Source organism: Gracilinanus agilis, chromosome 4 (genome assembly GCF_016433145.1).
Source record: "Gracilinanus agilis isolate LMUSP501 chromosome 4, AgileGrace, whole genome shotgun sequence".
In the NCBI taxonomy this organism is placed as follows: Eukaryota; Metazoa; Chordata; class Mammalia; order Didelphimorphia; family Didelphidae; genus Gracilinanus; species Gracilinanus agilis.
In genome coordinates, this window is record NC_058133.1 from 415,772,031 (window position 1) to 415,844,119 (window position 72,089).

Consider the following 72,089-nt stretch of genomic DNA (forward strand, 5'->3'; position numbering starts at 1 on the left):
CTGCCCTCTCGCCCGACCCTGTTTCACTCGCTACAGAGGCACACAGGCTTCACTACCTCAACTCTCAATCCCTTCGCCTAGCCTACAAAATTTCCAGGGAACAGGCCAGGTCAATTGTGAAAAATTGTAAGAATTGTGTTACTCTCTTGCCTGAACCCCATTTGTGGATTAACCCCCATGGCCTTCTTCCCGGCCATCTATGGCAAATGAACGTCACCCACGTCCCCTCTTTTGCTAAACTCAAGTATGTACATGTTTCCATTGATACATTTAGCGGCTTTCTTTTCGCATCTGCACAATCTGGGGAAGCCACTAAACACGTCATCAAACATATGTTTCTTGCTATGTCTATGATGGGGAAACCTCTCTCCATTAAAACAGACAATGGCCCTGGCTATACCAGCCAAGCCTTTAAACAATTTTGTTCCCAATTAGGCATAAAACATGTTACAGGCATACCCTATAACCCACAAGGGCAAGGTATTGTGGAACGAGCAAACCAAACTCTTAAAAATACTCTTTTTAAACTCAAGGCTCAAGAGACCCTTTATCTGTTAAATGGCAATCAGACTCTGCTTCTTGCTCACGCCCTCTTTGTTCTTAATTTCCTTACGCTGGATGCTGAAGGGGTTTCTGCTGCTGATCGCCACTGGCATCCGCATACTTCATCTAATTTGACCACAGTCCTTTGGCGCGACCCTCTCACTGGCCTCTGGTGCGGCCCTGACCCTGTCCTTACTTGGGGAAAAGGCTCTGCCTGCATCTTTGATAAAACAGCGAATAATGCCCGTTGGGTCCCGTCTAGGCTGATCAAAACCTTTACCTCCGACACTAATCTTGATGGCCCAGGGCTTACCCCTGAGAAACCTTCTCTTCTTTCCGCAGGAAGATGACTTCTCCTTGGAATTGCCTCCTCTACATCTTCCAGTTATTCCTTGCCTGCCACGGTCAGAGCCCTCACTTCCCTGCCAGACAAACGTGGGAAATCATTAACCCGATCAACCAAAGAATCCTTTCGCGGGTCACCTCACAGAACATGCCTCCCCTCACTTGGTTCCCCAAGCTCTCCATTGACTTTTGTCAACTAGGAAACCCTTCTTCCTCCTCGTTTCACTACTGTTCACCTGCCATTCAACCTCCGCCTGGGAAGAATACGATACCTATATTCCCCATCTGTTTCATGGACCCCACGGTTGTATCCGGCTGGATCCGGACAGGTCAGTTTTACTTTGTAGGCCATCTTTCACTTTCTTTGCCTGATTTTCAAGCTGGTCAATTCTGGCTTTTTAGACACCATTTTCTTATTTTAGTTCATATGCCTCTATTTCCAGATGAACTATTTTGCTTTGTAAGTTCTTTTCCTAAATGTCTTCAGCCTCCCTTAATTATTTTTTTTTATTGTGTTTTGAGTTCTTCCAAAGCCAGTGTCCAATTTGCTGGAGTTCCTGAATTTTTGCTTGGTGTTCCTTGGTCCTCCTCTGTTCCATTAATTCTTTGTTTATTATCTGGAGAGATGCTGTCAATTGTAATTTCTTCTTTCTTTTTCTGTTGTTTGCTCATATTTTTTCCTTCCTTCTTCCCATCACTGGCTATAACCTTGCTCCTCTGTTTATTTGCTAGATCTGTGGATTTGCACTATTCTGTCCTGAAGGGGCTTCTTCTCTGTTCTGCTGATTAACTAGATTAAGCTGATAGAATATTAATGTGCCCTGAGAACAGATCTTGCCCAGCTGCTAGCAGAAACTGAAGCTGAAGTTGAAGGTAAAGGTGTGGTAGTTGAAGGCAGTTACCCTTGTCCTCCTCTCTACTCCTTTCTGCCAGCCACCTCCTTGCAAACTGCCTGGTCAGAGCCCTGAGCTTCCCATCATGGCACCAAGGTATTCTATCATGGTTGCAGCCTTTGCCCTTGGATCCAAGCTAGTTGGATTCTTACAGTATGTCTCAGTATAATATGTGATACTCTAAATTAAAAAAAAAAGAATAATGTTTTTTCATTGTAATTCCATGAGATTGTCATTTAATTGTGTTCCCTACACCTAGGCCTAGACCTACAATCCAGCATCCATATCCATGTTCCAGAATGCTGCTAAGCCTTATTTGACCTGACAGTCTCTGTTGACTCAGTCTTCCAAGTAGGCACTGGATGAATCTGGGCTATTGGGTGAACTATTTGCCATGTGGTTACCCAATGTGTCAGTGACCCCAAGCCTATGGAGATTAGTTTAGCCAAGCCTCTGCCCACAACAGTCCCCAAATCAGGAAACTAATGGGAGTTGTAAGTGTGTTTAACAACTCTTCTAGCCCTGACTTGGGATTGGATTTTATGGTAAAGGATTAGTTTGGGTTGGTATAGATGTGCTTGCTGTACTAACGCTATTCTGACTGCAGTTTATATATCCCTTCCCTAATCAGCTATAGATGATTCACCAATTAGGAAAGGAACAACAATCTTCTTTGATTGAACTATAACAGGATTTATTTACTACCTATAAGGGTTAGGGACAAGGAAATAGGATAAAGGGTTTGGGAATATTAAGTTATGTCTAAATGAATAAAGGTGAACTGTATCAAAAAGATGATAGATTTGGAAATAGGCTGGAGCTTTCTTCTCCCTCTCACAATCTCTGGCTTAGCCTGGATGTGGCACAAGCCAAAGGATGGGGAAGGTTAGTGATATTCTTCTTGTTGGTTGTGATGATGCTTCTCTCAGCTCTATTAATTAGCAGGCAATTGATTTCCTATGACAACCATATATGGATGCTGGATTGCAGGTCTAGGCCTACTCTCTCTCCAATCCACCCTCCTCTCAAGAAGCCTCAAAAATGAAAGACCCACTTTGCTGTTGTCCCTGGGTATTTATAGGATGCTTCCAACTGTCTTCTGGCCCTGGCTCATGCCACCCTGAGCACATTCCAAGGTCTTCAACCAATGTTCCTGTCACTCAAGGTGTCCTCCATCTTGTCCCAGAAGTTCCTTATTACACTTATCTTAAATTCTTATTATTCCCAATTCTCTTCAGGATTCCGATGAAATATAATGTAGTGCAAGAGACCTTTCCTGCTTATCCAAGTAGTTTGCTCACCTATTCCCCCTTTCCAAAAAAAAAAACCCTATGTATTTATTTAGTATCTATCCTATATTTACTTATTTGTAATCATTTGAGGTCACTAGACAAATATATACTATTTGAAGGCAGAGTCTTTTCTTGTATTTATATCTTCAGTGAGTAGTCACAGTACCCGGCACGGACTTGTTCCTTGATGTATTAATTTACTTAAAATGATGCAAAGAGAAGCAGTGAAACCCCAATAAGATACAGACTGCATAATTATAAATGGAAAAAGAGAAAAGGATGAAGATTTCTTATTATTGTAATAATTATCAGTCTCTGTTCTAAAGACCACATGTTGAAACATACTGCCTGGTTCTTGGGAGGTTAATCATATCTAACTATTTTGTTGGCTGTATTTCTTTGTCATGTGGGAGTTTTCAGTGGAAGGAAATATTCATATGGGAAGATCTGTGATATAAAAATTAACATAACCTAAAAAATGATTTGCCTGAAACCATATGAAAAACTTTAATATTAAGTTCCAAATAGGTTACCTATGAAAGATCAGTAATTGAGCATGGAATTGTGTTCAGAAAATTTAGGGAATAATCCAGTAGATCTATGAAATTTCAAGGTAACCTTGATACTTTGAATTAGATCTGTGATTTCACTATTTATTTCTATGGATAGAGACTTTATCCCATAGAGTAGAATACTTTAGTAATAGTACTATTCTGCCACTTACAAATTGTGGTTGAGTCAATCACTTTGTCCTTCTGAATATCAGTTTAGTCATCTGAAAAATGAACACAATAATATTCATATTATTTACCTCACAAAATTTTTAAGGATCAACTGAGTTAAAGGACCCTAATTAGTTTGTAAACTACAATTCACCATAATTTTATCCTAGCTGATTCTTGTACCACTAGTCCACCAAAGAAGATCTACCCAAGTAAACGGAGGGCTTAATGGATAGCATAATGAATTTGACTTCAGAGTGATCTGACTTCAAATTCTGCTTCAGGGGTCAATTAGCAGTATTACCCTCAGCAAGTTATTAAACTCTCAGATGATTTTCTCATCTCTAAAGTGGAGATGATAATAGTATCCAATCCACAAGGCTGTTGTAAGAATCAAATGAGATAACAGCGTAAAGTGTTTTTCAAAATGTAAATCACTGAATAAATGCTAGCTAAAAATTCCCTTTGTTCTTCAACTATCTTTGCTATTCTTTTAATATATTGTAGATTATAATACAACTAATAATTTTGCTATTCTTTTAATATATTGTAGATTATAATACAACTAATAATTAGGAGATACTCTATCAAGTGCCTGAAAAATTCATAGCCTTAAATTCATTTCTTTGAATTCAGTCTAATGACTGAATTTTAGTGTAGCTAGTTCAGTTGGACAGCATAGAATCAATCTTTTGCCAGGACAAATACAGATGAAGCTCTCTGTCTTGGTAGGCTTTGCCAGAGCTTATGCATCGCTGAACTAGGTTCAAAAAAATCATAATATCCTCTTAGAAGCCATCTTTACCATGACAAAGCATTAGTAGGACTAGAATAACTGCTTTGGGATCACAGAGGTTAATGAGATGGAATTTTGTGGTAGTTAGTAGTCTGTAATCATTGAAAGAGCTCCTTCCAAATAAAATAAAGTCTGAATTCTTTCTATTTAATTCCAGATTCAGTTCATCATCCATCTGTGGTATGTATTTAAAATACACATGTTTATATGCTAACTTGATCAGCTTTATGCCAAGATGCATGTCTTATTCTCAACAACATGTGTTCTTCTGTGCCTTTCTATTATGGACATTTAGATGTATGAGTTATTATAGAATAAAGGTTGGATATTTGAAACTCATTGTAACCTAGTGTTTGTGTGGTTACCAATATTTTTTGTTTCCAGTTATTGTTCAATCCACTGAAAACTTAATTGTCATAGGATCATAGCATTATAAATTTAGTTCTAGAAGGATCAGAGATTTAGAGCTTAAAAAGAACCTAAACAATTATCTTATCCACTCCAGTTATTTTACTGATTAGACAATTGAGGCCCTAAGAGAAAATATGACTTACCTAAAGTCATAGGTACTAAACAGTGGAGTAAGGATTAGGACCTAGGTCATCTGACTATAAATCCAGTGTTTTTTGTACTTCCTCAGAGTTCAAGGTTGACAATGACAAACATTGACATCTGTTAAATGAGAATATTTGGAAAGCCTTTTGATTAGTAAGAAATACTTATTTTATTTATTTATATCTTGTACATGATTTTCACAATGTCACTAAACAACTTTGGAGAATTTGTACATGCCTGCATAAAATACGTACATATGTATAGATTTATATATTCATTTGTATACATAGAGATACATTTTATATGATGTGCACATTTGTAAGTATGTTTGCATATTGTGAATGTGAAAACCCTACCCTCTTTTCTTTTTTATTATTTTTATTACTAGCAGCAGCCTTGATTCAATCAAAATTGTGATTCTAGCATAGTTAAGCAATGTTAGCATAATTTAAGTAACATTATGCAACCCCTCATGATTACATTAGTGCTTTATCCAGTGAATGAACAAGGCCTTGAGATTGTTGTTCACGCATCTTAATCTTAAATCCATTAATCAAGCACCTTTGGTGTGACTTGTTCTCTGAGGCATTCTTGGTATGGCTTGTTCTTTGAGCATCAAGCATACCCACATTTCTTGTAAGTCACTTCTTTTTCTTTCATTTTTTCTGATACTTAGGAACCCTTGTTACTCAGACATTAGGTGTTACTCAGACAGGAGGACACACCACAGCTTTTGAGTATATAAAGAGCCATGAGACTTTTGGGTATATGAGACTACTCACAATGCTCAGAATCTGTGGTCTTGACCAGAGTCTGGCTTTATTGTGAGATTGGTCTTCTCTCAATAAACCTATTTCTTTTTTACTTTGTTTCTTTTATTTGCATTTCTGCTGATCAGTAATTTTCACCACTTTTTGTGTATATGAATATACACATAGATAAACATATACAAAAAGCAAGAGTTAGGCATGTAGATAGGTAGAAAATACTAGAGGACAATGATTTAGAATATAGTTGATACTTTCTGCTTCTTCCTCTCTTATAGAAAGTGTGAGGCTGAATCTTACCTAGAGCACATCACTTTTACCCTCTCTTCTTTCCTTTGTCACATAAAGGCTTGATATTTAACAAATGTAGAGATTAAAATGTATGCTTTCACTAAAATATATGAAAATATAAATAATAATGATGGTCACCAATTCAAAGTATTATTACTCAAAGTCGAAATGACCTTTAATAGTTTTTATTTTTACAAAAGAGGTGGAAAGAGTGAAAGGAGAGAAATACAAAAGAGTAGAGAAGACATTAGCATATCTAACTAAATATTCCTCCAGTGTTTGACTCATCCAGGACTTGCTGACCTTCTATTAGGGTCTGAATGGATTGCCACCCAAGGAGCACACAGAGACAAAGTATTCCAAGCAAAAGGAAGTCTTTATTTCTAGTGTGATCTAGGGGAAACTCAGAGAGTTCCAGGGGGGCATAGTCAGAGTAAAGATTATACAAGTTTGGGGTTCCTGGCTGGTGCTCAGGAGGTGGCAGGTAACTCAGGGGGTGGAAGGTAAGGTGGTGGGTGTTGGCAGACTCAGGGGTACCCTGTAGTTCTGAAGTGGAACTTCTATAGCCTTTGTAGTTAGCGGTTTTTGGCTGTCTCCCCAAGCATGTAGGGTTTTTATGCTACATTTGGGAGCCTAATGAACACCCTATTGTTAGTGACTGTGGATTTCTCTAAGACATCCTGACCTGTTAGTAACCTTGAGTTTCTCAGAGCCATCCTGATTGGGGAGTCCCTAGCTTGTGTTTGCTTGTGGTTGCTTAGTTTCTGTGTCCTAACTTTGGGGTTCTACACTTCAACCAAAATTAAACTCTCTCCAGAAGACAGGAAGGGAAAGCCAGCTATCCATTCACCCAAGTTCCCTCCAAGAGACAGGTCAAGACAATGACTCCAGCTGAAGTTGACTGCTAAGACTGACTTTATTCCTTAAGCCAACTCTTTTCTTGAAGCCTAACTTCCAGCCCTAGAAATTCAGGTTCTTTTATAGTTGCTTCTTATCCTTTCCCCTCTTCACAGGGCCCAATCACAGCTTCCAAATTGCCTAACACTGCCCAGGGGAGCCGAGTCTATGAGATTCACTTCTCACCTTCTGGAGGTGTGAATTCTCATCAAAAGGTTTCATAGTTTCCTGGCTCTTGAGTTTCTGAGGGTGTGAATTCTCTAAGTTGTTTGCACAAGGTTGTGTTGATTCAATCAAAAGGTAGACAAAGGAGAGTTAATCCTGTCTTCACAATCTAGTGAGGTACTAAATAGGGGTACTTAACTTATTCTTAACCAAAGTGTTAACTTCAACTAGGCAAAGAGAATAAAGGATTCCCTTTTTACAAGTGTAAACTCAGAACAGACAAAGAAAACCAAGAATTTCCTTTCACATTAGGCATATATTGGATTTTTCCATGGTAACTTTAATAATTTTAAAGAACACAATAGTCACTTAAAAAGTAACCTTAACAAAAATATGTACAAATATTTTAGTATGTCCATGATTTCCTTCTTATTATTTAATCTCTTTATAATATCAAAATTTTATCTATAAAAATTTTAAACCTAACAAAATAGACCTTACATTTTAAGTAAAACTTTTAGTGAATGTACAACTATAAAGATATTTATAGTTCACAAAAATGTCCTGTACCCTTTTTGGAAATGGCATTCCTGTACCCTTTTTGGAAAACCAGGCATATCATGTATGTCTTGCAATGTTCTCAGAGGCCTTTATAAACCTCTAACTTTATTGTAAAATATGTGACTTTGGTAGTTTCCATCTTATAAAAAATAAACTACATATTCCTAATTTTAAGCAGAAGCAAGCATTCTTTTTCTCAAGACTGTCATTTTATAGCTAGTTCTTTAGAATTAGCCATATTTTGTTGCCACAAGTAGCCCTTTTATTAGCCTTTGGGCAGTATAATGTCCTTCAGCTTCTTATTGCTCTTTCTCTAATGTTTTAGGGCAGTGATGGGTAAACTGTGGCCTGGATCTGGCCCATGGGGAATAGTTTGCCCATCACTGTTTTAGGGGGTTTATTGTCTAATCACAAGAGTTTCAAGTGCACAATTAGGAAAATGACATTCGGACATATTTAGGTCTTTCTCCTAAATTTGAGGTTAAAAAAATGAATAGCATATTACAGTGTCAGATACTGGATAGGTATGGGGAGAAGAACTTTGGGGGAGAAATAGAACCTAATCCTTTGAGAGTAGAGTACAAGTGATTGCTTCATTTTGATTTTTCTGTTTCAAGATATTTGCATACTTCAATGGACCACCTCATCTTCTCTTTTCTCTGACATACCTGAATACTCTTTTCAGTTTCTCCTTTTGGTTCCCCTTGCTTTGCTTTTCCCTTTCTGCTGCTTCTCTTGTGCCTTTGATTCTCTCCAACTGGGTTCATTTACATTCTGTATGGAGACAGCAAGGTCTTTCCAGTGATACCAGGACTGCCTTGCTTTTACAATCCAAAGTCCTTCCCAGTCTGTCTCTGACAAACTGTGTGCCCTTGAAGAACTCTTGGGTATACCTCACATCAGCCTTCTGGCTCCAAGATTGCAATTACTTCAAATGACTTTCTGAGCTGAAAGGGAATGCTTTCCCCTCTGAACTAAAAATCCAAGAATGCCAGCCAATTCTCAAGTCTCTATCTATAATTATTACAAACAGACTAGTTTGCTATGCTGTTTGATATCACTCATTTGTGGATCAATGAACAAAGTTCTTATATAATCTTAGCTGATTTTGATAGGAGAATGTACATCATAATTATAAACTTGATTCTTGTGAATTATCGTATACCAAGAACTCATTGGAGGGCAAGTAGGTAGTGAATTAAGCACTAGGCTTGGAGGCAAGAAGACCTGAGTTCAAATTTAAGGCATATTCTTCTAATTCCATCTTCATCTCCCTACCATTCCACCTTAAAGATTTCAACATAGTGATGTCATCTCATCTCTTGTGTTTTTTTTTTTTCCTGAGTCCTCCAAATACAACATGGGGAATCTACCCAAAGCCCTTTAGATGTTTTTTCCTAGGCCTTTTAAAAACTTCATAGGTATGAGTAATAGTTTTCAGTCTGCCCATCTGTTGTCCTTGTTTTTAATACATGACAAATTCTTCTCAATAAAGATGATATATGTAATCCCTTCATTTCAATTCAATCTTTTCCTCCTATTTAATTATGGATCTAATTCATTTTTCCTTTGTGATTATGTCACAGTTATAAGAGCTGCACAAATAATGGGTGTGGGGTAGAACCTCAGAGTTTTTAACTTATATTTCTCTTATCATTAATTATTTGGAATATTTTTATATAGTTGTTTTTAGATTGTTTTCATTCATTTAAAAGGTACCTTCATATGTATTTAAAGATGATATTTACTATTATGTACTTGATTTAATTCCCTAAATATCTTCAATATTCAAGCATTGTCAGCTAAACTTTCTGTGAACAACTTTTCCCAGTTAAATGTCCCTCCTCTGATTTAACAACATTGATTTCAATTTTGCAAATTTTATGCAATTCAAAAATCATACATTTTATCTTTCTTTCTTGTTTGATAAAAAACTCTTTCCTTTTCCATAAGTGTGAAAGATATTTCCTTTCCTGATGCTTATGATATTGCTTTGTATATGTAGAATATGTCTACTTGGAGCTTATTTTGGTACAGGCTGTGAAGTGTTGGTCTCAGAGGTTAGACTTACACCTAATTACTTCGACTGCTTTCCAATTTCTTTATCAGTTTTTGTAGACTAGGGAGACATTACCAAGTAATTGGCATCTTTTGTTTATTAAATATTATGCTGCCGGGTTCCTTTATTCCTGTATTTTTTGTAGCCAACTTTTATATTGGTCAGTTTCACTTCCCTTAGTTCTTTGCTCACTTCTGACCTTGCTCCTGAGAAATACTAGCATATCTTGAAGAAGGCGGGCTCTCCATGGCCAGAAAATAGTCTTTTCAGGGCAAGGGTTTTCTGGAAAGTCATACTATACATTCTCACCCACTTTTAATAATTTATTCATTCCTTTAGTTTGAGATTTTAGTGAACAGCTATGCTCTTTATCATTTCTGATTGAAGTTGACTAGTTTAATCACCACCAGCCACCAATTAACCAGTCAAAAACCACACACATGCACGCAGCATCTCATTTTCAAGCATTCATTTAGGATCTAGGGAAATAATAACAATAATAATATTTATATATTATTTATGTAGTAATTTTCCTAACATCTATATAATGCTTTTGGGCTTGCAAGGCATTTTTCAGATGTCTCATTTAATCTTTTTTTTTTTAAACCCTTGTACTTTGGTGTATTGTCTCATAGGTGGAAGAGTGGTAAGGGTGGGCAATGGGGGTCAAGTGACTTGCCCAGGGTCACACAGCTGGGAAGTGACTGAGGCCAGGTTTGAACCTAGGACCTTCTGTCTCTAGACCTGACTCTCACTCCACTGAGCTACCCAGCTGCCCCTTCATTTAATCTTTTTTAGCAATCCCAAGAGAGAGATGCTACTAGTTTTTTTTCTTTTCTTTTTTTTAATTTTTTACCTCTAGTTTCACATATCAGGAAACTGATTCTGGAAGCATTTAAATGAATTGCCCAAGGTTACACAGCCTGTAAGTGTTTGACAATGATCTCAAAGAACTGAGGTCTTCTTTGCTCCACTTTCAGTGCTCTATCTACTATGCCACATAGCTGTCTTCATGGAGTTTACATTCTAATGAAGGAGAGAACAAATTCATATAAATGCATAATTATCATTAATAAATGAATAAATATAAGATGTACTATAAACACACATATGATAATTGGGAAACTTGCATTTGAGGGCATGAGGAACAGCTCATGCAGAAGATAGGTTATAGTTGGGTCTAAAAGGAAGAAAAAGGCTCTCCGAGTTGGAACTAAGAAGAGAAGGCACTCTAGGCATGAAGCATAGCCAGTACAAAATTCATCCATGACCATCATCTGCTCTAGCCAGTAGGGCACAGATTTTGAATTCTCATTGATGAGTTCCACTATAGAATACAATTGCATCTACTCCACCTCACCTCCCAACTCCCAATATTTATCTGACAATGCTATTGGCATTGTGTTCAATCATAACTTGGCATCACAGTATCTTTAAGAAAATCTTCTCAAAGCAAATAAAAATGGGAAACCATTTTAAGTAGTTACTAAATAGACATTCATAGTTTTGTTCCAATGTAATAAAATTCCATCTGACATTTATTCAATTTTTCACATATAGGTCAAAATAGGTAGATATTAACTACTAATTATACTAAGATATTTTTGTATATTTAAAGCATGTAAAAGCAAAGTTGATTCATTCTTCTCTTTTAAGAATAGCTATCATCCAGGGGCCTCATTCTTGGAAAACATTCCCTAGGCTCTCTGATGTATTATTTAGAATCCTTAGATAATGTCCTCATTGTATTAAAGTGCCACTAATGTACAAAATTGTATCAGACTGCCTCATGAACTTCTTAAAAATATGCCATTGTTCTAAGAAAGCCAAGTCTTATGAATTATGGGAATAGTGAGTAGTTGCTAGGAATTAGCCCTCCCTGAGGACTATATTAGTACCTCTGCTCCTCTGAGGCTGCCTTCAGGAAGAAGATGAAGCACAGAGAAATGAAATCTCTGGTTAAACATTAGTTAAGATGGCCCCTCTGATTGTTGTTATATCACCGTTTTTCTTCTAAGAGAGAACAGTGTGACATTCAACTTTTGTTGCTGTGAGTGATTTTACTTTTGTATATGTGGGTTCTGTTACCTTGTCTAGTATCCTGGGCATTAAAACAAGTTTTAGTAACCACTAGGAAGATTAGGGCTGAATTGTTCAATGGAATGAACTGGAATATCATCTAGTCTAGGACTTCAAGATTATTAACTAATGCAAGGAGTTGTAGCCTATTTATCTAGGGATACGTGATTTTTCTTAAGCACAATTCTAACCATTTGCTTCCTTTAACATTCTTTGCTATCAGATCCCAACCTAATTTTCCAAATAACTATTCTAGTATATTGCTGCTTGCCATTGTAATAACTGAAATTCTTGAGAGGTAGTATTTCTTAATTTTAATATTATTAATTGACCAGTCAAGACATCCTAATCTGATCGGTTGACTCTCTCCAAAACCTTAACAGGTTAAAAAAAGGACTAAAGGTTTTCCTCTTCTGGCACAGATTTGTGAGCTCACTACTGAATCCCTCTCTTTAATATCCCCAAACCATCTCTGATTGGTAAATAGCCACTGAGGAGGTAGACTTAGAGACTTCAACTCTTCTCTAATTACCTCATCACATGAGGAGGTAGGTCTTTTTCCATACAAAGAAAATACCAGTATACTCTTTCCTACTTGTCACCTGGCTGGGCCAACAACATAGCTGCTAGAGCCATGATTGTGAACCAATGGCATGTGTGCCAAAGATGGCATGCAGAGACCTATCTTTGGGCACCGTTGCCCACCAGAATTAGAAAGGCAAAGGGATTCTGGCAGAGTTGCTCCCTTCTACCTCTCTACCATGTTGTCACACCTCTCTGCCAGGCGGCCCAATGGAAACTCTTACTTGGGCAGAGCAATTAGGGCACTCACCTACCTTTCTCCCTCCTCTGTCTGGGATAGGGTGGGGGTGGGAGGAAGAGACATAACAGCAAAATCTCTAAAAGGTTCATCATTGCTGTGCTAGAGCTTGCTGAATTCATACAATCTTTTCAAGTGGATCAGGATTCACTATGATCATAGCTTCCCTTAATCATTTTTTCCCTTTAAGCTCTTAAAAAAAAGAAGGGAGGTTTCATAGCCTGAAAGAAAAACTGTTTCATCCTGATCTCAGGTGAGGATGGTGGAGGGGGGGAAAGGGAAAATTATTTCAAAAATATCATAATTCAATATTAATTTCCCACACTATTCCCACTCTGAAATATAGCCAGATCCAAATTCTTGCTAATTACAGCACCTTTTTGCTCATCTCTGTTCCTTTGAAATGGTTGTCTCTAATGCCAGGAATGATATCCATTATCTCACCTCCACCCAAAAGAATTCCTTAAATCCTCAGGAATCAACTAAAACTTTCTATTTTTATAAAGTTTTCCCTCATATACCTGTTTGTTACCACTTTTCCTAAGTTTGATTTTGCTTTTACTATATGTATGTATGTATATACACACACACATATATATGTATATATATATATATATATATATATATATACACACACACATCTATATGATGCCTCCCCAACAGAAGATAAATTACTCTTGAGAAAGAATTGTTTTTACTGTTGTTATGTTAGTTTTGTTAGGACCTAGCACAGATTTTAAATTATTATTTAATTAGTGAGGGAATTAGAAGTGGGGGAAGGAAGGTAAAAAACAAACAAACAGGAACTTTAAAATAAACAATTCAAACAATTTACAAAAACTTACTAAATTGTCATCTAGAAACAAAAAAATAGGCACATAGGTAAGAGATTGATACCAGCTTCAAACATGTATTATAATAAATTCCAAATATATAATAGACTTAAAATTAAAATGTCATATCATAAATAAGTCACAAAAGTAGTCCAAAATGGAGTATCCCAATTATGACTAGGGAAAAATATCTTAGAACAAAGAATAGAGCAGGGGATAAAAAGGGGGAAAAGATCATTTCAGTTAAACAAAAGGATTTACATGAAAAAATTAATTCGCTTAGAGGCAAGAGAGAGGATAAAAGTGAAAGATTTTGAATGAGATAAGACAAGAAACAAAACATTTCATATTTTTAACCCAGAAATAATAGGAATAAACTTCAAAAGCGTTGAAGACAGAAAAAAGGTTTCAATACATTCATAACAACTATTTATATTAACAATAACTTGAAACATTGTACCTATCATTTTGAGAATGACTAAACAAACTGATATATCAACATAATAGAAGAGTAACAAAAATGAAGTTTAAGGAGATTATATTAACAGATCCAGAGTGAACTAAGAAGAGGCAGGAAATCAAATGCATAATTACTAAAACAATAACTAATGTGATATAATCACAAAGGCCAAGTTTGACCTTTAAGAAAATTTCATTTCTTCCTTTCATTTCAAAGTTAAAAGATAATCAAATGAAAATGTTTTGTAATTACAATAAAAACACCATCATTATTTTTCTCTTTTCATTTAGAGTACCAGTCAAAGGGAAAAAGAAGTTTGTTTTGTTTTGTTTTACTGATTCAAACAAGTTAATACAATGCAATTTACATTAAAAATACTATTTTGTAATCTCTGTCCATAGAATAGTAGGTAACAAGATGGAAAAAAATATCATTGTAGAACATCTGAAATTTATAGGAAACTACTCAGGAAAAAAGCAAAAACTAAAAAATATGACATTAATTAGACTATGAACAAAATATGTTTCACAGAAAGGTGAAATTAGAAATTGAAATGCAAGGCAATGAATTTGACTTTATGAGTATTATTGTGATTTGGTGGGATATACCTCATGCATAAAAAATGACTATGCATAGCTGTAGTTCATTTAAATGGAAATAAATAGATAAATCCAAGGAGAAATGAATAGATAAAAAGCCTAGGAGCATACATTCAAATGAAAAAATCCATATATATATATATATATATATATATATATATATGGGGGAAATATGAGAGAGTCCTAAGTTGGTGACAGAAATAAAAACAGAAGCAATATTACCAGACTAAAGTCAAGACTAGACAGAAGGAGGAATTAGACAAGGATTTAAGGAAACAGATTATAAATCTGGAATAGAAGCATGATATAGTGGCAAGGGATTTAAACTATCCATTCATCTGCTCTGATGCTCTCTTGATGAAAAGTACACAGAATAGATGAGAAATTAATAACTTGGCTGAATATAAAAAGTCTTTCATTTTTCACAAAAAATGAAATAAATGACAAGAGAGTTTGTTATTCTAGACAAGACTCTGACCAACAAAGGAAAGTTGGTTCCCACAGGATAGATGAAGGGAAAATTTGAGGCAGTTTAACTTATCATTCTGAGGAAAATTAATATAGAATTGTACAATTTATTAGCAGTTTTTCTATATGAAATGTTTCTTAAACCAAAGCTATGAAGGTCAGTCTGTTTACAGACTCAAAAGACATCTAACTGGTTGGGGGCAAATGGGTGGCTTAGTGGATTGAGATCCAGGACCAGAGACTGGAAGTGCTGGGTTCAAATATGACCGCAGGCACTTTCTAGCTATGTGTCCCTGGGCAACTCACTTGACCCCCATTGCCTAGCCCTTGCCACTCTTCTGCCTTAGAACCAATACGCCATATTGGTTCTAAGACAGAAGGTAACGGTTTTTTTTTTTATGACATCTAATTGGGCTGAGACTTTTTGCTTTTTGATTAGGGGAAGGGTGGAGACATCTATTCCTTTATCTCTAAATAAAAATATTTTCCCTAGAGCATTTGAAAGCAGATTGGGTCAACATTTCCCTAAATTGGTGACTATTTACCTCCCTTGTGATGAAGTAATGGGGAAAGAGTTGAGATGGGGACTTCTAGGGGAGGTCCAAAGAATATTCTGTCAGATGAATCAGAAAGAGGACACACTTCCATATAAGAGAAGCAGGGGTTCAGTGAGTGTCTTTTGTGTTAGAGCTAGGCAAGCAATTCATCTTTTGTTCATAGAGCATATGCCCTATTAAGAAAAGTTGTTATTCTTGGGGAAATTACCTTATTCATTGGTTAAAAATTTGAGTGCTATAATTCTTAAAGTTCATGATAGTTTAGCTAGAATCTGCATGTATCCTAGTCTCACATACATCCTAGATTTTGAGGATGTAGTTTTCAGAAAGTTCACTTAAAAGATAAGCAGAATCCAGTGGTAGAGGGAAATGACCCAAAGGGGAAAGGAAACAATGAAATTTCAAAAGCAAATATAAATAATTCTAATGAGGGAAAAAAGGGAATCATGACTAAAGAGATAAAAAAAAAGATATAATCAACCATTTAAAGAAATAATTTGTGAAGTAGAATGAGTAGAATGAGAAGTGTGCTGTGTTTGGAGTCAGAAGAATTTAGTTTAAATTCTAACTTTGCTACCTACTTTTACCTTAGACAAGTCACTTAGCTTCTATTGTAAGGTCCCTTGCATCACCAATTCCATGATTCTTAGTATTGTAAAAGTATTATTCCCTTTGTCTATTTCAAATTAATCAAGAACTTAAAGTATCCCTACTTAACACTTAGTAAGTCACTAACAAAGAAAACTCATGTCCTAAAAGGGGCACCTAAAGGGCACTGCCCCCTCAGTGCTTTGCAAATTGAAAAGCTGTGATTGATTCAAGAAGAGCTGATAGGTGGAGAATACTGTATATAAACATGAGCCCTAGAAAAATTCCCTCTCTTGAATTCTTGAGCTCTTAATGCTTGGTGGATTCTTGAGCTATCTGGATTCTTGGTGGCCTTTAGCCTATGGAGCATGAGCTCTGGTCGGATTCTTGGAGGCCTTGGCCTCTTGTGAGCTGAAGATTCTAGGCAGTTTTTTAGCTTCTTTAGCTCTTTGGATTTTAGCTTCCTGATCTGGATTTTGGATTCTGGTGAGATTTGCATTCGTGGTCTGGAGGTACTAGGATTAGGACTTAGGATATTTTTTAGCTAGGTGACATTTTTCTACCTCTTTCCTATATTTCCCACTTTTATATCTCAACCTTGCTGTAAATAAAGCTACTAACAGCCTAATGACTCATAATTTAACTTTAAGTTTTATAAACGGTGACCACAACAATTCTTTTTTTAAAGTCATTATTATTTTATCAAAGAAAAATTTTAACTATTACATTTTGGCCACTAATTTTAATTATTACAATATGACAAACAATATTAAGGAAAAGTAATTAAGGATGGACACAAAAGTATACTTTGATCCTGTAAGAATAGCATGAGGAAAATTAGAAGCCAATTTGGCAAATAATGATAACAACAATAAGGATATGACTGCCTAGAAAGCTTTATTGGGGAGTCAGCAAAACATAGATTCAAATCCCACCATGGACATATACTAGCTGTGTAACCTGAGCAAATTACTTCTCTGATCTTCAATTTCATTACATAAGAACATACTCATTGACTTTTAAAGACAATTCCAACTCAAAATATGTGATCTTGTGCCACTGACACACTCAAAAATAAATCATTAATTTGCTAAGTTGAAACTGAATATAAGTGAGATAGTAATAGAACACTAAACTGTCCCTTATGAGTTCAAATTTTAAGGACTGAACAAACAAAAACCAAGTAGATATGATAGCTGAGCTTCTTTCAGGGACATTTGAAAACACATGGAGCCACATGCACTGGAGCATGCCTGTAGTACCTGCAGTCAAGAAAATTGAAGCTAGTGGATTGTTTGAGTCAAAGGGTTCTGAATTGGAGTAGGTAAAAACTTATCATGTATCCTCACTAATTTAGCACAGTTACAATTATCAGTATTAGCATTGGGTCTAGTCTTGGAAGACAGGACAGATGGAGGAAGGTAGGAAGAAAGGAAAAAAGGTAGGTAGGAAAAGAAGAGAAAAGAAGAGAAATCTATGGATAACTGAAAATGTTCTGGGGGAAAGGAAAAGGGTCAATGAGGTCTTTATTTATGAGAGAGAGAGAGAGAGAGAGAGAGAGAGAGAGAGAGAGAGAGAGAGAGAGAGAGAGAGAGAGAGAGAGAGAGCCTGAAAAGTTATATGTTAGTCACTTTAACTTCAATTACTGGGAAAATTCTACCATGATTTATCAGTTGCCTTATGAATACTTAGCAAGGGAAGGGATGACTATTAAAAGCCAAGATGCCTTCATCAAAAAGAAGTCATATGGACAACTAGGTAGCTCAGTGGATTGAGAACTAGGTTTAGAGATGGCAGGTTCTAAGTCCAAATCTAGCCTGAGACACTTTCTATCTGTGTCTGGGCAAGTTATTTAATCTCCACTGCTTAACCCTTATTGTTCTTCTGCCTTAGAACTAATACATAACATTTATTCTAAGTAGGAAGTTAAAGGTTTAAAAATAAAGTTAGATTCTACCAACTTCCATATCTATGTTTTAAAAATAAAAGGAACTAAACTATTAGATCATGGGAATAATGAATGAATGAATACAGGAAGAAAAGCATTATGTTTGCTGGATTGTAAATGCTGTGCTAAATCCTGGAGAAACAAAAAGAAAAATCAAAGAAGTTCCTGATTGTAAGACTATGCTGAGATTTCAATAGAATTCTCTCAGATTCAATAAAACTTTTCTTGTGGTCCTTGTAAACAATGTCAAAAGATAAAGGCTAGATTACAATATTTATATGGATCTCAGAAATAGTAGAAAGACTGTACACAAAGATCAGTTGTTAATGATTTAACCCAATGAATGTCTTTAGTGGAGGGCATCAGAGGCAGCAAGTATTAGTGAACATAGAGCTAGACTTGAAGCCAGAAATACAAGAGTTGAAACCACACATATGACATATATTATTTATCCTTGGATGAGTTATTTAATCTGTCTATACTCTAAGCAATACTCTAAAGTGATAAATTGACCAAAAAGTGTTGGCATGCACTGATAAATAGAGGTTCAGTCCCTATCTCCATGCATTAATGATATCAACCTGGAATTCTCTTTCACTACTTGGTTTTGATATTATAGCCATACTTGTCCTATAAGGTGTCAACATGGAATCTAGAATCCCCCAAATTTAAAGCCACATGAAATCTGAAGGTCCCCCCAAACAAGTTCAGTTACCTTGAAAGTGAAGACCTTAAGTTTGACCTTGTCACATGAGAATTTCTCCTGGAGGGAAAGCCCAACTTCACAAGTTTCATATTAATAATAGATCTTAAAGTATTTTAGGTGGAGCTAGTAAATTTAATTAGGTGTTAAATACCCTTTTTGTCCTAATAGTTTCTCCTTTTGTTTCAAAGTCCTTTTCCAAGGAAGCTCAGCCTTGATTGAGTGTTCTGTCCCTTTTGTGTCCATTGTAAATCATCAGCCTCTCCCTGATAATCCTATCTAGGACTCCTCGTTTTCTTTGTAGCCTTTATAAAGCCAATCAACTATACTCTTCCCATCCTCAGTTCCCTTAAAAATTATATAAGTTCCCAAAATTCTTTTATTCTTCAGAGCTGTCAATTTCATGTGGTTGGCACTCCCAGGGACTAGTAGCCAGAGTAGCTAGAGTCTTGGGGCTCTGTGTGGGTATTGAGCACTAAACTCTGTGTAGAGGCTTTGAGGAAATGTAGTGAACCCCTCTCCTAATTAAAGATGTGTTTTTTTTTCTGACTATTAAATAGTTCTGTGTTTTTTCCAGTTCAACAAAAGTACTAATAAGGAAACTTTGTTTTTCCATTATTGAGAATATTGTCTTTTATAAGTTGAGTAGTGATTGTTCTTCAAACAAATGATAAGATTCATCATAGACTTATATGGATCAGGTTTTTTTTTGCCCACCTTTTTGAAGTCCTGTTAAAGCTTGTTCAATATTCTGTAATAAGGTTTGAGAAGATCTCTTATTTTGTTATATTAGTTTGGGTATAAGTTTTAGTAGATAATGATCCATTTTCATTAAATTCTCATATCTTTCATTTAATTGTATAATTTGTAATTTCTTCTTATTTTTCTTTCTACTTTATACATTGTGAATTCATTTAAAATTTTTGTTTGATTTTCTTTGACCTTTTAAAATTAATTAAAAGTTTATTGATTTCTGTAGTTATTAATTTTTTATTTATCATTTTATTTATTATTTATTTAGTCTTTAGGTTTCTTTTTAAAAACCATTTCTCTTCCAACTTCTAGGATTTTTTCCTTTGTTATTATTCTGGGTCCATTGATTTATTCATTTCTTAGGTTTTAATTGCATATTCAGTTCATTAATCCTTTCTTTTTTCATTTTGTTATAATATTTTCAGTGAAAATTGTCTCTCCAAGGACTGATTCAGTTGTATATAAATAATTCTTATATCATGCCTCATTTTTTTTATCTCTTTTAAATAGTTGATGGTTGTTTCTATGGTTTTTTTCTTGGACCTACTTCTTATTCATGATGTTATTGTACTTCAGTTTAGATCTGTACTTTATATTCTAAAGACAAGAATTTGTTGAAGGAAATTATGCATTTCTTTAATTATTTATAATCTATCTATGCCATAATATAAGGTCAATTTCAGTAAAAGTAGAATGTGATCCTCATAAATATTCTCTTATAATATCTGTTGCTTGTCAGGAGACTAAAATATTCCTTTACAGTCCTTTCGGGATAGATGAGAGTATCTCTTTTCTTTTCTGTCTTTTGTATTTTTTTTCTCTACCTGAATATCTTTCTATTGTGTGTTACTTAACACACACAACCTCCCCCCAATTAAATAAAATGATGTACTTCCATGGAAGTATAGGTCTTAGTATGTACAATTTAATTAAATTCTATGCTTTCCTCGATGCATTAAGTTCACCTGTGTAGTAGGTAACTTCTGGAAAAAGATGGAGAACAGCCTGAGTAATAGATGGTTGATTATAGAACTTGGAATTTACCCAGATAGCATGAGCCAAGGGCAAAAGATAGTTGGGACAACCTCTATAAAAGCCCAGGAGCTTAGCCACTCGAGGTCTCAGTCCTGAGAAGGGAATTTCTGGAGGGTAGAGGCTGGTGAATGGTGGATAGGCCTATATATCTGCAGATCCAGCATCCATACCTCATTGCCACAAGCAGTTCATTCACCTATTACTAAACAGAGCTAAGAGATAACAGCACAGCTGTCAAGAAGATTATCGTTACCCCTTCCTTTCCTTTGGTCTAGACCATGGCAGGGTCTGACCTGGGTCTGTGATGGGGAGAAGAATCTCCAGCCAGATACCAACTTGATGCTCATTAATTAGATTACTTTAAACTTCATTATATTTAGCATAGTCATTCCCAACACCTATTTCCTTATCCTGATTCCTAACCCCTTTGAGTCAAAGCATTAAACCCCTTTCAAACTTGATTCAAGTGAAGACTGACATTCATTCCAAGGGGTAAGTGAATAACTACAGCAAAAGGGGAAATGGGATTACCAACATCACCGTCAGTTAGTGTTATCCATTCAAATACCAACAGCTAGCCCATTACTAACCTTTATCATCTAACCTAACCCCAAACCAAGGAATCAGAGGAGCTACTGAACAATATATATAGCTTCTTCCTTAATAACTTTGGCTTGGGCACTGTTAGTGGGGTCAGATGCTTAGCTGAGTTGATTGTCCATAAGCCCTGGTAGTTACCAGCACACCTTGGTGGCTACTCAGGCATCACTTATCCCCACTTAGCCTAGATCCATTTACCACCTGAGGATTTTGGGTCAGCTTATCAGGCTCAGCTTATAGAAGCACCTACCTGTCTATCCTTCTAGTTACTCCACACTTTGTGCATAACACCTGATGCTTTTAACCTTTTAGATAACTTTGTCCCTGGACAATCTCTCTTTGTTCATACTGTAATCTTCATTTTTATTTCTTTTTAAAAACTCTTCACCAAAAAGTTACCCATGTCAATGTAATTGACAAGTGGAGTGAAATTGTTCTTAAAAGTTACATAGTTGTCTGGGACTACTAATTTTAAATAAATGCCTATAAAAAAGAAGCAAGCAAAAATCTGCCCAATAATAGACAGGAAATATTTTGGCTGGCTTTTGTTGATTGCCCTTACCTTGGTATGGTGAGTTATAAACGTAGCCATGGACTAAGTAGCTAATCTGTTAATCAGTATAATGTTATACCCATGACACCTTAGTAGATAAAGGTCAAGTACCCAAAAGATGTCTACAAAGAGGCTCATCTCAGAAATGATAACAGAGAGAAGTTTGTTTACAATAAAACCAGGGAATAGCCAACATAATACTGAGATACTGCATCTAACGGAGATGCAAGATCAAGAAGAAGGGTACAGATATAATCACACCATTAGAGAGTGACAGAGTATCATGACTTTATTCAAAGCGATCATCTTAAAGGATAGTCATATAGAACAAGATGTTAGAATTCTCTTGAACACATATGTTCTTACATGTGGGGCTTCCAAATGTATATGCTCTGGATACATGATTTACTAACACCTGTGGTCTTATATAAGTTCTTAGGCCTCATGTGTTTCCTAGATTTTAATCTTCATTTGCATTCCCTTGTTATGCATGATCTCTGCACATGTAATGCCATTTAATCCCAGATTTATCTCTTTTGCAGTACCTAAACTATGCAAGGATGGGGTATTTTCATGTTATATTTATAATGCTATTTAATTAAGAATCTTCTACTTTTTATTATTGTGTTCTCTCTTAAACTGATAAAATTAAGCACATCAAAAAAGGCTCATGAGCTATGGGTTTGAGTGGGTGTTCACCCATACAGTGCCTTGAACCTGGAATAACTTTTCTGGTAACTCATGTCTGAGATGGGTGTCCCAAGTGCCACAGGAAAAAAAAGGTAGATTTTAACAAAGATATTTGTTTCAAATTTTATACAATATCTCTTGCTTTCAGTTAAATCATCTCTTACAAAAAAGTACATTATAGTCTGTCTGATCCAAAGGAAAAGAGACGAATATAACTGATTAATTCAGGTATTTGTGATATTTGTCAAATAACCTCCTCTATCACTTTTTAGGCAAATTTTCTTCCTCTTTAGCCTATCTAACTGAAGTAATTCAAAGAAACAAAGGATCTTCCAGGAGAATTGTTTAGTTCTGAGAGTGTAAATTTCATTTGATTAAACAAAAATTCATGACAACTTTTTATCCACTGCCTTCTATTTATGAATGGAAAGCAATTGTATACTGTCCTATTTTAGAGCCCTTGGAAAGTGAATAAAAAGGGCAATTTTAGTTATGGAGCTATTTTGAAGTGGATTTATTTAGCTACTCTAAAATGTGTATTAGAATATCCATGAATTAAAAAATTATCCCTTGATTTTCTTTAGATATGCATAAATAATTTAGTAGGATTGTGATTCTGGATGTGGGAGTTCAATAATGAATATCATTTCCCACGTAGAAACTTTTTCCTCATATGCTGAATAGCATATCACCTGTAATGCATAGTCTTAGAGAATCAGTGAAGATACTGAAAAGTAATGTCTCCAGGTCATAGACATATAGCTAGTATGTGTCAGAGGCTGGCTTTGAACCTAGATCTTCTGACCCAAAAGAAGGCCATCTATCCACTATATCACACTGACTCTCTGGAAAATATATCCTATTAAAATTGACAAACAACCAACCATTAACAAACTATGGTTAACAAGCCAGATACTTTCAGCTCTGTTATTTTATGCATATTGCTATCTTTCATCTTTTCAATTCTACTGATGCAACTTTTTTTTTCTTTTGGGAAGCCTGACTTTACTTGGATTTTTCTGAAAGGTGCTTATTTAAACTTGTTCTCTTAAATTAAGCTGTGATATCATCTGTGTTCTTGAACTTGATTGGGACTCAGAATAAGTGATTTGATAACTTAGCACTCTACTGGCAGTCCTTAATGCAGAGTAAAGTTATTGGAAGTCTTTGAAACTAAGTGAGAAGTTGAATTTGATGTGGTGAATGAATGTAGGTCAGTGAAAAGATTAGAAGTGAAAAATAATTTTAGCAATGATCCTCTACCATGGTAAACTCTTTTTAATAAAATCATGCAGGTTATAGTTATAAAAAGGAAATCCGGTGAAAAGTTTCCATTAGCCTAGCTTCTTCATGCTCAGTGGCTAAGGGCCATTACCTCAGTCAACAATAAGACTATAAAAATGGAAGACAGGATGAAATATTATAACTCAATGAATATTGGAAGAGAAAATGAACAATCTAAATGACTCATTGAATGGCTTAATACATTTTGGTACTTGCTTCACTTTGATTCTGAAGGAAACAAGCAATTTTTTTCTTACAGTTCAGAAGTGAGAGGCAGGAACCAGGAGGAATAAATAATCATCTTCTGGAATGCAAAATTACTCATTGCTCATGCAGTGAATATAATTTTTAAAATGACTTATTTTGTATTAAAGGAGTTGAAAAGAATTTGACTGTACTTTCTAAGAAGTTGTAGATATTTGGGAACTTCAGCTAAACACTCTGACTTTTTTCTTATCTATTTCTTGTCAGTGTCTTTCCCTTTTGGAGAGACTTTTGATTTTTTGCTATAATTTTGTATTTTAAAAGCATTTTTTCTGGGAATATGTCAGAACCAGGAGAACATGGTACACAGAAACTGATACATTGTGGCACAATCAAATGTTCTTCCATCCCTTAACTTAGAATCTCTTGCACCCTTTTATACTTATTTACAAACTCTGAAGAAGTCTATATGTAGATGAAAGTATAATGAAGTCATGTGGTAAGGAAAGAATAAGATAACTGAACTTTAGAATTGTTAGGGTCCTTAGAAACCCACATTGATAGTCTAGGAGAAGAAGGTATAGGCTAAAAAAATCAGTAAAGGCAGAGAAGGAAGATGAGCTGTGACTATGATTCTAGTCATTTTTCTTTTTCATTTGCCACCATCTACCCTCTTGGGTTCAACTCCATCATTATTCTCTTCATGCCTCACCTAGGATAAACTAATCACCATGGAAACTCCTCATCATGGAGATTACTTCTGCTTTGCTACTCATCTCAAAAGTGCCCTCAGTTGCTTCTGATTTTCTAATCGGAAGACTGGAAGGTGGGGCAAAAATTTTCTCTTATAGACTCTTTAAAAAAATTAACTAATTAAGAGCATTTTCCATGGTTACATGATTCATGTTTTTTTCTTTCCCTCTTCCCTCCCCCTCCCTAAACTGATGAGCAATTCCACTGGGTTTTATAGGCATCATTGTTCAAAACCTATTTCTATATTATTAATATTTGTAATAGAGTGATCATTTAAAGTCAAAATCCTCAATCATATCCCCACCAAGCCATGTGATCAATCACATGTTTTTCTTCTGCTTTTCTACTCCCACAGTTCTTTCTATGTATGTGGATAGCATTCTTTCTCATTAAGTTTCTCTACATTGTCCTGGATCATTGTATTGCTACTAGTAGAGAAGTCCTTTACATTTGATTGTGCCACAATGTATCAGTTTCTGTGAACCATGTTCTCCTGGTTCTGCTCCTGTTGCTCTGCTTAAATTCCTGGAGGTCTTTCCAGTTCACATGGAATTCTTCCAGCTCATCTTTACTTTCAGCACAATAATATTCCATGACCATCAGATTCCACAATTTGTTCAGCCATTCCCCAACTGATGGACACCCCATCATTTTCTAATTTTTTTGCCACTACAAAGAGCACAGCTATAAATATTTTTGTACATGTGTTTTTCCTTATTATCTATTTGGGGGTACAAATCCAGCAGTGGTATGGCTGGATCAAAGGGCAGGCATTCTTTTAAAGTCCTTTGGGCATAATCTCAAATGGGTGAATCAATTCACAACTCCACCAGCAGTGTATTAGTGCCCCAATTTTGTCACAACCCCTCCAACATTTACTATTTTCCTTTACTGTCACATTGACCAATCTGCTAGGTATGAGGTTTTGATTTGCATGTCTCTAATTATGAAAATTTATTTTTCACATGTTTATGGATAGTTTTGATTTCTTTATCTGAAAACTGCCTATTAATATCTCTTGACCATTCATCAATTGGGGAATGGCTTGATTTTTTTTTTTACAATTGATTTAGCTCCTCATAAATTTAAGAAATTAGACTTTTGTTAGAGGTTTTGTTATAAACATTTACCCCCAATTTGTTGCTTCCCTTCCAATTTTGTTTATACAAAACCTTTTTAATTTAATATGATCAAAATTATTCATTTTACATTTTGTAATATTCTCTTTCTCTTGCTTTCCCATTCTTTCCTTTCCCATAGATCTGACATGTATACTATTTTATGTTCACCTAATTTTCTTATGATTTCCCTTTTTATAATTGTCATTTACCCATTTTGAATTTATCTTGGTATTGGGTTTGAGATGATGATCTAAACCTAATCTTTCCCATACTGTTTTCCAATTTTCCCAGCAGTTTTTGTCAAATTATGGGTATAGACTCTTTTTTTATAGAGGACTCAAAAAGCCAGCCATTTTTTTCATTTGCTAATAGTTTATCTGCTCACTTTTGATTCTACCATCATCTTTATCATGTCGTTGTCCTGGATGCCATCTAGAACTTAAAGAATTTCCTAGTGCAAGAAGAGGTAAAATGATTTATTCAGGATAATAAAGTCAGTATATCATCAATAAACTTAAGTCTTCCCAACTCTGAGGTAGGTAACTTCTCTATTCACCACCTTTATCTCTTTAATAAATTTCAATAATATGCCCTAAAAATTTTCTAGGACTTAAAGTAAAACTCATTGGTATAAAGTTTCCGTATTCAATTGTCTTTGGTTTTGGAAACTGCGCTATCACTTTTCCTTAATCAGTACAGCAGTACCTCTCACATTGATTGTGATATTTAAAAAAAAAAACACTTCCAGTTGTTCATCAATTACACTTGTCAGTTAGTAACTAGGATGTTTATATAGATCAGGTGATTTGAATTGATCAGAGGTAGGTAGGTAGGTATTTTCTTATTAGATCATCATTTAGCTATACTATCTACTCAATATTAACTATTTTTTTATCCTTTCCAATCCAGGTAATTTTCCTTGACAGAGAAAAATGAAGTAAAATATGAATTGACCATATTTATTTCAGTCTGTGTCATTACTGATCATCATCCCTTCTACCTCAAGTAGTAAACTTTTTTTGACCAACCCCAATATGCCTATCCATACAAAAATGTTGCCTCTAACCTGATTATGAGTTATCACTTTCTTCCTTTTTTCTTATAGATATGTTCTCTACTTTTGGTTGTCTTTTTCCCCCAGTTCTCTTATTTCTTATTGACCTTCTCTTCGTTAAGGTTCCATCCCATTTCTCTCACTTGATTTTCCTTTTACATTTCTGGCCACTTTTAATTCTTCTTTATTGGGTCATCATCCTTCTCCCATTCACTCTACATAGATGTAGTCAGATTTCTATTCTGGGCCTTAGACTTCAGAGATCTGATCAACTTCATTGGATTCCTCTATTACCTCTAGGTAGATGTAGCAACCCTCTTTAATACCAGTAAGAATGTTATATTTGATCTCTTTTTGTGTCTGAGTTCATACTAGCCTTGGGGAAACCTGAGAAAAATTAAAGCACTAATCTTTAGAGGACAGAAAATTGACCTAAAAACTTGTAAAAAATAGGGAAGATTAGAGCCATCATAGTGCTTCTTGCCAACATCCTTTTCTGGTTTTAGTCAGTTCACAATTCCCCACGATTATAGGATGTCCCAAAAGGACTCTAAGTGTCATGAGAATTGCAATGTTAAAGATTTAAATTAATATCCAACACTCCAAGAATTATATTTTATAAAGTTTATTAATAATTACTTGCAGTAGAAGGAATAAAAAGGAAATAGAAATTTAAAAACCCAATTACCTAACGAAATTAGGACCACATGAGAAAAAACTCTGGCTTTCAACTCACGCCACCTCCACCAAACCTGATCACAGGAAGAGAGCAAGAGGCAGGCTTACACAAAATTCATATCCTCCTTATGTCAGCATATAATGTGGGAAGGAAAGCAGGATGCTGGCAATTGAAGTTTTAGGGTTCAGATTCTGATTAACAAATGCAAAGGTGAACAGTCTGGAATCAGACATATGACATATAGGAATATAAATTTGTTGGCCAGATGTTCTTAGAATTTCTCAATCTTATGCATCTTCACAAAGAAAATGTTTTCTGTTTTCCTTATGGTCTTGTGGTCTCAACACAATCAGCAAAAGAGTACAATAGGTATTGAGCCACAAAAAGCACTATGGCAAGAAACACAAAGCAGAAGATTACTAAATTTTTGGAAATCCTGAATAACAAGTCAAAGAGCCTTCCGTGCACAACATGATTCATAGATTAGGGCCAGTTCCAATATGCCTAATATGTTCCAATGTCTCTCCAGGGTACTTCCCTAAAGCAAGCTCCTTACTTATTTCCCATCTCAAGCATTTTGTGCATGAATTAGACTCTTGTTACTAAGTGTTACCATTTTAATTTTTGCAGTATGTATGACACTCTGAAAAGCTAAGGTTATTCAGATATGTGCCAATTCTGTTTACTGAAATGTATATGACAAAAATGGGGAAAAGAGAATAAAAGAAGAGTGAAAACATTCAAAATACTGAGAATTTGAAAATTCAAGTAGAATACTGAGAATTTGAAAATTCAAGTAGAACAAGATGACTAGGAGACTATCAGTCACAAGTTTAGAGTGCAGTGAGAAAACATTTGGAGTCAAGTTTCCTTGAGATATTATCTTGGAAATAAAACACCAGAAGTGATTGAGGAAGCAGGTATTGTGATAGTGACCATTTTGTCATGCTGGATTTCAAAGAAATACGTCATTAAGTAAAGTTTCTTCCTACCAATGAAGAAAGAAGGATGAGTTTCTAAGAAAGAAGCCACATTTCTAGAAGGGAAGAGAAACTCAACCCTTGCCTCATCCAAGTTAAAGGTCTTTGAGAGCTCAACTTTTCTTAATCAAAGCAGAACTCATATGTCCTTCCCCATACTTAAAAAAAATCTCTTTAGCTTCCTTATTTCTATTTCCATCCTAATAATAATAGCTAATATTTGCACAACTATATTTATAATTATATCTTTATATCTATCTATACTGTGCTATGCCTATTGTAATTATTATCTTATTTGATCCTTATAACAAACTGCAAGATAGTTTTTATTATCCTCATTTTATAGATGAGGAAGTTGGGGGAAATAGAGATTAAATGACTTGTCCAGGGTGACAGAGCTAGTCAATCTCTAAGCTTATATTTGAACTCAGGTCTTTCTGACTCCAGACCATGTATTCTTTCCACTGTGTTCCCTATTTACCTCTAGTTTACAATTTGTATTAACTCAGGAACATCATCAACTTTTCTCTCCCTTGCTTCCTTTATTTACTTTTGGCTATCTGCTAAGCCTTTCTTTCCAATGCCTGTTTTCTCTATGCTATCATCATTCCCACTTCTCTCTCTTTCCTCCTTACTTACATATATATATATATATATATATTTTTTTTTTTTTCCCTATTAGAATGTAAGCTTCTCAAGGGCAGGTATTTGTCTTTCTTTCTGTTTATATTCCTAATGATTAGTACAGAGTCTGGAATATGGTAAATGCATAACAAATGTTTGTTAACTTCACTTCTGGTAAACAATTTATTATTGTGTCTAGTCTATATTACCTTCAAAATATACCTTATATTAATCAATTATTTATTTACTAAAAACTTTGTGCCCAAAACTCCATACTGTGTCCATTCCCTTCTCTTCACTCACAGAGATACTACCCTATGTAAGGTCATCATTTGCTATCATCTGGACTATCGAAAGAGCCCACCAGTTCATGTCCAATAAGTTAGTCTTTCTATCCTCCACACAATTGCCAAACTGATATCCCTAAAACAAATACCTAAACATATAATTCTCTATTTAAGAAGTCAGTTAATATTGCTGTTTATTGCTTCCAGGATAAATTATAAAGTTTTCTCTCCTGTAAAATCTTTTCTCTGTCTCTATCCTACATTTTCAAACTCATTTCAGATAATTTCCCACCAAATACGTTGGTCATTTGTGATTCAAAATGTTAGTATTCAGCTTTACTATAGGAAGCTTATCTTGATTCCCCCAGTTACAAGTTGTCTCCTCTTGACCATGAAAGCCCGTACATAGCCCCCATTTAATTTTGGGTTAGTATCTCCCCTTGGCTGACTTAGCTATCCTGATTAGTGGGTAAGAGTTAATGCAAATTTACCCAACACATTATAACCAACTGGCCCCAAACTCTGCATTACAAACTATACAACTATTCTTCAAGACACAAGTAATTATCAGAGCAGCTTGTCATTTCCCCTGCCATTCTACATATATACTATATTTTTTCAGTATTTTCTATAAATAATAATCAACTGATTGCATAGTAATCAACTGCCCTAGGGTTTCATCTATAATTCTATTGACCAAATCTCTTTTTCCTGACTACCACTCCCTCTCTTAGAATATAAGTACCTTGAGAATAGGAACTCTCACTTTTTAAATTTATCTAACTAGAACAAAATAAACACAAGTAGTGCCTGACATAAATAATTCCTCCTCTAACTCTCCTTCCCCCTTTTTACCCCTTCTGTTCTCTTCTTTCATTTCCCCTTCCCTTTGCTCATCTCCTTTCCCTTCTCCTCTCCTTTCCCTGCTATATCAGGTAGATATCACAGTGGTTAGAGTGATAGCCTTGCAGTTAGGAAGACAAGAGTTTATGGCCTTAGATACTAATGTGTTAACTTGGAAAAAACACAGAACTATTAAATAGTCAGAAAAACCAAGTCTTTAATCAGGAGAGGGATAGTGTTCAATATTTAGGTCTCCACACAGAGTGAGGAACCCCAAACCACATAGAACTGAAGGCCCTGGAACTCTGGCAAACAGTAATCCTGGGAGTATCACTGCACTAGATAATAGCTTTGACTAACAATAGAACTTGGGGAATTTATATACCTCATGGGGAACTGGGGACTGGGGAGTATGGTTGATTGGCTTTACAATGGCTACAAAGACTTGAGAAGTTCAAGACAGGATTATCAGGGAGAGGATGATGTTATACAATGGATATAAAAGGTAAAGATCCAGTCAAGGGCTGGGCTATCTGAGAAAGGATTTTGACACAATGGGAGAAACTACCAGGACAAAAGGGTACTTAACAACTGATTAGGTCATTAGCCCCACCTAACTGGGACTACCAAGTACTTTAAGGTTTGTCTTAGTATGAAACTCTTGAGTCTGGGATCTCCTTCTGGACGAACTCATGTGACAAGGTCAAACTTGGGGAGTCTTCAGATCTCCAAATGCTACAAATCTGCTACACAGATATGTGACCATTGACAAGTCACTTAACTGCCAACTGCCCAGTTTCCTTTTCTGCAAAATGTGGATAGTAATACTATCTTGTTGTTGTTGTTAGAATAAATATTATAATATTTGTAAAGTGCTTTTCCAACTTTGAGGCACTATAGATGCTAGATTACTATTAATTATAAATAATATTATAAATAAATGCTAGATTGTTATTATTTGTCTAAGAAGTGGGCACCCAGATCATGTCAGAGACTATATTACTTTTTTATTTCCTTCCATTTTTAATGTTCTGTGGTTTCCTGACTCCAGTTTTAGTTATATAGGATTGGCATAGATGCTTTCTAGTGTTCATTATTGTTGCTTTCAGGCCTACAACTACTTTCCCTGATCTTGATAATGACACATTTCAGGGTGTGACATTTCTTGGTACACACTCTATGCAAACTCTCAGACATCTTTTTGGAAAATGTTGCAGAATATATAGAATTAGCTCTTAGTAGGACATTTTTAGTTTCCACTTACTCTGAAAGGAAATATCAGGAGGACTCTGAGAGAATTTTTGAAAGACCTAAATACTAGCAAAGCAACAGTATGAAGTAGAAGGGGAGACACAAATATAAAATAGGAGATAGGAATGAAAGTACTCAGACTTTGTAAAGTGAAAAGTGAGTCAGAGAAAGAAAAGGAAACTCCTTTTGAAAAACAATTCAGAAAGGGCTTTATTGATTTTCTTTAATGCTTATGGGGACTTATGTGGTATTTGGGCTCTCTTTCAAGGACTATTTGTATCAATACTCAAAAAAAAGATCTTTGAATGTGTTTGTTACAAAGCATTTTAGTCATCAACAAGCAATATTTTGGTGTTCTGACTGCCTGACATCAGTTAAGGTACTCTGTAGTGAATTGAAAATGATGGATTTTCTTTGCTAGTTGAAATTCACATGTGGTATTATTAACTTCCTGTGGTTCCATTTCTATCATGCTCTGACTCTGAGCTCAGCACTCTGTCCATTCCTCCACCTAGCTGCCCTGGTTTGACACTAATTATATAAACTGATTTAAGTATGGTGGCACTTTTTGTTATATTGGAATGGCTAAATGATGAGTCATTGATATTTCTCAAATTATTTTTCCTTTATTTCTATAAAAGAAAGAGTATATTTTTATATATAATTTCATTCTAGTTGATGATAGTGAAAAATATTTTAATATATTGCTGTAACCTCTTTGGTGGTATTTTTTCAATAGTTTTCATCAATATTTATGAAATATTGGTCTATAATTTCATTTCTTTCCTTTTAACTCTTTCTGGTTTAGATATTAAAGCATTTGTCTCATGAAAAGAATTTAATAAGATGACTTCCCTCCCCTTCTTGCATATAGTACAATTATGTCTACTTATGAGTCCACCTGGACCTATTTCTTTTCCAATTTTAAGTGTTCACTTATGACTTATTCAATCTATTTTTCTAAAATTAGGTTTTTCAAATTGCCTGTTTCTTATTATGTTAATATGTATTTTCTAATTTATTTTTATAATATTTATGTTATCACATATGTGGGAAAATTTATTTCTAAAAATGTCTTTTATTTACTCTTAAGATGATGTGGATTTCCTTTGTAATGTTTTTTTTCCTCTTTGGTAATTTTCTTTTGCTCCATTAAAATCAATTTGGATGATATTTTATCCATTTTATTAGTCTTTTCCAAATTAATTTTATCTTTCAATTTTTGTTTTGCCAGAACTAGGTGTATATTTTTAAGATTTGTAATTAATATTAATACCAAATTCAATTAAATATAGAAACTAATCTACTCATAATTTGTCTATTCAGATTTTATTTTCTAATGAATGTTCAACAAAATCATGCTTTGGCATCCTTAAAGAACCTCTCTGTAATTCTCTATAACTCTATTGACTCTTAGATTTGCATCAAAATAAAATTAGAATTTGGAAAAGGCATCTTCATGGTCATTTAAGTTTTTAATCATTTTTCCATGTCAATCAATGCTACCTACCCTTTTATCTGATAATGCTTCTGATATTTTCCATTTGAGCTCATCCAGGCCTCTTTGAGTATAATGTCTCATTGATTCTCACTTTTCCTTCCTTTGATTCTCCAATAGTGATATTGTTGTTTGCAAGTATATTTTTACTCTTAACATTCCCAGTGAGATAAAATAGCCTGCTTTTACTAAGGCACTATAAAATTACATTTCTTAAGTTGTGACTTTCTAGTGTGTGATGAAAATTTATTAGCTGAGACACCAAAAAAATAAAACAGTCTCCAAGGCAAAAAGAAATAGGTTTATTGAGAGAGGGCCAGTTTCACAATCAAACCAGATTCCTTTTGGCAACCTGTAAGGATAAGTCATAAGAGATAGGGAGAAATTCATAGATTGTCTTTAAGAGGAAAAGAGGAGAATTTAGATACAAACCCTGGGAGAAGATGCTGAAAGGAGAGGAGGACCTTGGGTGTTGACTGTTTGTAACTGTCACTCCTGATCTAGCTTTCAACTGAGCTGGAAGGAGGATCTTTGCTCTGCCATTCCCTTGGAAGAACTAATCTTGTGGAAAGATTAGGGATTCCTAGGTTGGAGAATTGCCTTGGAATATACTGCCATTTCCCTAGCTTACATAGATTGACCTGTCTGAGATCAACAGATCAGAGATCAACTTGGCCAAGAGTTTTGCCATCTGGAACTCTGGGTTACCTAGGAAGCCAACCCCAGACTTGAGAGTGGATTCAGGCTAACAGTGAGTCCTGTCTCCTCTGTCTCCTTAAAGACAAGTTGGTTAGAGTAGCAGATAGTCAGATAGCATTTGTGGTTTTAGATAAGATCAGGGAGTAGATAGGCAGGGCCCATAGAAGAAAGAAAGGTCGATCTCTTGCAAGGTGTATAGAAGTTGGGTTGAGTCTAGATTTGTAGTGTTAGGGCCCTATCTACCCTTTCCCCTTCCTCCAATTATCAAAATAAACTTGGTTTCTAAAGCAGAGTTTTGTGTTTTATGGGTCCTGGGGAGGTCCCTAGGTGGGTGTCTCTCATTTTCCATCCATCTAGGCCTTTCCCGAACTATCTACCTCCAGTTGAAAGTAGCCATGTCTTTCAAACCTGAGACCTAGAGCCTTGAGAGGGGACCTCTTATATAGCCAGTTTTACAGAGATGATTTCAGTAATAAAAGTGGTATCCAACTCAAATAAATTGTCCAGTGTGTCTAGGTCCTATAGCTTGGTCCCTGTATCTTGGTCCCTAAAATGGCCAATCATGCCATTAATGTATCCTCCACCTTTAGTGTGAATGTCCTGCATGCCATGATGATTCAATAGAGGTCAGCATAAAGGTTCTTCTGAACAGTTGTGAGACAGAAACCTGTGGATTAAACCTAAGTCTTTGGCCCAGTGTCATACCAGAGCAAATGAGAAGGATACATAGCTTAGATAGCTAGCATGGTGGGGGAGCAATATTAGTAAAATTATTGTTACAAAATAACTATAGAGTATTACAGAATTATATAATATATAAAAACAATAACAGAATCATAAGGAGAATGGGATTTCACATTCACAATGTCATATTAGTTACTTTGTAAATTATGTATTATCATCTATACCTATTTACCAATATACATACATATATGATCATATATGATATATGTATACATATATTTATCACATGTGCATCATGTATGTATATTGTAGATTTTAAAATTAATATTCAATGCCTCCAAAGTATGATATTTATAAGGATTTATTAATATAAATTAGAGAGCTAGAGGAACACAGGGAACATTTCCCGCTCACCCCAAAGAGACTTTCCCCACCAGCACTGCTCACCACACTATCGACTTGCAAGTGAGAGAGAGTGTGATGGACCAAACCCAAATTAAATACATACAGCATCATCACTCATGTATATGCAAGGCAAAAGGAATTGTGGGTATGGCAAAAGGGAGTTTGGGTAATGTAGTTTCAGGGGTTCAAGATCTTCCAACTTTACATTCTCCCCTATGATCCTTTGGGAGACCAGTCTCCCTAATGGATCATGAAAACATAATCAAATTAAAATTTACAATAATTTGGAGATAAAAGGGAAATAAAAGGAAGAAAAAACAAAACCAATGTTAGGTGCATTGGCAAAAATCAATTTGGGGGCAGTCCCCTTTTGGCATAAGAGTGTCCATTCAAAATAAATAAATTCAAACTCCACAAAGTTCAAATTCGCCATAACTTGAAGTTTGCTCTGGATCTTCTGGTGCAGACATCTTCATGGTGCCTTCTGGATTCTGGGAGGTAGTCTTCTGTTCTAAATTAGGGTCAAATTCAAGTCTAAATTCACAGAATATCATGTCACCCCCTAAGGAGAATAACTATACATTCTCCCCTGAAGAAGATTCAAAAATACACATAGCAATCACACAGGAATACATGATCAAGTCATAAGGTATATGAATCAATTATCAAAAACATCAAAGAGTCCAAAGAAAATAAAAAAATAAAAATAATCTCTGAGGGAAATATAGAATGTTAAAAAAATGTGAAGAAAGAAAAATTCTAGGAAAAAGAAAAAATCACAAATCACAACAGGTTCTTGTAGCGATCCATGTCCCATAAGCTTTGCAACAATAGTCACTCACTAACCCAGTTTAGCAGCCTGAATTACAGTAAGTTGTCACATCATGAAAGAAATGGAAAGAGAGACTAGAATTTGAAACAAATGGGAAATAGCATTTCCCAGTTTGATCCTTTTCTTCACTTTCAGAGATAATGGAGCCAGAACAATCGATGTTGAGTACTTGATATAGAGGGTGGTACAAGGAAATCCTATGTTTTAACATATGTTAAGTGTTACAACCTCGAGTCTCACACATGATCACGTTTTTGCACTCTTTGCGTAGAATACCATCAACCCCTGTAGGATTAGTTTAGTCGCTTTTCCTTTTTGTGCTTGTTTGGTACTTCACAGGTTAAACTCTGTGCTCCTTTGTGGTCCAGTTCTCCTTGGATTAGACATATTCAGTGAGCAAAAGTCTCATAATAATTAAATAACTAGTGGCAGATTTCCATAGTCCAAAGCTTTTTGGGTATACATTTATATGCTAGGCAAATGGACATCTTAGCTTATTTTTATTGCAAAAATCAAAATAGTCAAAAATCTATTTAATGCTGGTGACATGCTTCAAATGTAAAAAAAAATGAAAGAAAAAAAGTCAAATACTGTATTGCACATATAGGAAGAAAAAGCAAAAAACAAAAATGTTAAAAATGTGTAGTTTCACAATCACAGAGGTAAAGTATAGAGGTTAATTTCCAAAAATAAGATTCATTTCCTCTTTAACTTGCCATGATCCACAGTGTGAGTGCAAATGAGGTATATAAAGCAAAAATACATGCAAGAAAATACAAAAGGAATGACAAAAGGCACAAAATGTTTTGAAAGGCACATCAGGTCAATATAGATCACTAATACAGATATTCCGTTGTGAGATAGTATATGTATTATTCAAGAATAAGGATCAATTAAATAAAGTGCAACAAAATAGTGCAAATCCAGCAATAGAGCATTATTGTCAGAATAGTCAAATACAGTCAATAATCAAATATAATAGGTACAGGCAATTATAGTTAGTACAGAGAATTATTCATTATCAATAGAGGGTACTCGTTTCACATGACTGCAATGAATCCATGGAGTCCCTTTACCCACTTTTAATGGTTGTTGGTGTAGTTAATAGGACCTGGAATGGTCCATCATAAGCAGGTTCAGTCCACCCAGTATGTTTGAAGTTCTTTATGAACACACTCTCACCTGGGTTCAAATCATGAAGTGAGAAGTCTAAGGGGCCTGCTTGAACAGCAGCTCCAGATACATAGAGTTCTTGCAATTTTGTTTGTAATTGTCTGATATGAGTTGCAATGGTTGTGTCCCCTCCTAACAATGATGTATAGGCAGGGGTAAATGATTGTGCCTGAATAGGTGGATGTCCAAATAGCATCTCAAATGGTGAGATGTGTAAATTACCTCTGGGTCTGCTTCTGAGATAAAATAGGGCCAGAGGTAGAATTTCAGGCAATTTTAAATGAGTCTCCATGCACAATTTGCCAATCATAGTTTTAAGTTCTTTATTCATCCTTTCAACTTGGCTGGAGCTCTGGGATGATATGGTGTATGGAATTTAGGAGTTATCGCCAAACGAATAAATTTTTGATAAGGCTGAGTCAGTAAAATGAGTTCCTTTATAAGAATTGATACATGCTGGCAGGACAAAACAAGGAATAATCTCTTTCAGAAGGACTTTGGCAACAAAAGCCACTGTGGTCTGAGCAGTAGGGAATGCTTCAGGCCACCTCATCAGCTGATTGACTATAACCAGACAAAATTTATACTGTCCAGCTTTTGGAATAGAGATAAAATAAATTTGTAAATTCTCAAACAGTGTGTAAACTAGAGGATGTCCACCACAGTCTTTTCCATGAAAAGCATGCTGATTAAAGGCCTGGCAGGTAGGACAAGCTGTACATATTTTGGAGGCAATTGTAGTTATTCCAGGTGCTATCCATACTCTTTTAACAGAGTCTACAATGCCTTGGGTGCCAAAATGACCATGTTTATGGGTGGAATGACACATTTGGTTATTGAAAGCTCTAGGCAGCAGGGGTTTGCCTTCAGATGACACCCATACTCCATTTGTCTGTTTTGCTTTAAATCTCTGCTTCCATTTTCCAATTCCTTGTCATTATAGGAAAGGGATAGATCCAAATCATCAGTAATTGTTAGTGCCATAATTAATTCAGGTCCTTCTAAGGCTGCTAGTTTGGCTTAAGCTTCTGCTCAATTGTTTCCCCTAGAGATAGGGTCAGTGCCACCTGTGTGTGCAGAGCAGTGAACAACAGCTATGGCTTCAGGGAGCTGTGTGGTAGAAAGAAGGTCAGTAATAAGGTTTGCATTGGCAATACATTTTCCAGCTAATGTTAAGAATCCCCTCTGAAGCTATAACATGCCAACAGCATAACATAAGCCAAGTGTGTAATGGGAGTCTGTGTAAATTGTGACTCTTTTATTCTGTGCAATGATACAGGCATGTTTCAAAACTGTGAGTTGAGCACCTTGTGAGTTTACATGTGAAGGTAAGGAAGCTGACCATAGAGTATCCAATTCTGCAACTACTGCAGCTCCTGAATAGAGCACACATCTCTCATAAAAGAAGAACTATCTATAAATAATATTAAATTCGGATTATCCAAAGTGATGTCCAGTAAATCATTACAAGGTTTATCAGCAGTGGATACTAAAGATGTACAATCATATAAAGGTTTCCCAGAAGTTGGCAAATCAGAGAGCAAGGTTAAAGGATTAAGAAATCCACAGTGTTTTAATGTGATATGTTCATTATCCAATAGGGTTATCTCATATCTCCTAATCCTTTGATCAGTAAATGCCCAAGACCTATGTCTTAATAACAATGCCTTGACCTTGTGTGGGCACATTATGTTCAGAGGGCATCCTAGTACCAGATCAGCAGATTTAGTTACTAATAAAGCTGTGGCAGCTACTCCTCTAAGGCATGGTGGTGCTCCTGAAGCTACTGGGCCCAGCTGGGCTGAATAATAGGCTACTGGATGTTGAGCAGGTCCCTAAAGTTGAGTTAGAATACCTGAAGCTACCCTTTTCCTTTCATGGACATATTAAGTAAATGGTTTTTCATAGAGCAGGGGCAGACGGGATAGCATGTTTTAAATTTGAAAGAGCTCTTTGGTGTTCCTTTTCAATTTAAGTGGTTCAGGGACCATGTTTTTTGTGAGTGATATAAGGGGCTTAGTGATTTCCCCATAGCAAAGGATCCACTGCTGACAAAATCCTGTTGCTCCAAGAATCGCCCTCAATTGTTTTTTAGTAGTAAGAGCACTTAAAATTTTGGATGCTTTCGATATATTTTGGAGAAATTAGAGGGGACCCAGCAGTTAAAATAAAACCTAAATATTGCACTTTGGGGATAAACAACTGAACTTTATCTTTTGAGACCTTGTGGCCTCTCTTATGTAGCTCCAAAAGGAGCTGCTTGCTATCCTCTTAGCATGCCTCAACATTTGGTGAGGCCAAGAGCAAAACATCCATATATTGGATTAAACAGCTTATTTAAATTTAATGGCATCTGTATCAGCAGATAAGAATTGTGTGAACAATGTAGGGCTGTCCACAAAACCTTGAGGCAAATGAGCCCAGGTCCACAGAAATCTTTCCAGGTGAAAGCAAAGATATGCCTGAAATCTTCATATATAGGTATGGAAAAGAAGGCTGAGCACAAGTCTACTACTGTAAAGTATATAGCTGTGCTAAGAATAGAAGAAATAATAGTATTTCTATTGGAGACTACAAGGTGTCTCTTTATAACATGATTGTTCATTGCCCTCAAGTCCTGGACAAATCGATAGAGATGCTTGCCATCAGGCCCCAATTTTGGCTTTTTAACAGGCAGGATTGGAGTATTGTATTCAGATTTACAGGGAATAATGATGCCTTGGTCAATTAGTGAATTTATCACTGGGGTAATGCCCTCTATTGCCTCCTTTGAGAGGTGATACTGAGGAATGGAAGGAGGTGGGCTAGATTTAGTTTTAATTTGGACAGAGACAGCCAGTATATGTATGTATATGTATAAACCATTTACTTTATGTCTCTCTTTCTCTCTCTCTGTCTCTCTCTCTCCACACACAGACACACACACACACACACACAAACACACACACACACATTTATTTATTTGTTTGTTTGTTTGTTTGTTTATTTATATTTAAGTAGGCCAACATCAGAAGATGATGTGGCCCAGAGATAATCAGGTATATCAGTTGGCATTTCAAAAATGGGAGACTCCTTCATCTCCTAAATATCTGAAAGAAATACAGGGAGCAAAGTTAAGGATTACTCAGGCAATTCCATTGACATAGAGCTATCTGGAGAGCAAGTTATTGTGGCTCTAAGCTTGTATAAAATATCTTTCCCCAGAAAATTTATAGGGGAGCCAGGAATCAATAGTAAAGTGTCCTCCACATTCAGGGGTTCTATGGACACCATCTTAGGGGAAAGTTTTTGTATTTTTAGGGGTGTCCGCCATACCCCCACTACATTTATTGATCCTATGAAATTGCAATATGGATCAGGTGTACTCTTCAATACAGACCTGGAAGCTCCAGTTACTAGAAGACAGTCATAATAAGTGTTACCAACCTTTAATGTTACATGGGGCTCATCAGTATGGGGGGGGGGGTCAGTGGATGGGGATAATGGCTAGTACGGCATCAGGATCTGGAAAATCAAAGATTGTATCCTTTGATTCCTGTGCCCCAATGCCCCCATACACCTTCATAATCTTTGGGTAATTCCTTGGGCTCTCCTTGGGGGGGTTCGGGGAAGAGCTCCATTCAAGATATACTGCTGTGGAGTCATTTGGTATGAGTTACCAATTACCTGATCCATATTCCTAGATTTGTTATTAGTCCTAAAGTTGTGATTCCTGAAATCTTTATTGTAATTATTATTTCCATAATTGTTATTATTTCTAAAGTTGTAATTTCTGAAATTACAAAAATGTTTCCAATTCCTACAGTTCATCATTATGTGACCCCTTTTTGCACAGAAGTGGCATATAAGGGACTGATAGATTCTTGGAGAGGAGCAATTGCCATTGGTTGAGTATCATGCCCTTTTAGTTGTTTATCGATTCTATCACTTAAAGAGTCTAGTTTCTTTTGAAACATACCCATTAAACTATTATTCTCTTCCTGGTTTTCTTTATGGCTGTTAGAGACATAAACAGCAGTTCTTAATTCATCAAGGCCCATTTCAGGCCAATTAGGGCAATGTGTTTTAATGTAGTCTTGGACCTCTCTACGAGACTTATTGACAAATTGTTCCCTTATTTGCCTTATATCCTTTCCAATAGAAATGTCAAGTTCCATATATCTACCTCCCAGTTCAAAGAGACTATCCATGAATTGAGAGGGTGTCTCATTATTGGATTGTGTAAGGCATTTAAATTTGGTCCAGATATGTGGCTTCTTGGTGCAATCTTGAATTGCTTTGAGAATGGCCTCCTTAGGAAGTCAGAAGTCTGAATATTCTTTGGGGTTGTTATACTGCCATTGAGGATCTTCAGATGGCCAGTGTACTGCATTGAGTCCTTGGATTTTGTTAACATGAGAGATCATTTTATTCCTCTCATGTTCTGTTAGGGAAGCCCTGAGCAATTTTTCTACGTCTTTATAAGAAGGGTCATAGTGAAAAAAAAAAAAAAAAAAAACAAAAAACAAAAGCATCATCCATCTTTTTTATTACTGTTATTGGCTCTTCCTCATAAGTAGGAAAAACTTGTTTTAATTCCTTTATATCCTGAGGCGTGAAAGGTTTATGTTATTTTGATGTAAACTTGTTTTAAAAAGTAGCCTAAAGAGCATTTAATAGAAAGTCTACTTATTGACAGAAATTCATTTGGATTATCATCATAGGGCCTAGGGGACATTAGAAGTCATCAAATTCAGTCTTTGCATTTTGAAGATACAGAAACTTAAGCTTGGAGGAAAAGTGACCCTCCCTACGTCCTCCTGTTAATAAATATCAAAGTCAGGATTCAAATTAATGTCTTCTGACACCAAATCTAGTGGTTCTCCACTATGTCAACCTGCCTGTTCTGCTACAAACCTGACACACTAATTTATAACAAACATTTCTATCTTAAGCAAAGGTAACTGACTGAGTCTACCCTAACCATACCCTTTACACTTCCCTGTTGTAGTGTTGCCACTTAGCCACCAGAGGTCAGTAGTGAGCACTCAAAAAACCCTTTTTTTCTTTTTTTCTTCCCCCTTTTACCTGCTGAGCCATAGCAGGTGTTTTTCTGCCACCAAAGGGCAGCAACACCCAACAAATAAATAAATAAATAAAGGCATTAAAAACAATAATAATAAATAATTATAAACTATACATTATCAATAAGTTATAATATATATTATCATATGATGTAAATGAATAAATTATAAATATTTATGCAAATAAAATCCAACAAAACAATTTCCCCTGTATTATTGTATTCCCCTCATCTCATATTCAATAGTTTTCTTAATTTCAAATGAGTGGTAGAGATGAGACTAGAAACTACATCTTCTTGACAACTAGTTCAATGTTGTTTTTCCTAAGGCCAGGATGAATTTTTCTCTTATTATTTGGGAAGTTGTTTTGTGTTTGACTGCAGACATGTCCTTAAATGAACTGATATAAGTTTTATTGGCTTGGATGTACATGTATTATCTGTGAATAAAATGTTTCTTGAAGTCAGAAGCCCTCATTTTTTTCATTTCTATCCTTAGTATTTGCCATAATTGTGGGTGCTTAAAAATGTATGTTGATTGAATATTCTCATGTACACCTTGATGTAAATTTCTTCCTTGCCACAAAATTTCCTTACTTCTCACAACAGAAATGTAGGTTGCAAAAATTAATAATTTTGTAAATTGAATTACATTATGAATGTACCATGTTGTACCTATTTATATAAAACCTATAAATTATATTGTTAGGTACAGAATCCTTTTGTGGAGCACAAATCCCTTTCGCTGGAATTTTTTACATTCCATGGTCTCTTAAATAATTCTTTTTCATAGAGAAATTCTTAAAATATTCTCCTTCATTTTTAATAACACTTGAAATTTAGACCTTCAGTATTTTCTAGTTCAGCAGCTTTTGGGAAACTTTGGAGCAGGGTTAATTGAAGAAACCATCTCTGTGCCAAAACTTACATGTTTCTACTTAGTCAAACTTGAGAGATACTTGCAACAAAATCTAGAAAATAACTAAATTAAAATAATAATACTGCTAGTCAGTCAAAAAATATTTTTAAGCACCTGCCATGTGCCAGCTATTCCAGAGATATAAAAAGAGTGTAAAATACAGACTCTTTCCTCAAAGAACTTACAATCTAATGGACAACCATTACTGGGGCAAGCATTTATGTTGAAATTTTAGTAATAGCAAAAAGGAGAATTAGAAGTATGTCCCAATAAAAGTGATGTGGTAGGTAATATTCACTCTCCCTCTTCATATTTTCTGGGCTATAATTAAACTGCCCTACTTTCTTTTGCCCTAACTGAAGCTGACAGCTTCTGCCTCCATACCATGCATGTCATCTCAAATGTATTCATTCTTCATCTCACCTACTAAAACTTTTAGTTTTCTTCAAAGATTCGCTCAGATGCTGTCTCCTATAATAATAGTAGTTTCCATTTGTAGAGTGTTTTAAATTTGATGAGACTATTTTACAAATATTAACTCATTCTCACTTCAGAACAACTCTGGAGGAAGGTAATTTTTTTTCAATTTTATAGATAAAGATGACTATAGTTTGAATGCCAAACATACATTTGCCTAAAAGACAATTTTACAGAGAACTCACACAAGGCAAGCTCTCACATGAAGGCCAAAAGAAGTGATATGAGGACACTCTCAAGGTCTCTCTGAAGAACTTTGGGAGACAGGCACAGAATTATCCATCATGCTGTACCCAAATCAAAGAAGGCTCTGTGTTCTCTGAGTAAAGAATTATAGTAGTTCAAAAGAAATGTGAGACTGCTGTGTTTATACCCCAGAGAACTAATAAGGAAAAAGACTTGTATAAAAATATTTATAGCCACACTCTTTGTGGTGGAAAAAAGATTGGAAAATGAGGGAATGCCCTTCAATTGGGGAATGGCTGAACAAATTGTGGTATCTGTTGGTGATGGAATATTATTGTGCTGAAAGGAATAATAAACTGGAGGAATTCCATGTGAACTGGAACGACCTCCAGGAATTGATGCAGAATAAAAGGAGCAGAACCAGGAGAACCTTATACAAAGAGACCAATACACTGTGGCACAATCAAATGTAATGGACTTCTCTACTAGGACAACTCTGAGGGACTCATGAGAAAGAACGCTATTCACATCCAGAGAAAGAACTATGGAAGTAGAAATACAGAAGAAAAACAACTGCTTGATCACATGAGTTGATGGGGATATGATTTGGGATGCAGACTCTAAGTGATCACCCTAATGCAAATATTAATAATATGGAAATAGGTCTTGATCAATGACATATGTAAAATGCAGTGGAATTACTCATTGGCTATGGGAGGGGAGTGTGAGGAGGGGTGTGAAAGAACATGAATCATGTAACCATGGAAAAATATTCTAAATTAAATAAATAAAATTTTTAAAAAGAAAAAAAAAGAAATAGACTCCATTCCATTTAAAGCAAGGAATCACATTTTCCTTAAAGTTAATTTCCTTAAGTCTTCCCCAGTTTTGTCCTCAAGCACTGGCTGATTAAACAATATTTTTTTTCTTATATATAAAACAAGAGATATGAGATACTTAAATTTAGAGACATCTCCAATGCAAATGTTCACACAGGCTATATGTGTCTTATCCATGATAGGACTTCCTAAGTTCATATTGGTCTTAAAAGACACAATCAGACACAGTCTACATTGATCCAAACATAGTAGTGTCATTTTAGTTCTTTTCAAGTATGAAGGGCAACAAAAAACTAACAAATGAGGCAACTGAGACTGGTGGAGATCAGGTGAATCATCCAGGGTTACAGAGCTATTAAGTGTTGGAGGAAAATTCAAATTCCTGACTAGGTCCTGATTCCATCCCCTGGGCCACCTACTCTCCTATCTATCCTCCAGTGGAATATAAACTTTTTGAGGGCAGAGCATATTTTTAATTTTGTCTTTGTATCTTCAACATCTGACATAGTATTTTGCATATAATAGGTCTATAGTAACTGCTTTCAGAAATAAATTTCTTTACACCTATTTCCCCTCTCCCTCCTCAAAAAAATAGTGTTTCTTCAACTAGGGGTAAAATAGGAAATGTTTTTAATATTTACAAGATAGAATATTTCTTACAATATCCTAGGCAATATTAGTTTGGTACAATGTTAAAAAAAACAATATCAAGAGTTACAAGGTCTGGGTATGAATTCTAACTTTACCCTTTGTTAGAACTCCAAAGTACCCTATATTTGTGAAGCTCTCTTTGTTCATCAGTAGATGGTGCACTGTCTGGGGATGTGATTAACACTATCCTTTTATTCATTTCATATCACCTAGTTAGGTGCTGCACATGAATTAAGGACTGATCTTTGTTGAATGATTTGGGTCACAAGAATTTGTACTCCCAGAGTTCTTTCAGTTCTAATAAGCAGCTCTCTGCTCCATTTATTATATTCTTGACTGAGCTGTTAGATAGCTGTGGCTGGAGCAACTTCAGCTGAGTGATTCTATTCTCTTAAGTGGGAATAAACATGATTTGAACAGAGACTCTGGGAATGATGTAGAAAGATTTTACATCACCCCTACCACAAACACACATATTCCGAGCTCTAGAGAGTATATTGCTACATCTGGAAGTGAGAAGCATCCAGGTAATGCTGACATGAAAATGTCCAGATTTAGAAAGCATTTCTTGGTTCTGTGATATATTTGAGAACAGTATCACTTAAAGAAACATCAAAACCAGCAAAGGAATCTGGAGAGAGTTGATGGAAAGATTTTAACTCTTTCCTTATGGATAAAACAATAGATATTAGAGGTGATAGACATGGATCCAAGTTGCTTCTCTTAATGGCACCACCTTTGTCTCCCTTTGTCTAGGATATGCTATAAATGGTTTATTAAATATTTCCACTAATTCATTCAATTTGGGATAGATCTCTGAAGGTTACCAAGTGGTAAGCATCATTTTAGTACTGGAAGAATAATTGAAGGGACACAGTAGGAAATTTCATCATTTGCAAGTCTAATTTAAATTGTTACAACTGGAAAATTACTTTTAAGAAATCAAATAGAGAAGCTCTCAGAGGAAGATACCTTTAAGAAGGCTTATAATATTCAGAGAACAGGGACTCCTTCCCTGGATCATTCTCAGGATCACTTGAGAGGGAAGACAAAAAGAATCTCCATCTTATAATTACAGGAAATGTTTTATTCGATTTTAATGTGAGGGAGATGAAGGAAGGAAAGGAAGGAAGGGAGAGAAAGAGGGAGGAAGGGAGAGAAGGGAATCAAGGCATAATTAAAATGTTACTTTTTAAGCCTATGTTAGAGAAATTAAGAACTAAACTATGAGGATTTATAATTTCTCTTTTCTCCTACTTTCTCTTCTTCCTCCACCTTTTCCTTCTCTTTCTCCTTTTTTCCTTCTCCTCCCTTTGCTTTTTCTTCATTTCCTTGAGGAAACATTGGAGTAACCAAGCTCTCTACATTTAAAGTTAGTGTTGTAGAAGAAGGAGCAAAACATTTTGGAACACATTTCCATTTAGTAGGATAGAGATTTTCTTATTTACTGTACCTTTTGATGGTCTTGAGAGAATCAGCATCAGTGCTGTTTGCAAACTACTGAAGGATAAAATTTCATTTACTTTGCACACAGCTAACAGAGAGTCAGGCACTTGAGTGCATTCAATATCTGCTAAAGATTGTTAAAGATGTTTGGGAAAAGGAATGGTACAGAAAACTGCCAATGAAAAGGATGTAGGATATGAAATATTTGGCATATGTGTATGAAATATTACCCCACATAGAGACATAATATAATGCAGCTACAAAATTACAAGCCAGCTTTCTTCAAAGGGGTTCTGGGTTCAGATGTCTATCTACAATTCTTTGAATAAAATGGTAACTATTTGATAGCATATTATGAAAGGCAATGAGATAAAACATGGAATTGATTCATAATCTGTTATCCTCAAGTTTTTTTAATACATATTTATATTGGTCAACACACATTTTCTCCCCAGAAACATGAAGTTAAAACCAAGTTATTAATGCTTGCCAGAAGGAAAATAGACTTAAAACCAAAACACGCAAATTGGTTTTATTATTTATATATTGGCTACTTTAATATTCGCAAGACTCATAACTGCCAGCAATCTTTTCAGGTAGCTAGAACATATAATACTCAAATGAATATGGTACCATTTCCTCTACCCATCTACTCTGAATAGTTGATGTAGTCAGAGAAAACAAAGAATGGGTAACAAAAAGAAATCAGTTCTCAACATGTTTACAAGGTATAAACATCCATGGATCCCTTTTAAAAAAATGTAGACCTCTTTCTCTCTCTGAAGGAATTAAAGGGAGCAATCATGAGCAAAAATTGGAAATGCCTTTTCAAGATTTAAATAACTAAACCCTGGACCAGTTTGAAAATACAGGTGAATGTTGAACAAAAATTTTCTACCATGTACCAGGCACTAGGCCCTAGTGATACAAAGAGGAAAAATAAAAATCCTAGTATTTAAGAACTTCATAATATAATTATGAGATTAGTTATGACATGTTCACATAATTAATAAATTTGCATTGTAGAGTGTGGTGAAACAAAAAAAAGTCAAAACAATTTTTCATTAGGAGCATCAAGGAAGGTTCATGGAACACTTTGTTTAAGTATCTCAATATTCTCATGGAAGAAATAGAAATATAATAATAAGGTCAATACTAATATAATCAGATCATTCCAGAACTAGTTGTATTACTGGATTTACCGTTTCAATGCCATCATTGGGCTAAATCTAGTAATGTGAAACTCAATAGCAATAATACGAAGTTTTGTTCTTGGGTACAAAACACCAATTTTAAAAGTTTAACATGAGGGATTGGTGGCTCTGCAAGAATTTTTGATAAAGATCTGGGATTCTTATTGGACCTCTAGCTTAATGTAAGTCTGCAGTGTGTTATGGTAGCCTTTAAAATCCAGTGAAATCTTTGGCTACATTAAAGTGGATGTAGATATCAAAAATAAAGAGTTAATAGACCTATCATACCCTACCCTTATTAGACTTCATTTGAAATATTGTGTTTAGTACTAGGTACTATCATTTAAGAAGGATATTGATATGTCCTTCCAGAATATCTAGAGAAATGCAACTAGAAGAATTAAGGGGCCTTGGAACCATGTTATATGATGGACAATTAAAGGATTAAATATATTTTATTTTATTTATTTAATTTTTAATTTAATTTAAATTTTATTTTAATAACATTTCCACTTAAGTTTTAAACTTTGCAAAGTGATATGATTCATGTTGTCTCCCTCCCTTCTTCCTTCATCCTCCCAAAGGTGACAAGCAATTCAGTCTGGGTTATACATGTATTACCATGAAAAACATGTTTCCATATTATTCATTTTTGTAAGTGAATACTCTTATAAAACCAAAACCCTAAAACATATACCCAAATAAACCAGTGATAAATCATATACTTTCATTTGCCTTCTTACTCCATCAGGTCTTTTTCTGGAGGTGGGTAGCATTCCTTGTCATATGTCCTTCAGAATTGGTCTGGATAATTATATTGCAGTTAGGAGCAAATTCTACCATATTTGATTGTCCTGCAAAATTGTTGTTACTGTATACAATGTTTTCCTGGTTCTGCATATTTCACTCTGCAACAGTTTATGTAGGTCTTTCCAGCTCTTTCTGAAATTATCTTGTTCATCAATCCTTATAGAAGAATAGTATTCCATCATATACCACAATTTATCCAGTTATTCCCTGATAGAGGGACATCCCTTTAATTATTAATTCTTTGCCACCACAAAGAAAGGAGCTATAAATATTTTTGTACAAACACATTCTTTCCTATTTTCTTATCATTTTGGGATATAGACCTAGTAGTGATATTATTGGATCAAAGGATATGCATTCCTTTATAGTCCTTTGGGTCTAATTCCAAATTGGCTCCAGAATGGTTAGATCACTTCACAACTCTACCAGAAATGCATTAGTGTCACAATTTTGCCACATCCCCTCCAACATTTATCATTTTCCTTTACTGTAACATTGGTCAATCTGATAGATATTGGAGGGTACTTCAGAGTTGTTATAATTTGCCTTTCTCTAATCAAGAGAGATTTGGAATATTTTTTCATATGATTATTGATAGGTTCAATTTCTTCATCTGAGAACTGCCTATTCATATCCTTGGCTACTAATCAATTGAAGATTGATGTGGCTTTTTATAAATTTTCTTTTTATATATTTGGGAAATGAGGCCTTTATCAGAGAAACTTATTATAAAAATATCTTCCCAGTTTGTTGCTTCCCTTCTAATCTTGGTTGCATTGGATTTGTTTGCCTAAAACCTTTTTAATTTAATATAATCAAAATTATTCATTTTACATTTTGAAATGTTCTCTGACTTTTGTTTGGTTATAAATTCTTCCCTTCTCCATAGATCTCACAGGTAAACTATTCTGTGTTTCCCTAAATTATTTATAATACCACTCTTTTTATTTAAATCAGATACCTATATTGACCTATCTTTGTATAGGTATATACATGTATATAGATGTTAATATAAACCTAATTTTTGCTATAATGTTTTCCAGTTTTCCTAGGAGTTTTTGTCAGATAATGAGTTCTTATCTCAAAATCTGGGATTTTGGGGTTTACCAAACACTAGAATGCTGAGAGAATTTACCCCTAGTCTATTCCATTGATCCACCCTTCTATATCTTAACCAGTGTCAGATTGTTTTGATGATTAATGCTTTATATTACAGTTTAAAATCTGGTACTGCTAGGCCACCTTCACATTTTTTTTTCATTAGTTCCCTTCATATTCTTCATCATTTATTCTTCAAGATGAATTTTGTTATTTTTTATACTTCTATAAAATAGCATTTTGGTACTTTGATAGGTATGGCACTGAATAGGTAAATTAAATTAACTAGGATTGTCATTTTTGTTATATTAGATCGTCTTACCCATTAGCAATTAATGCTTTTCCAATTGCTTAGATCTAATTTTATTTGTGTGAAAAGAGTTTTGTAGTTGTGTTCATATAATTCCTGTGTTTATCTCGGCAAATAAATTCCCAGATATTTTATATTGTCTAGAGTGATTTTAAGTGAACTTTCTCTTTCTAAGTCTTACTGTTGAGCTCATTTGGAAATTTATAGAAATGCCAAATATTTCTGTGGTTTATTTTATAACCTGCAATTTTGCTAAAATTATTAATTATTTCAACTAGTTTTTAGCTGATTTTCTAGGATTCTTTAAGTATATAATTGTAACATTCACAAAGTATGATAGTTTAACTTCCTTGTTGCTAACTTTAAATCCTTCAATTACTTTCTCTTCTCTAATGGCTAAAGCTAGTAGTTCTAGTATAATATTAAATAATAAAATCTTTGCTTCACAGTTGATCTTATTGGGAAGGCTTCTAAATTATCCCCATTGCAGATGATGCATACTAATGGTTTAAAATAAATACTATTCATAATTTCAAGGACTTTCATTCCTTTATTTTCTATTGTTTTTAATAGGAATGGGTGTTATATTTTGTTAAATACTTTTTTCTATATATATTGAGATACTCAATATTAATATGCTGTTAGTTTTCCTAATATTAAACCAGCCTTGCATTCCTGGTATAAATTCCACCTTGTCATAATGAATTATCCTTGTGATAAATTGCTGTAGTCTCTTTGCTGGTACTTTTATTTTAGGATTTTTCCATCAATGTTCATTAGGGGAATTGGTCTATAATTTTCTTTCTTTGTTTTTGGTCTTCTTGGCTTAGGTATCAGCACAAAATTTGTATCATAAAAATAATTTGGTAGGAATACTTCCTTGCTTATTTTGCCAAAGAGTTTTTATAGTATCAGGATTCATTATTCTTTCAATGTTTGATAGAATTTATTTGTGAATCCTTCAGGCCCTGGGGATTTTTTCTTAGGGAGTTCCTTAAAGGCTTGTCCAATTTTTTTTTCTGAGATGGGATTATTTAAGTATTTTATTTCCCCTTATTAATCTAAACAATTTATATTTTTGCAAATATTCATTTATTTCACTTAGATTATCAGATTTATTGTCATAAAATTGAGCAAATAGCTCCTAATGATTATTTTAATTTCTTCTTCATTCAAAGTGAAGGCATTCTTTTCATTTTTGATACTGGTAATTTGATTCTCTTCTTTCCTTTTCTTAATCAAATGAACCAATGCAACTGTTAATTTCATTTGTTTTTTTTCATAGAACCAGCTTGTAGTCTTATTTTTTAGTTCAATAGTTCTTTTAATTTGAATGTTATTAATTTCTCCTTTAGTTTTTAGGATTTCCAATTTAGTCTTTAAGTGGGCATTTTTAATTTGTTCTTTTTCTATTTATTTAGTTGTAAATCCAATTCATTGATCTGCCTTTTCTCTGTTTTATTGATAAAAATACTCAGGGATATAAATATGCCCCTGAGTACTGCTTTGACTATATCCCATAATTTTGATATATTGTCTCCTTATTCTCATTATCTTCAGTGAAAACAGTGATTCTATGGCTTGTTCTTTGATGCACTTGTTTTGAATAATTGCATTATTTGGTTTCCAATTAATTTGTGTGAAGATGGAATTAATTCTACCCTGTCCATTTTTAGAAGAGTATACACCCCACTTACACTTGAGTGGGGAAGTCTGTAACCCACATGTGCAAAAGTGGGTGATGAATCACAATCAACTGACTACCTCCTGGGCAGTCCTAAGCAAAGCTTTAGCTGTAATTGGTATGTGTAAAGCTGGAGGAAGGCACAGGAAGTGACAAAAGTAATGGTCTTTAAAAGTAGCCAGAACTTCCTGTGACTAACTCTTTTTCCTGGAACTGGACACTGGAGGAGCTCCAGCTGAGGACCTTGGACTACTTTCTATTTCTCCTTAGAACTACCGTGTGTGAGTGAAAAAAGACTGACTCCTTCCTGGATTTTCTGAAGGGACTATCCTCAGGAGAGTCCTCCCCTCTTGGGAGAGGCTTCTTGGCTGAAGTCCTTGCTTTATTCATCATCAGACCCTTGGCTCAAAGCCTAGGGCCCTCTGGCTAAGGATTAATTAGCCCTCCCTGGGTTGAGCCAGGGGCTGAGGCAAATACTTAATGTATTAGGTTAGATATCGTACCCTATCCTCTCTCTGATTTTCTTACTTTCAATCTACTTTTATAAATAAATTACCTTAAAAATAATTTGGAATTGAGTAATTAAATTCCTGGCAACCATACTCTTAAATAATTTAGTTCAATCTTTTAATGTTATCCCTTACACATTCTGCCCCTTACATTTGCTTCTCCATAAAACCTCATTGATTATAATTTTTGTTTTATTATGATCTGAAAAAGTTACATTCATCTTTCTGTTTTTCTGGCTTTCTCATTTATTTTTTAGTTATGTTTATCTAGTTGTGATAGGGGAAGGTTGAGGGCTAGTATAGTTTTATTGTCTATTTCCTCCTTAAACTTATTAATTTCTCCTTTAAAAATCTGGATGCTATATCATTTGGTGCATATATGTTAAGTAATGATATTATTTTATTATCTATACTACCTTTTATCAAGATATACTTACCTTCCTTATTTCTTTAATCAGATTTATTGTTTTCTCTTTGTCTGAGATCATGATTGCTATTCCTGCTTTCCTTATTTCAGTTGAAGCCCACTATATTCTTCTCCAGCCCCTTTCCTTTACTCTTTGTGTGTCTACCTGCTTCAAATGTATTTTTTGTAAACAATACATGCTTAGATTCTAGTTTTTAATCCATTCTGCTCTCTGCTTCAATTTTGTGGGTGAGTCTGTCCCATTTACATTCACAGTTATAATTACCATCTATGTATTCCCCTCCATCTTCATTTTCTCTTTTTAATTCTGCCCTTTGTCTTTTCACTCTTTCCCTCCACAGCAGTGTTTTGCTTTTAGTCACATCCTACAACTTCTCCATTCCTTTTATGACTCCCTTCCTCATGATTTCCTTTCTTCTTCCCCTTCTAGTTCTCTATAAGGTAAGATAGGATTTTATACTCCAATGTATCTGACTGTTCTTCCTTCTCTGAGCCAATTCTGATAAAAGTAAGGTTTTAATATTATCTGTCAACGCCCTCATTCTCCCCTCCACTGTAATATTACTCCCTCCCCCATGCTTCTTCATGCGATATTATTTACCCCCTTTTGTTTCTCTCTTCCCATTTCTCTTAGCACAATCTTATCTTTCACACCCAGATTTATTTCTATTATTATGAATAAAGTATTTATATAGTTTATCCCTGGGAGTTATTTTATTTGAAGCACAAGCTGATAAGAGACAGAAGAAGTTGAGTGGAGTGAATATAATGAAATTTGATTAGAAAAGGGCACCAACCCCCACCTGGAGACTGATATAAGAACTTTTCATCTTCCATGATGAGGCATAAAAAGGATAAAAATCAACCACTCTGATAGCCTGAGATGACAGAAGATTGGTAGTTATTTCAGAGCACCCCTCTGATGTTGGGTACAGATAATACTGTCATAGCATAAAAAAAGAATTTGATAGTCACTGATGCAAGAATAAACCTAAGAATCTGAAGTAGGTTTAGATATTAATTTATTAGGTCATTTGGTAGAGAGAAAAAGACCCTTTACAAAATTAGATGCTTCACATTTAAATCTAGACATGAACCAAATTATTTAGATTAATATTCTTCATGAATCAGATTTTGGATTGTCTTTTTTTTGCTTAAATTAATACTGCATGATAATTTTAAAAGGAAGACCTTATTAGTATGATAATTTAAACTAACCCTAGTATAAATGGTCTATTAGAAATAAGCCTACAAAATAATATGTACAGAAAAATATGTTTCAAAAGTGCATAGTTCATTGCTTTGGATGCATTTAAATTCTCAGTAAATATTTGTTATAGGTTTATTAAAATGAGTCCTATAAAACAAAGCAACAAAGAACTACTCCAATATTTTAAACTTTAAAATAATGATGTCAAACTTTAAAATGTGTACTTCTTTTATCATGGTGATTCAAATATGTCAGCATTGCTATTATTCTGGGAGAAAAAAAGCAAAGCTGGAAACAAAAGAAAAAGAAATGTGGACTAAAATGAGCTAAGAGTTTACTGAAAAGTCAGGGCCCATCCAGTTTTTTTCCCCAAGAATCATTATCATACAAATAATCTTTAACCTGCTGTGCAAATATTTATAATATTTAATAATTAAACTGCTATTTCATAGAATACAGATCCTACTGCTCTGGACTCATGACACATAATGTTTGTCATATGTTATCCTAATTTTCTATTACACATTTCAGAAGTGGAATGTGGTGAAAATATGGCCATATTTGGATTTAGGAGATCTGGGTTTAAATTCTGGCTCCAACTCAACTTTGGGGCAATCAACTCCCAAAGTTAATCAATTGGCTTAATTTCTTTGAGACTCTGACAGTCATGACACTCATGCCCATGTTTTGAAGTAAGCTGGTTATATGTCCAAAAGTAACAAAGGAATGTGGGTTATTAATAGGAAAAACAATTGATGAAGACTCTGTCTTTACTAAAACCCCTTCTAAATTAATAATCTTCATGAGTTAGTCTGAATGAAAATTAAATCACCGATGGTTACACATGCTATAGCACCTCACAACTCAATTGATTATATTGATATATACTTACTCTCTAGATTGATTCATGTAAGAATTAGGAAGCTGAAATCCAAAGAGCCAGGAGAAGCTGAAGAATCCATCAAGAACCTTCAATGCACTGAAGACTTAGAATGCCAATACTTTCATCAGAACTCACACTAAAGGGAATGTCCCACTGAAGCACCAAGGAGCACAGAGAGTCTACTAACCTAAGAACCAAAGAGGGAATCATTCCACTCACCACCAAAAGCCAAAGCAAGATCCAGAGAAAAGGTCTCCTCCTCCAGTCTGACTCACTAGTGCATAGAGAAAATGAATCAGTCCTCAGGCTGCTTTTATAAAGCAGTTTTCTTAATGTCACTTCCTGTTGCTCCTCCACTTTATGGGAACCAATCACAGTCTTTCAATTTGCCTAGTACTGCCCAGGGGAGAGCAATGGCCTTTGGAAGTGTGAGCTTTCTCCAGTAAGTGGCTAATGAACTCTCTTACTTAGTGTGGAGTAGGGGTACTTTGAGTTCTTGACTGATTAAGTTAAAGGTTGCTTATTTATTTCATTAAAATAGACAAAGAAAAATAATTCTATCTTCACGCTCACTCATTCCAAACTACTGTCATAATGACTTCTCTTAATTTCCAAGGATGAACTATTATCCCATATTTTTCACTCACATTATCCCTAGGTTTTAGAGATAATGGTGCTATAAGAACATACTTCCCAAATAACCATACTAGTACTTGAGCCCCTACTAGTGCATTTCTATTTACACATCTAGTAACTGAACACAAGGAAGCCCTTAGATCTTAAACATAGCCACATGATAAGCAATAAGATCATGATGATAATGATATACCAATTATTTGCATATTAAAGAAAATTCATGTATAATAAATGCATCGTAATTTATACATAAGCCTAGATCATATTCTCACTAATTTGCTCTGTATTTTTAGGGAGGAAAAGGCATATAGTTATAGAAACTTATCAAAGAAACACTTGAATAAGGAAAACTCATGTGCTCGGGGTAAATTCACAATCCTGGAATTATACACTCATATTTTCTTTCTGTTTCAGGAACTTTCCATAAAATTTCCTTAATGAGTTAATTTTCTAAACTGAATAGGTGCTTTCAGTATATGCCAAGGTTGCTCCATATTGTGGTTGACTGACACCTTACTAGGCAGGGTGTCTTAGATAAACTATTTGATCTGGTGAGTGATTTGACTACTCTATTTCCAATCTATTTCTCTGTTCAAATGGACTGACTCTTCAATAGCATTTAAAATATCCATCCCTTGTGGAAAAATCAGGATTTTTTTTGCATTGCTGGTGGAGTTGTGAACTGATCCAATGATTCTGGAAGTCAGATTAGAATTATGCACAAAGGGTTTTAAAAGAATGCATAACTTTTGATCCAGCAATACCACTACTAGGTTTGTCCCCCAAAGAGATAATAAGGAAAAATATTTGTACAAACATATTCATAGCCACACTTTTTGTGGTGGCAAAAAAATTAGAAAATGAGGAGGTGTCCATTGATTGGGCAATGGCTGAACAAATTGTGCTATATGATGGTGATGGAATACCATTGTTCTCTGTAAGGGATGATGATCTGGCAGATTTCTATATAAACTGGAAGAACCTAAGAACCTCAATGAACTGATGCAGAGCGAAATGAGTAGAACCAGGAGAACATTATACACAGAAAGTAAAATGTTATGCTACTAGTAGCAATGCAACAAGCCAGGACCCTCCTGGAAGACTTATGTGAAAGAATGCTATCCAAATTGAGAGAAAGAACTATTGGAGTAGAAATACAAAAGTAGAACATATCATATCACTTATCACACACACACACACATATGTATGTGATTTGGGGTTTATACTTTAAAAGATTGCTCTATAGCAAAAATGAATAATATGGAAATAGGTATCAAGTGATAATATTTGTATAACCCAGTGGAATTGCTTGTCAGCTCTGGGGGTGGGGAGAAAAAAGGGGAGGGAAAGAAAATGAATCATGGAAACAAGGAAAAATATTTTAAATAAGTTTAAAACAATTTAAAAAACAACATATATGCAAAAAAAGAAACTCTTCATCCCTTAAAACTTACAACTTAGCTGATATAGTTCTGAAATCATTCTTCACTTCTTTTTTTCTTTTCTTATTTCAGTTTAGATTTTAGATCTCTGTGAATAACCTTATGTTATTTTAAGGTTAACAATCAAATTCTCAGCCTCTATAATTAGATGAAATATATTTGTCCCTTAATCATGCCACAGTTCTAGTATCCATAGTTTCCTCAAGTTATTTTAACTTTTCATATTCAAAACTCACTAGAAAATGTCCTAGAACCATTATGAGTCAGATAACTATAAAGAATAACTATTTCTTAGAATTCTAAGCAAACACATTTACCTCAGTAATTTTAAAGTAACGTATATTATAAATATATTTTATATATACAGAGAGACAATCAGAGATATAAATGATAGAGAAAAAGGCAGATAGATAATGTTACCATTTATGGACTATAAGCTCCTTAATGGTAAAGGACTATTTTGTTTTTGGTTTTCTATTCTCAGTTCTTAGTATAGAGTACAACTCAATAGATGCCTAATATTTAATTGAAAAAATTATATAAATAAAAAGAAACGACATTTTAGAAGCATTATTTACCTCTATAAAACTATGTGTACATTTATAATGTTTAGATTATAAATTAATCATAATCATAAATAATATATATATTAGGTATCTAGGGTTGTTTCATAGCTATTTATTTTCAGAATTTGTTTGACCAAGAGTTTGAAGAAACATTACAGAAAGGTGGACTTCTTAACTTTTCTTTGTGTTTGTTTCATGAGCACTTTTGACAGTCTAATGAAATCTATGTACTCCTTTTCAGAGTATTGTTTTTATATATATTGTAAAATATGGAGAATGACAAAGAAAACATATTGAAATGCAACTATCAACAAACTAATGAATTTCAGGTTAAGACACACACTGAGAACATTGTCTTAGTTTATGATGCAGCCAAGAGAAATCTAGGGTTTAATTAATGTGTAGTTTGGCTTAACCTTTCCTTTATTTGCAGTTTCCTGTTTTCCTGAGTGAATTCATTAAATAAGCAAGTGAACCTTTAAACAGAATCATCAATAAAATAACCAAAATTTAAAATAGTCTGAATTTTTGAACATTTGTTTTATTTTTTTGATAAAATATAAAATAATATTTTCTGATATATGATGAAGTTTTAGAATAATGTAAGAAAACATGAAGATTTGGAAATATGAAACCTGTTCTGTCCACATACTTTAAAGAAAGGAAATATAGCTGACATTCACTTTAGACATCTAATTAATAGGTGTTGTTCATCCAGTTAATATATTGATAGTGTAGGGGACAGAAATAGAATTCTCTTCTTCGCTATGTTTTGCTTTTCCAATTGCATAAATATGAGGATATGTTAGGCAACATGACATCAAAGAAATATCCATGTTTTGAAGTTATTTTATATTTGTATCAATAGATCAAAATATCACAGTATAATGTATTTGGACCTGCAGGACACCTTAGGGAGCATTTAGTTTAATAGTCTCATTTTATAGATGAAGAATATGAAGTTCTGAGTAGGCATATCTTTCTCAAAACTTATCAGGTTTATTTTACAGAAGTATAGTTTTAGTGTTATAATGAGTAAAGGATGGTATTGCGATTATTAGGTTGGCTAAATAAGAGCTACCAACATGTAATGATTTTACTTTCTTTCATATATTTCCATGAAAAAATCCTCTTTCTCCATTTATCTCTTGGAACTTATTTGTGCCTCATGTGCTCTATTACAATTTCTAAAATCTCTTCTTCTACAGGGCTTCCTAGATTATTTTTTAGCTATTCCTTTTTGATCTGGGCATCTCAGGAGATTCTCAGTTTAAATGCATTTCAAATTACATTTTAATATACCAAGAGCTCAGCTAAGCCCATACTATCTCCAAAATCAAGTTGGAAATCATTTAAAAATATGTTTTCTCATGAGATCATTCCAGTTGGGTGGCTGGTTTAAAAGACAAGATGATCTTTGGTATATGAATTCTTCAGGTTCAGTTATCAGCTTAAAACAAGAAAGAAAAAAGTGGAGAATAGTATATGTACATATATAATTAAAGTATCAACATTACAAATAGTCTAAGATAGTCTGAACTATTCAATTTTATGAATTAAGAAAGATTGATGGGATTTGGTTTTCATATATTTGAAATTGTCTATCCATTATACAAATGCTCCATTATTAAATTTTATATACCAAAAATAAGCTTCATTAAGGACACCAACATACACTTGTTTTTTTTAAAAGCAATCTTAATATAATTCACATTCTCATTATCTCTCTTTTTAAATGTTCTTAATTTTGTTCAATTTCCATTGCTGTTAAAAATGCTAGGGTTGTTACATGAAATGAATTTTACTAACAGATAAACTCTTTTGTTACCATGAGACAAAGAATCAAAGTTGAGCAATATTATTTGAGGACTAATTTAACTAGAAAGTATAATCTTTCTCCAGGGATAGGCACCAATTCATTCTAATAATGCAGTCTTAGTTCTCACCAAAGAAAAACTATTATTTTTGTTCTAGGAAATAATGAGATCTCTGGGAATAGTGATCTGCCAAAATACCCTTTTCAGGATAAACACCAAAACAAAAGTAAAATATGTCCCACTAAAACTACCATATATCATAGTTTCATCTTCATTTATGGAATAATTTTCTATCTAATGACCTAATATTTATGTTGCACAATTAAGGTTAGTAGAAAATGTTATCCATGCAATCTCATATGATCTGCACAGTAATCCAGTGAGATAAAAGGCATTATTATCCCATTTTACAGAAGAAGATACTGAAGCTAAAAAAAGATCAAGTGTCTGAAGCAGGACTTGAATTTCCCATACCAAGTCCACTGCTCTATCAAATGTATTTCTTAAAAATAATTATAAATTTTTATTTGTGTGTAGACTGAACAATATTTTCCCATTTACTTCTCAGATCAACATAGTGATATGCTCTTGTGGGGGGTGGGGATGTAAACCTCAAAAAATAACATAAAACTACTTCTACTTGGGAGCCAAGATAGCAAAGTAAGAAATGCTCTGAAATCACTCAAAATTACCTTTAAATAACCACACACACACACACACACACACACACACACACGCATAAAAAATCCTGCATCAAAACTAATTTTGGAGCAGTACAACTATCAAAAGATACAGTAAATCAGTGTTTCAGCTCAAGAAAATGTAGATGGACAGGTGAAGGACCAATTTCATCAAAGTAAGAGGGGAGAGCAGAAGAACTAGAGGCATGTTGGCCAGCCCAGTAAATACTAAGATGTAGCCAGAATTTACAGAAGAGCTGCCTCTTGCAGAAATGCAGCCTAGCCCATGAGAAGTTCAGTATACTCTGCTCTGGGACAAATGGGAACATGAGGAGTAGTCTGCTGCAAGCTTACTAGAAGGGAATCTTTGGCAGCAGTGCCAACCTGACACTTAACAGTGGGTAGAAGAGGCTTCCTTTCTTTACTCCATTATTTACTGGAAAACGTTCTAGTGTATGTCTATAGCATCTAATGCTTGCTTGTGGTTTTAGATAAGAGTTTTTTTCAATTATATTAACAAAGGTCTCTCTATTCTAGTACTTTGAAAGGTTTTTAGTATAGGGAATGTAATACTTTGTCAAAGACTTTTCCCACAACTACTAAAAGAATCAATGGGGTTATAGGTTTTTGAGTTTTTAATATGATAATTATGCTGATTCTTTTCTTACTTCTTTGGTGTAAATCCCAGTTTGTCATAATGAATGATTTCTTTGATTACTAACATAAGTCAGTTTTACAGGATTTTTGCTTGACATTTTTGAATCAATATTCATTGATGATATTAATCTATGGTTCTATGTTTTATTCTTCTCCATATTTCTAGAACTATGTTTGTTCAACAAAGGCATTCTGATAGGCTTCTTTCTTAATCAACTTTAGAGAATAATTTGGGTAGAATAATTTCAAATTAATTGTGTATTAATTGTTTCTTTAAAGTATGATAGAATTCTCCTGTGAATCCATCAGAACCAGGAGATTTTTTTTAGCCTTTTGATAGTTCCTTTACAGGCTCTTAGCTAATTTTTCCTTTGCCCTCTAATTTTATGAAGTTTGGGCAATTTTCTTTCATGATTTCTTGAAATATATCTAGATTATATATTTTTGGTTATAGCCTTCGAGTTATCAGATGATACTTCAACCTTCTCTCCTTGTTCAGTTTTTAGGTCAGTTGTTTTTACAAATTTCTTCTATGCTCCCAATATTTTGACTTTGATTTACCATTTCTCATTTTCTCCTAAACTTATTGCTTATATTAGGTACCTTCTAATTTTTAGGGAATTTGTTACCTGGATAACATTTTATATGTCTTGAATTAAGCCATTAATTCTCTTTCCAAGTCTCTCCTTTGTAGCTCTCCTATCTTCTTTCTCTCATTCCTATTTAATTAATAAATAATTTACCATATTTTAAAATTCTTACACAATTTCTTTTAGTCATTCTAATTGATCTTGGGGACAAGAGAGAATTACAGGCTGCATGATTGCTCTTTATTTGTTTATTTTGGTCATACTTCTAGTGCTATGCTCTGGACAATGTAGCTATGGTATCTAACTGAAACTAGGGTTCTAAACCCTCTGGGAGGTCACTTTGATGCTATTCTGGGAAAGAGGATAAGATGGAGATAATTTCTACTTGTCCCCTTATGACTGACCCTTGTGGGGTCTCTGTATTCTATATTGCTCTTAGACATCCCTCAAATGCTAGATTAGCTGGAGTTTCTGTGTCGTAAGTCTATGATTTTACCTGACATTTATTCCACAGTCCCTGTCCTGGTTATTCACCTGTTGAATGAAATTGTGATTTGGGCTCAAAGAAACCCACAGTAGTTTCTTCTTCATTATCCTAGTCACTACTTAATGTAGTATGTATTTTTTCCAAATATTTATTGAAATATTTGGGGCCTGGGCTATACTACTTCTACCTTCTCCACTATCTTGATTCCCTTCTCCCTCTCTCTTTAATGTTTCTTTACACTTCAAATTTTCTTCCAAGAACTATGTTTATTTTTTCAATAGACAAAATGGCAAATTAAGAAAAAAATTCTTATTACTTTCCAAATCATGCATAACTTAGAATCATATGAAACTAAAGATATTTGGTCAATGTTTCAATAACATAAAATAATGTTAATAAAAATCCCAATATAAACTTAATTTTCTTTTCATTAAAACTGATATTTAACATGACTTGGCAGCAAGGAGAGAACCAGTATCATAAAGAACATGTAGAATTGAAGTTTTATTATTATTAGTCTTAATGTTTCCTATCTTTACATTTCATAGAAATACGCACTTTGTTTTACACATGAGATGATGTTAGCTCCTTACCAAATAATGGAGTTTCTTTCCTAAGCTAGAAAATTGTACCCTGAGAAAGGAGAGATGAGAGGTTGCCTCACTCTAGGTTTTCTCCTTCATTCCTGTCTCTTGTCATAAAATTATATAAATGATCATAAATGAATACCATCATTTTCTGCTATAGAAAGAAACCACTCTCTGTATTTTTAGGAGGGAAAATGAAAGGCAATTTTGCTTAGTATCACAGCTGCAAATGTAGGTCTGAATTCAGATATGAGCTTCACATGTAATTGCCTAAGACTTTTCTATCTAGTACATTTTCCAAGAATTTTTAAAGGCAGTATTTCAACAGAAAATGTGATTGCCAGGCTTTAAAAAAAACAACAAAAAAACACATTCTTCTTGGTCACTTCATCTTTAATGATTAAAATGAAAATGCTGTAAAAGTCAAAATTTATATATATATCAAAAAATTATGTAGTTACAAAATTTACCCAAATACTTTCCAAACAAAAACATTAAAATATCTGCAACAACAATTTTTACATTTAATTTAGCATTTCATGGTGTATGCTGATGCTAACTGGCATTGTAGAGGCTTATGATTGATGTAAGGTGACTTTTATTCATTAATAATAGCAAGTATTTATATAGTGGTTTAAGGATTTTAGGGAACTTTTCAAATATTTAATTTAATCTTCATAATAATTCTGGGAGGCAGGTGCTATTATTATCTATATTTTATATATGAGGAAAGTGAGATAAATAGAGGCAAAGCCAGAATCAAAAAGGTACTGAATTCAAACTTGTCTCTTTACTATACCACCTTACTATTTTCCAGAGTAGAAGAATTGGGTTCCCATATAGTTCAAAAAAGAATTTTTTGCCTTTTTGAGGGCCCAAGACTCCTCCATTCCATTAGAAAGCACTGGATTAGGGTTCTGTGGGGATTTTCTTTTTAGAATTTTTTTTATTATCAAATTAGCACAATATCCATGATTCTCCTTTTGAAGAGACCTTCTAGATTATATTATTCAGGTTTGGAGTCATGAAGACCATCCTCAGTCATTTAATAGCTATGTGACTTTGGGAAAGTCATTTAATTCTATTTTCCTTAGTTTCCTCATCTGCAAAATGAACTGGGGAAGGACATGGCAAACCACTCCATTGTCTTTGCTAAGAAAACTCCATATGGAACCACAAAGTTTTGGGCATAACCAAAACAAAGAGTATTTTGCTCTATGTGAACAAAATTTATTGTGTCTGAAGGAAGAAACATTATATTATTACTGTTATGAGTAATGATAATTGAATTATGTCAATTCTGATAATAATAGCTCACATTTATATGGTTTTAGATTTTATGAAATATTTTCATTACAAAAACTCTGTGTGGTAGGTAGAAGAGTTATTATTCATAATTTTCAGGATAGAAAAATCAAATTCAAAAAAGTTAACTCTACCAGAGTGAGAATTCAAATGCAAACCACTGACTCCAAACCTAGGTTCTTACTACTCTTCTAGACTGTCGAATATAGCATAAGATAGTCATAAGTAATAAGAAAACTTGATTTTTAAAGTCTAGAAACAAAAGAAACTAAAATAAAACAAAATTTACTAAGTCATAAAATATCAAATTATGTTTGGGCTACAATTTTAAACTGATGTGCACTCTGGCTTTTTTTTTTTTTTTGTTTTTAAACCCTTTCCTTCCGTCTTAGAATTAATACTGTGTACTGGTTCTAAGGCAGAAGAGTGGTAAGGACTGGGCAATAGGGGTTAAGTGACTTGCCCAGGGTCACACAGCTAGGAAGTGTCTGAAGTCAGGTTTGAACCTAGGACATCCTGTCTCTAGGCCTGGCTCTCAATACACTGAGCCACCCAGCTGCCCCATTTGGCTTGTTTTACAGTTGAAAAAAAATAGATAACTGGAACAAAATGACATTTGTCTAATTTACGTTAATAGCTTGAATTAAGCAACTCTAGTAAATTCTGGGGAGACAAATGTAAAAGAGAAGCTATCCTTGTTCACAAGGTGTTCTAAAATAGTTAGACTATAAAAATATTCTACCATATTCTAACATGGAGAGATGTCAAGCATGGTGGAATCAAGTCAGGGAATGGTGAAATTACAAGTTGTGTAGGTGAAGCCATAATACCCCCTTTCTAGAAGCAATAATAGTATTGATTGGATTGATGTTCTCAGAGAAAACCATATCAAACAGTGAGAAGCATCAGAGAAAGCACTTGTACTGAGACACAATAGGAAGATGACCTTTGTTAAACTGTAACTGAATCATTACAGCCTGAGCTAGAGATCCAGTTGGAAGAGTTCTCTAGTAAACATGAGTGGAGTGGTATGTGTGACTCTAAAGCCACCACCCTCTTAATTCAGCTCAATTTGGAGACAAAACAAGGCACTAATGAGTCACTAAATATCAAAAGAACTGAGTCTGCTTTGTCCTAACAGATCAAAGATATGCAATTTGGATAGAGCAGCACCTAACTTCTCTACAAGGCCTTCATTTCCATCTAAAAAGGAAACTGCTAAGTAAGTCATCAGGATTTGGCAACTCACTAAGCCTAAGACACACAAAGTCCAAATGGCTTGGATTTTTTTTGGGGCCCTAGTCAATCAGGTTTGTTGGGAAGATAGCTTTATTAGGGAACTTGCTAGGAAAGATGGGCCTAAAGATCGTTGTATATATGTGTTCTGTGAGGGAAGATTATGTACAGAGAAGAAGTGCTATCAAGGTAAGGAAAGTTGTGTTAAGAAACAATTGTCCTACACTATATAATATTCAGAAAATAAGAGAGAAAATCTTATAGTAAGGAGACCTAAGGTTCAAATTCTAACTAACATATTTCCTTTCTGATCATGGGGAAAACACTTATCCTCTGAGCTTTAGTTTTTTAATCTGAAAAATGAAATGATACTCTGTGAGGAGTATACACATTATTTCTCAGAGTTGTGAAGAAAGCACTTGCAACATTCAAATACCAAATGAAAATGAGCTTTATTACAGCTCTTTAGTTTTTGATAATGTTATTATAATGACAATAGAGTGAAGTGAGGAGTGGAGAGTAACAACAATTTAGAATGCATGCAAGTGAAGAAAGCCTAAGAGAAGAGAAAAAAACTTTAAGGAATTATATAGTTTCAAGTAACTGGGGAATATCTGGTCTAGGCATGTCAAACTCCCAGCCAGTGGATTCTATTTGGCTTCAAAACTCCTCAAATTAGATTAAAATGTAATTGCAAAATGTTTAACAAAATAAATAATAATACAATAAAACATAATGTTAATTTGCAGTTTTTAAAGTCAATATGTGGCTCACTACTTCTATTTTGAGTTTAACACCACAGATCTAGCCCATGCCTTCATCTTACAAATAAAGAAATTAAGGCCTGAAGAGAATCAGTGACTCCTTCAAAATCATATCTCTAGTTAATGGTAGAGATGACTTTACCACATAACTGTGAGGCTCCAACTCTACCACTCTTTCCACTATACCACAAAGCTGCTTAGCCTGGGTGTATGCTATATTACAGCCTATTTGGGGGTTTCAAGAAACCACAGTATTGAGCAACAATAAAACTTTGGTTCCCCAAAATTATGACTATCATTTTAATTAGTTTATACTTACTAATACTCCTAATAATGTAGCATTCAAAATATAAGAAACTCAAGTGAAACTGAGCTGTTTTGTTTATTCAATGGAATGTTTTTATTCATATGCATGTTGCTTTTTTGTCAGACTTAAGGCTGGTATAGTTAATCTTCTTGAAATGATAGCTTCTCCTATCTTAGGCCTGTGATTTATATGAATATTTATAAGATTTATAAATCACCTTTTCTGCAAAGAGCTCCCATTAACATTTCAAAAGTGAAACCTATGATGAAGCTGGAGAGAGAATAAAAATAAAAACAACATTAAATAATGGCAGGTTAGGAGATAACAAGGGGCAGATTGGGGGCATATTGAATAGAGTGCAGGACCTGAAGTCAACAAAACCTGTTCCTCAGTTCAAATCTAGCCTCAGACATGATGTGTGTCACTGTGGACAAGTTGCTTAATGATGTTTGACTCAGTTTTCTCAACTGTAAAATGAGATAGAGAAATAAATGACAAAGAACTTCAGTATCTTTGCCAAGAAGACCCCAAATAGAGTCACAAAGAGTGGACATAACTGAAAAGTAACTGAAAAAGGAAGTAGCAAAATTTACTCCCTGGCAGAAGGTGTATATCTGTGTCCTTCAAAGATGCAGCAGTTGCCAAGTGGTATTCCTGGATAGAATTAGAAATTATATGGGTTCTTTCTCCAACCTTCCACCATTCTTCCATTTCCCCATCAAACTCAACAATTGATGATAGTCTTTCTAGGTGTGAAATCTCAGCATTACATATTAAAGGCACTTAATGTGATAGTGTAACAGTGACTTATGTTTCTTTTTTTCTTCTTTTTTTAAGATTTAAATATTTTATTTTTTTAGAAAATTTTCCATGGTTACATGATTCCTGTTTTTACTTTTCCCTTCACTCCCCCCCCCCACTTCATTCCTCCCCCTTATCCAACATGCATTTCTGCTGGTTTTAACAGGTGTGATCAGTCAAGACTTATTTACATATTATTGATAGTTGCGTTGATGTGGTCATTTAGTGTCTACAACCCCAACCATATCCGCATCAACCCATGTGTTCAAGCGGTTGTTTTACTTCTGTGTTTCCACTCCTGCAGTTCTTCCTCTGAATGTGGGAAGCGTTCCTTTCCATAAATCCCTCAAAATTGTCTTGGGTCATTGGATTGCTTCCAGTACAGAAGTCCATTACATTCTATTTAACCACAGTGTATCAGTCTCTGTGTACAATGTTCTTCTGGCTCTGCTCCTTTCACTCTGCAGCAATTCCAGGAGATCTTTCCAGTTCACATGCAATTCCTCCAGTTTATTATTCCTTTGAGCACAATAGTATTCCATCGCCAGCATATACCACAATTTGTTTAGCCATTCCCCCAATTGAAGAGCATACCCTCATTTTCCATGAAAGCAGCTAATTGGTGTAGTAGATAGAGTGCTAGGCCTTGTATTAATGGCTAACTTGGAGAGGGGCTAGGTGGTAAAGAGAGATGGCCAGTGAGATTGAATCTCTGAACCCTTTTCTCGAATTGCCACTAACACTTGACAAACTGAGGGGGTGTCTCTGGTACAGTGGTTGTCCAGAGAACAGGAGCCCACAGAGGACAGTGGGAAGGCTATCACAAATGTTGAGATATGTGGAGACCCTGGTGGTATAGACCCAGAGTTCCATGAACTAATGCCTCCCTGGTCAGCCAATGACTCCATAACGGGTCTTGCTCTGTGATGGTCTCAATTAAGCCACTGCTCTCAGACCCTCTTCCCTCTTTGTGAATAAACTGGAAACTGTTATCTTACTGCTGTATAATTTATTGTGGGCAAATTGGGGTAGTTGATGAAGGTGAAGGGTAGAGGGTAGAAGGTAGACATTACTGATGTAAGCCCCCAAGGTCCATCCCCTTTGGCATTCAAGTCTGACTTCAACCCAAAGGTTCTCCTTCCTGATCCCCCTATATCTATTTCTACTCTATTATCTTAGTTATAAATAATTTTAGATAGGGTCTCTTAGTAAGTCAAGGTGAGGACTGGGAGTCTGGGGGTCTGCTCCCAGATTAGAGTCCTGAATCCCCTAGGACTAAGTGATCTTGGTCTTGATAGTAATAATGGCCACTGGCAGGGAAACAAGCTTTAAGGATTAACACCAGTTCAGGAAAATGCTCTGGCTCTTGAATCATCTTGAGCAAGCTCCACTCCTTTTCACCTTGAGCTCCTCAATACAAAAGTCTACCTTCATCTGGAATCCTTCCCAGAATTCCCCTCTGTCTCCAACCAATGCTGCTGGCTCATGCTCACAGCATATAACGTTCTTGATGAATTTTCCTTCCTCACACTCTACCTTTACAGTCTGAAGTCTGAAAGACCTCAGTTCAAATCTAGCCTCATTCATTTGGTAGCTTTATGACCACCATCAGCAAGTCACTTAACATTTAAATGTTGTATTTATTTATTTTTTATTTTAAAATATTTTCCCATAGTTATATGATTCATTTTCTTTCCCTCCTTTTTGTCTGTCTCCCCTCCCAGAGATGACAAGCAATTCTACTGGGTTATATGTGTGTTATCACTTGATATCTATTTCCATATTATTCATTTTTGTAACAGAGCAGTCTTTTAACACCAAGACCCCAAATCATATACCCATACAAAGAAGTGATAAATCACATGCTTTTCTTCTGCATTTCAACTCCCAAAGTTTTTTTCTCTAGATGTGGATATTCTTTCTCATAAGTCCCTTGGGATTATCTCTGGATCACTGCATTGCTAATAGTAGCAAATTCAATTACATTTGATCATTCCACAATGTTTCAGTTTCTGTGCACAATATTCTCCTGGTTCTCATTTCACTCCCCACAAGTTCATAGAGGTCTTTTTATTTCTTATAGAAATCAATCATTTCATCATTCCTTATAGCTCAATAGTATTCCATCACCATCATGTACCTCATTGTGTTCAGCCATTCCCCAATTGAGGGACATGCCCTCATTTTCCAATTTTTTGCCACCACAAAGAGTGTGACTATGAATATTTTTGTACAACTCTGTTTTATTTTGGGGGTACAAAGCTAGTAGTGGTATTGCTTGATCAAAGGGAATACATTCTTTTAAAGCCCTTTGGGCATAATTCCAAAGTTCTTTCCAGAATGGTTGGATCAATTCACACTCCACCAGCAATGCATTAGTGTCCCAATTTTGCCACATCTGCTTCAACAGTTACTATTTTTCTTTATTGTCATATTGGCCAATCTGCTAGGTGTGATGCATTACCACAGAGTTGCTTTGATTTGCATTTCTTTAATTAGGAGGGATTTAAAACACTTTTTCATGTAATTATTGATAGTTTTCATTTCTTCATCTGAAAACTGTCTATTCATGTCCCTTGCCCATTTGTCAATTGAGAAATGACTTGATTTCTTATACATTTGACTTACTTTTTTTCTAAATTTGAGAAATTAGACCTTTGCCAGAGATTTTTGTTGTAAAATTCTCCCCACAGTTTGTTGCTTCCCTTATAATTTTGGTTTCATTGGCTTAGTTTATATTAAATATTTTAATTTAATAAAATTGAAATTATTCATTTTACATTTTGTAATGTTCTCTATCTCTTATTTGGTCTTAATTTTTTTCCTTCCCCTAGATCTGACAGGTAGTCTATTCCGTGTTCATCTAATATCCTTATAATTTCCTTCTTCATATTTATCATTTATCCATTTTGAATTTATCTTGGTATGGGGTGTGAGATGCTGATCTAAACCTAATTTATCCTATACTCTTTCCCAATTTTCCAGGCAGTTTTTTGTCTAATAGTGGGTTCTTGTCTCAAAAACTGGGATGTCACTTAACCCGTTTGCCTCACTTGTACAACTGTAAAGTAGGCATAATAACAGTATCTACTTCTCAGGACTGTCACGAAGATCAAATGAAATAATATTTACAAAGGTTTTGGCACAGTTTCTTTCACATTATAGGCTCTTAACAAAGGCTTGTGCTCTTCCTCTGAATAAAAATAATTATTTAAAAGAGCTTTCTTTTCAACCACTCTATTAGATAGATATTATATATTGTTATTTAAATTTTAGAGGAGAAAAATCATGTAAATTTAATGTAACATATATTTGATTTGAATGGAACTATATATACTATAATTTAGAGATAAAGAGAACTTTAGAAATCAGCAAGCCCAAATTACCTATTATGTTATATGTCATATTCCAACTTATATATAATAAAATTTTTAATAATTATTTTCTGACATTTTGCCATCCTTATTCTCTACCTCTTTTTCTTTCCTCACCTCTCCCTGAGATGGTAGGTAATATGATGTGGGTTACACATGTGTTATCATGCAATATATATTATTCCATGTTCATTATGTGAAAGAAGACAGATGGCACTTAGAAAATAAAGTTCTTGAAGTTAATAAAGTAAAAAAATGATATGCTTCAATATGCAATCAGACTCCATCAGTTCTTTCTGTGATGGTGGATAGCTGTTTTTGTTATTAATCTCTTGGAATTTTCTTGGATCCCTGCACTGTTAGCAATAGATAAGTTGATCATCATACATTATTTCTATTACTGTGTACAACATTCTCCTGACTCTGCTATCATCACTTTCAATCTTTCTGGGTTGTTTTTCTAATTGTCTTATTTATCATTTTTTATGCCAATAGTAGTCTATTAAAATCATATACCCCAATTTGTTCAGCCATTCACCAGTTGATATACATCATTCCACTTTCCGATTTTTGCCAGCACATAAATGGGTTCTATAAATATTTTGCACATGTAGATTCTTTCCCTTTGTCTTTGATCTTTTTGGGAAACAAGGCTGGTAGTGGTATTTCTGGGTCAAAGAATATACATAGTTTTATGGCCCTTTGGGCATGGTCATAAATTTCTCTACAGAATGGTTGAATTCCTAACCCCTTATTATAGAGAAGAGTAAATCTAGCCTTGGATTTGTTAGAAATCCACTTGGAAAAGTGAGAAGCCCAAAACCAATAGCAGAAAGTCTTTTGTCTCCAAGTCAAGAGCTCTTTCCACTACTTTTGTACTTAAATATTCTTCTGAGTTAGCAAATCCTAAAGCCCAATGTTAATGTCTTAAAGGAGAACCAGGAAACCATTAACTCTGAAAACATTCACCAGTCATTGATGTAACATGGGCTATATCTTTCCTCTTGCCTTGGAAACATAGTGACCATCATGATATAGGTACAATCAGAGCTTCAATAAGCAATAATATATTAATTTTCCACACATTTGAATAAATTTGCATACCCCAATAACATAGAGTGCATTAGCAAAGATTTTATGTTAAAAGTTAATATTTTAAATAACAAATTTCCATACAACCATTATTCACATAGGTCATTTAATACAGTCTCTTTCTTTTACAGACAAAGAAAGGGAAGATAAGGATGGTTGCGCTATTTACCTTTTGTTTTGCAGTCAGTAATGTTTTGAGGAAGAGTATAGATGACAGCTTGAAGAAATCTTGGACTTCATGGACATTCCATAATGGAATGAAGCCAAGGTTTGAAGGGAGAGTGTGGTTTGATCAAGCTGAAGGAAGGGAGGAGGTCTGTGTGGTCCAGTTTTGCCAAGTATCCAAGGAACTGACAGAGTGGGACTTCACTGAGAAGAAGATACCATCAATAAGCTATCATGGTCTTGGTAGAGGGAAGGTCTTGGTTATCTGCTGGTGGACAGCAGATTTATCTACCTTACTCCTTAGAGCATTTGTGGATTAACTGGCTGTATATAGGACTTGTTCTTAGTTCCTTTGACATTTGTGATCATCTTGGAGCACCATAGACCAGTGAGAATCCAACCTTTCCAGCCCTCTCTTATCCTCTAGTTAGAGATTCTGTTTAGTCTAGACCTCAGTTTAGTTAAGTCATTTGGATTATTCCATAGTGTAGCAAATCCTTCTCTTCCACTTACCTTATTTATATCAATAAATCCAGTTTATTTGTACTTCCTGACTCCCTTAAAGCCATAAAGAACCCACATCTTGAAGTTACCTACATTACTGGTTTTCCCAGGCTGATAGATTGTCAGTTAACTGATCAGCTGTCATTCTTCAAACTTCACGTCCCTATTTGGTTTCCCTGTGTTTACCTGTCAATCCTTCCTTTTGTGAGGTGTGGGAGTGTCCTCAGTTTGTCTGGAACCAGGTTATTTCCCTATCATCAGTATTTTCTTTTTCAGTAAACAGTAGATTTCAGCCCCAAATTTAGCATTCTTTCTATTTTAATGGCACTGCTTATTCTATAGAATAATAGAAAATTTAACTTAATTTATTAGTTGACTTTTTGAAGAGAGATAGCATGCTAATTTACATGCTTACTTTTTGATTTGTTATTT